The sequence below is a fragment of the Tasmannia lanceolata genome, unplaced genomic scaffold (assembly GCF_043159265.1).
Source record: "Tasmannia lanceolata isolate RefF3 unplaced genomic scaffold, GAP_Taslan_0.1 ptg000044l, whole genome shotgun sequence".
Classification (NCBI taxonomy): domain Eukaryota; kingdom Viridiplantae; phylum Streptophyta; class Magnoliopsida; order Canellales; family Winteraceae; genus Tasmannia; species Tasmannia lanceolata.
Window position 1 is genome coordinate 1 of NW_027518721.1, and position 72,089 is coordinate 72,089.

The 72,089-nt window shown below is 37.8% G+C and overlaps 1 long non-coding RNA gene across 1 annotated transcript; it reads right to left on the reverse strand.

Annotated features, from left to right (window-relative positions):
- Window positions 1-3,346: 3,346 nt before the first annotated feature.
- On the reverse strand, window positions 3,347-24,255 carry LOC143863980 (uncharacterized). The gene is made up of 4 exons (XR_013241051.1): window positions 24,097-24,255; window positions 13,558-13,727; window positions 13,254-13,362; window positions 3,347-3,460 (listed from the first exon to the last, which is right to left on the reverse strand). It is a non-coding gene; the product is annotated as an uncharacterized LOC143863980 (long non-coding RNA).
- Between the last annotated feature and the right edge of the window lie 47,834 nt (window positions 24,256-72,089).

The window sequence follows — 72,089 nt, forward strand, 5'->3', positions numbered from 1 at the left end:
ACCAAAACAACTCTTTCTTCAACTGTTTTTTCCATAAGATGACGTTGGCCAGATACTGGTAGCAATTTCATCCCTTGTGTGATGAATGCTCCAAATCTGGTGGAAGATAGAGAGGCCATTGAAAGTGTTTGTGCACTACTTTTCCACCCTTCACTCTAGAGATAATTTGTAGGGACCTAGGCTGGAGGGGGTTATATTCATATCCTTATCCTCTCAAATCAGTGCTCATTTTAAAAGAAATTTTGACTTGATAAAGTGAAGACTGCGACATTCAGTTTGGTCAGAGATAAGGCACCAGGCCCGTATGGATTTCTGATAGCTTTTTCTCAAAAAATATGGGATCTAGTGAAGGAGGTGGCCCTGGATGCTATGTAGGAATTTCATTAATTCATCTTATTGAATAAGAGTATAAAGGCAACTTTAACCGCTCCTTTCCCAAAGAAAGTTGTTGGGTAGGCTAAGGATTAAAGATCCATAATAATGGTGAACAACCTTTACAAAAATCCTTCGAACCTGATTTCCAAAAGACTCAACAAGGTTTTTCCATATCTCCCATCCCCTTTTCAAGGTTCCTTTGTTGGAAATACTCAAATTCTGGATGGGGTTTTGATTGCACATGAATGTATTCCTCTTCATCAAGGTAAAGATTAAGGTATTCTCTGTAATGCGGATCAGGAAAAGGCTCACGATCATGTGGAATGGTCTTTCAAAGATTCACCTTTAGCAAAATGGGTTTTGGGCAGAAGTAAAATGGTCCTTCCGCCGAAATTTTAAAAAGAAAGAATCTTGCTTCTTGGACCTGGTAACCAGATTGGATTTGATTTATATTTCCCCTCATCCAAAAGACCGCAAGTGCTGAATATGGGAATCTAATGGTTAATTTTCCTCGAAATCCGTTTTTGAAATCTCTCGAAGGATGGATCTGGTCCCCATCCTAGATGCTTGGCTTCAAAGGTTCCTACTCTCCCGCTGACAACTTGCTGCTTTTGTTTGGACAACAATTCCTGAAAGCATTGATACAGTTGACGTTCTTAAGAAGAAAAGATTATGGCTGGGCAATCATTGTATTAACCACAAGAACTATTTGTTTATTCACTGTCATACACCTCATATATTTGGGCTGCTATTTTTAACAATTTGGTATGAGTTCGGTTTGCCCACATCACCTGGATGAGCTATTGGCGAGTTGGAAAAATAGAAAGATGGGGAAGAAATGTAAACTACTATGCTCCATTGCCCCTTTTGCTATCATCTGGGATATTTGGACTGAGCGGAAAGCAAGTACTTTTGAAGAAAAAGAAACCAGAACCAAGTATCTCATGCCGGGCTAAGTAATTTTCAAAAAGAAAAAAGAAAAAAAGAACCAGGTATCTCATCACCAACATTAAAATTTTCATCATCAATTGGGCCCTGGCTGCTTATCCAGACCGAACAAACACTGTTTCAGATACAATCAGAAAATGTAAGGAGATTTCTTCAGACAAATCTGCCAAAATCAATAAGAAGCTTGATTGGTCCTCTCCCCCTCCAAATTTGATTAAGCTTAACTTTGATGGAAGAAACTAAAGGGCATCCTGGTTTGGCCGTATTGGAGAAGTTTTGTGGAATGATAGGGGTTTCACTGTCAAATCATTGTAGGGACAACAGAAATGGGTGGAAGGTAATTCCACGAATGTTATGTCTTGGGCGACAAATATATCTCTTGGCCCTTGTGAGGTTTGCTAATAGAAATTATGAAGATTAGGATTTGTGTGCCAAACTCAACATATCATTTGTTCACATCCCTCACTTCGCAAACTCCATGGCTGATGATCTAGCAAAATCTAGGGTCAGCCATGACAAGATTATCATTTCTAACTCAGCTCACATTATTTTATTTTATTTTTTAAATGGAACTCAGCTCCCATTACCTTAGCTATTGTTCTGTTGTTTTTTGTTGCTTTGCTTGTATGTTTTGTTTTATGGGGCTACCTAGCCCCTATTTTTTAATATAATCTTTTCTCTTTCAAAAAAATAAAATAAAAAGAGATTATGTTAAAATAATCTTATTTATAGATAAAGACCGATTCTACTTTAAAAAAAGAAGAAGATAAAGACCGATTTGGGTGGCATCCAAAGAGTCGTTAAGTTTAAAAAAAGGCCAACCATCAAATATACCAAAATATAAAGGGGATCTTTGTAAGCATCGATGTTAGAACAGTTGGATGCATATGTGAGTAAAATGGCTCATTAAATGGACTCACTTGGACCGTTCATATACACATCGGTTTGTTCAAACTGTAGAGGCATATGTTTGAAAGATAAATGCTGGCAAACTTCAGTTTTTAAGCTCACTAAAATTGAAATGAACAACATGCATGATTATGTTAAAATAATCTTATTTACAAAAAAAGACAGATTTGCGTGGCAGCCAAAGAGGCGTTAAGTTTAGAAACAGGCCAATCATCAAATATACCAAAATATAAAGGGGATCTTTATGAGCATCAATGTTAGAACAGTTGAATACACACCGGTTTGTTCAAACTCTAGAGACATATGTTTGAAAGATAAATGTTGGCAAACTTAAGTTTTAAAGCTCATGAAAATTGAACTGAACAACATGCATGGGTCATTTCCGGTGCCTCTTAACAGGAAGCCTTTTATTTGCCAAAAGAATTGCACGATATCGTTTATGTTATGGTAGATAACATCAGCATATATATTACATTCAAGAGTGATTCATCCAAATAACAAAATTGACACCAAGGCAAGCTCATGCAGGCCTAGGTTTTACCTATCCAGCCGCACTCAGACTATTGGCTATACCCTCGATGCAACTAATCAACAAGGGATTAAAAAGCTTACGATGCTGATATATTCTATTATTGCATTTGAGCCATTATATGATGTCTGGCCATCTTTCCTAAAGACTTCTTTCTTACCCAAAAATAAAAGATGGAGATGGATTATTGGAGATAAGAATTAGTCCGGTAAAACAGGAAATTGAGAAGAAATCCACAGATGGATGCATACCAAGAAAGGTTCTTTGATTAAACATTATAACAATATTTAACAGAAACTAGTAGGAAAAGGCAAAGATAACAGAAACGAGTAGGAAAAAGAAAAATATAACATATCTTTATCACTAAATCAATCTATCAGAAAGATTCTGGTACGCATACATGATATACATGCCTTACACTGTACTCATAGTATAAGACACAAATCAAAACATGGACATAATTCAGAAAGAACTTAGGATGCAAACATTCAAAATTATAAAATTCTCACAATCCTCTAAAGTATCTTACCATAACCAATCTACGCATAGGTGAAAAGAAATCAGTTGAATCACATACAATTCTCACCTGTAAAGGACTAAGAGAAAGTGAAAATGTATTATTGTGGTGTCCATTAGGACTGGTGAATGGAAAAGGTAAAAGCCTCCCAAGAAGTGATCCCGAACCAATCACGATGTTTGCTGAAAAGAAAAATGAATTACCAATATCAAACAAGCTTAATTTGTTAGAATAGAGATAGGAATACCATCATACTTGGAAGAGAAAAATAGATCCCTCAGGGAAAGATAGCTAAATTAGACAAATTTTAAAAAAAAGGATCACTCAGTACAGTTATACAGGAATCCAGACTAATGGATTCAATCAATTGCTTTTCCATTTAGTTAACTTAGACAAAAATAGCTCAATTTTTAAGAAGGAACTGGACTTTCTAGTGTAATGAAGGTAATGGTGAACAGATCCATTATCATATCAAACAAGTCATTAGGATGACCAGTGATCCAGGTTATGTTCTTTAACCCTTTTCTGCAGGTCTTCTGTGCTTTTTCATTGTGGAGAATGAAAATTTTGAAAAATACCAGAGAATCGTGTTCACCAAACCCAGCCCATTCTGTCCATTTCTTCGAATCACTAATTCAAAGAAGTTAACTTAAAACCACTGATTTCTTGGAATGAAGCCAAGTCACACCACACGATTCTGTTCCACCAGTTTCACCCACTCTGGAAAGCGAAAAATGATAAGCATTGGAAGAACACAACCTAAATGGTTAATCCCAAGGCTCAAAAAATATTTGGTATCAAAGGAATACCTAATATTGGGCTCAGAACGTTGGGCCACCAAGAAGCAGCATGTGCATAAGATGAGTGTAGCGGAGATGCGAATGCTTAGATGGATGTGCGGCCACACAAGGTTAGATAGAATTAAAAATGAAGGAATTTGTAAAAATGTGGGGGTGGCACCAATTGAGGAGAAGATGAGAGAGCACCGCTTAAGATGGTTTGGACATATCCAAGGTAGGCCTTTGGATGCTCCAGTGAGAAAAGGTGACTCGTGCCAAGTTGATGGAGTAAATAGAGGTAGGGGCAGACCGAAAACAACTTGGGTAGAAATACTAAGGAAAGACTTGATAGCTAGGAACATAACAGAGAACATGACCTTGGATAAGATAGAATGGAAGAAAATGATCCATGTAGAAGAACCCAATTAGAGCCAGGATTAGAGCCGGGTAGATTCCTTTCACCTTCTTCATGAAATTTTTTCAAGGATTCATTTAGCCAACCCCAACTGGTTTGGGACAAAGGCTTTGTTGAGTTGAGTTGAGTTGAAAGGAATACCTAAATGGTTTGACTTCTAAACTGCGCTTAAATCATACCAGTGATAGTTGCATAAAGATGGGCAAAATAACTTTTTTTGAAAGGCTAGACTAGCAAAAAAATCAATTCTGATTATCCTGATGGTTTCTGCATTAAATAAACATTTAAGCTCCCCATGCTTGAGCATGTTAAGCTTAATTTACATGGATCTTCCATTGATTAACCAGGGTCAGCAGGGTGAGGGGTGGTTTCCTTGATTATAAATGGGTGATTTAGGCATTTTGGGTGTTAAAGATTATACTTATGCGGAGGCCCACGCTCTTCTCACTGGTCTCCCAATTATCTTTGAGAAAAATGCTGAAGAATTTTTGGATGGAAGGGACTCTTTGAACGTCGTTACTTGGGCCAAGAAACTCAGTCCGGTACATGGTGATTGGTTTACATCCTTGACGATATGTAATGGGCAGAATTTTGCATTCACATATTATCGATGGGGCTACCAAATTAGCTGATACATTAGCCAAGAGCTGTGTTCATAAACTCTTGTTGTGGGACAAACATTGCTTCTTCGTAACGCTGCTCCCCTCCTTTTCTTTTATTCTTCCTTCTTAATAAAGTTCAGTTTTTAGCACTAACAGTGAGGTTTTATTGCAATGGAAACTAATTACAGATAGGCCAAATGGGATGAGTTAACCATCCTAAAACATGACTCAGCTAACAACCAAACTATATTGAATCCCAACAGTGCTAAAATATATGTTGTATCCCATCTAAATTGAATACTCGGATGCTAAAACTATGAAGGAAGGAAATTGCCTCTACCAAAATTTCCATCTCCAAGACTCCAACCCATCTTTTGGCAACTGGTCTTCCATCTCATTCGCTGATCTGACTTTAATGTCATATATTTGGTTGCATCTTGCTGCATGGATCCAAAATCTCCCATATAGTTCCAGCTAGTTTCCACGGTCCCATTGATTCTGTACGCAGCCACGATATCACATTTGTTGAGTATCCTTTAGTAACTGTCAACTTAGCGAAGATGAAAACTTTTTAAGACCGCAAAGGAGTTCTTGTGCTTCCGCTTCATTTGAATCTCATTCAATGGCTCGCCCAAAAAATGCCTTCATCACTTGAGCGCCCCCCGCCCCCCCCCCCCCCCCCCCACACACACACACACACACACACGCACGCACAAAAAAAAAAAAAAAAAAACCGCCGCCGCCATCCCGGTTCTTTGACCCAGCTTTCCTTTGGAACATTGCAATACATGTTGATCATTTCTCATGACATGTCTCCAATTCATAAGTATTAACTGGGTTGAGAGAGAAGAGATGTATGTATAGCTAAGAATCTCCAAGAGTGAAGAAAGATTATCAATTCCACTCTGTTTAAGGTTTCTCCAAAGTCTATTGTCCCAAGCAATTGACCCATCTCCTCTTCTCTCAGCATAGTCACAGACTATAAACCCTATATTGGTGGTTAAATGACACCGAGTCCAAAAACACGTGGCATAACAATGATTCACCTAATCATAAATCCTCCCAAAACCTAGTACACTCTCACCTTCCCACCCATTTTTTTTTTTTTTTGAAATAGTGATATATTGATTTAAAGGGAACCGAGATGGTCCACAAACAATACATAAGGAATAAATACTAGAAAAACAAAAATACAATTACGGCAGGAGGAAATCCAACCACTCCAAACCCAGCCTACTAACCCCTGATTTGGCTAAAGAATCGGCATCACCATTAGCCGATCTTCTTACATGATTAAAGATAATAGAGGACCCAGACACCCAATCTGAAATCTCCTCAATGAAACTTAGAAACCTCCAAGGCGGGGGCACCAACCCCGAAAGCCATCTAACATTGGAAGAGTCTCCTTCCACAATCACCTTGTCCAAATGATCTTTAGTATACCATTATACGCTGCTCTGACTTCCGCCTCACTAGAATCAGTTCTTCCACTTGGACCAGAGAAAGCCCAAACCACCACACCAAATTCAGCTCTAAAAAGGCCTCCAATACTGGACGGACCTGGATTTCCAAAACAAGCTCCATCAAAGTTTGATTTGAAAAAACCAGTAGGAGGCGGAACCCACTTCTGAATCACCCTAGGTCTTCTTTCCACCTCATTGCATACTATTTGCCAACCTCCCAAAGATCGAATGCCGAAACAAATCTAAACAAAGGAAGACTTCTCGCCCACATAATAGCTAGAGAAATAATTTTAAGGAACACCTAGTGGTAGACCGAGCTCTCCCATCAAAAACCCTCGCATTTCTTTCTTTCCATAAGGACCACCACATAGCCAAGAGACAAATCGTCCATAACACCTTCCCTTTTTTCTTCCAAGGCACAAAATCCCAACATTAAAGAAGTTGTGATATTGATCTTGGAAACACCCACCATTGAATTCCAAGCCTCGCCAAAATCAGACCCTATATTTCTCTCGCTACCTTGCAGTGAATAAATATGTGATCTATAGATTCTCCATCCTCCAAGCAAAGAGGACAATGATCCACTAGCCAGATACCCCTTTTTCTCAAAAAATCTATAGTTTGGATACGCCCACTACTAACTGCCCACCCAAAGAAGCAAACTCTAGGGGGACTATGAAATTTCCAAACCTTGGCCAAAAGAGACTCCTCATTAATTGGCACGAGCCGAGAATAGAAAAACTTAACCGAGAATATACCCGATGTGTTCCAAATCCAAAGTCTTCTATCTGCCCCGCATCTCTTAATATAACACCCTTCAATAAGCTCCAATAATTGTGAAATAGAATTCAGCTCTCTATCAAAAAAATTCCTCCTGAATCTCGGACTCCAAATCACCTTACAATCAACTCGATCAAAACATTCACACACAAGAGCTTCCTTATCTTCCGCTACCAACAACAAATCTGGAAATAAATTTCCCAAAGACTCCTTTGAACACCATGCATCTAACCAAAATCTGATACGATCTCCAGAATATACCTTAAAACGGATTCCCTTTCTAAACTCATGCCTCGTACTTAAAATATCTCGCCAAACTGTTAATCCCTTCTTCGCATAGAGATCATCTGATTCCCATTTTCCTGATAAGAGACCATACTTACTACCAATAACCCTCACCCATAGAGAATTTTCCTCCTCCCCAACACGCCAAAGCCATTTACTTAGGAGAGCGTAATTAAAACCTTTGATTCTTCTAAAGCCCAAACCACCGCTTTTGAACTGCAAGCAAATCTTCTCCCAAAACCGATTTAACCAAAGTCAATCTCCCTCCTATTGAAACTAGATTTCTCTTCCAAGTCTCCAATCTTCTCTCTATCCTTTCAACAATTGGATCCCATAGAAGTTTGCTCGATCTACCCACGCCCAACGATAAACCAAGGTAAGAAGAAGGGATTTTATCAAATTTGCACCCCAAAATTTCAACAAAGCCACGCACTTCCAAAGGAGAGATGTTTATTGCATACAATCTAGATTTCTGGAAATTGGACCGTTGACCTGCAATCAATTCATAGCATCTAAGAGTCGACTTGAGATTCAAAATTTTATCCTTAACAGAGCACAAAATAAGAGAGTATCATCTGCAAATTGAAAAATCGGCACTTCCACTTTTTCCTTCCCTATGATAAAGCCTTCGTACAAACCCTTCCCGCTACCTTTCTGAATCAACTTGCTAAGAGTTTCCGCAACAATAACAAAAAGAAAAGGAGATAAAGGGTCCCCTTGCCTTAAACCCCTAGAAGACTTGAAAAAGCCTTTTGGAGAACCATTAAAGAGAATAGAAAACCAAGCCGAGGATACACACTTCCTTATGCAACCTCTCCACTTGCTACCAAATCCCATTCTCCCTAGAAGATAGTCCAAACAATCCCACTCTACTCTATCATATGCCTTCTCCATATCCAGTTTGCACAACACCCCTTTTTCGCCATTTCTCAGATAAGAATCAATGGATTCATTTGCAATAAGAGAGCAATCCAAAATTTGCCTTTTACTAATAAAAGCACTCGGCTATCAGAGATAATAGAAGGGAGAACCACTTTACGCCGGTCCGCCAACACTTTAGCTAATACTTTGTATAAGCATTCAACCAAGCTAATGGACCGAAACTCAGAGACCCTCGAAGCTCCCTCCACCTTAGGAATGAAGGCTATGAAGGTAGCACCCGTGCCTTTATCGAGAAACAAACCATCATGAAATTCTCTGAAGAATCTTAGAATATCACTCTTGACAAAGGACCAACAAGCCTGAAAAAATGTAAAACAAAAACCATCTAACCCAGGGGCCTTGTCCCTAGCCAGAGAAAACACTCCATTCTCAATCTCCTCCTCCTCCGGTAAAGGGCGAGAGATATTGTCTGATGAGTAGAAAAAAGAATAGAAGTCTACAATCGCCGAAGATACTCCTACCTTACTAGATACCATGAGACCATTCACATTTAATGCTTCAATTCTATTTGCCCTCCTTCTAGCACTAGCCATAGCATGAAAATAAGCTGTATTTTTATCCCCTTCCAACAACCACTTCACTCTAGATTTTTGATGCCATGTTATTTCATCGTGAAGAAGAAGAGCCTTATGCTCTTGTTTTACTCTACCCATCTCCTCCCACTCCTCTGCCCCCAACCCACTGTCATCTAAAGCTACCAACTCCATCATCCTATTCTCCAACCATTGTTTCCTTCCAAACATCTATTTCTTTCTCTCCACCACCCATTCTTTTAACTTCTTCTTAACAAATCTTAACTTCTTATCTATCACTATATCTGCTTACCCCTCCACTTGACATGAAGCCCACCACTCTCCTAACCTTTCCTCCATAAGAGGATAATCAAGCCACGCAATTTCAAATATGAAAGGAGGCGGACCCCATGATTCCAGTCTCGGATCAAGAAGAATTGGACGATGATCCGATTCCGAATGTACCAATGCTTTTTGAAAAACTTCCGGAACTATATCCAACCACTCAGGAGATATCAAAAATCGATCTAACCGGCTTCGACTTTCTCCTCGAAACCAAGTAAAAATAGACCTCGCTAGAGGGAGGTCTACTAGTTCATGCTCCGCAATGAATTCTACAAAAGCCCTCATATTTTGACTAGATCTTTGGCAACCCAGTCTCTCCCCTACTACCTTAATTTCATTGAAATCACCTCCAATACACCAAGGAAAGGAACAAGAGTTCCTTACCCTGCCCAACTCTTCCCAAAAAGACCCCTTTTCTGCCCTTATTGGATTTCTTCTTCTTCCCACCCTATACCTAACTCTCGACTAATAAAGGGACCTTGAACAACAAATTGACCACCATGCAACCTAGCCTTTACCTATTGGTGGGTTCCTATTCCCAATCAATATTTTAAATATCGGTTTTGGTTTCGGTTTGGGTTGAAATTTTCGGCAAAAATCTTATAAAACAAGGGAAAACACATGCAAATAATGTACATTAAAGATGAAACTTCAATAAATGGTGAATAAGCACACATACATACTAAAAAAATCATCGCATAAGAAAAAAAACCACCCATAATGGTTTAACAACATCAAAAACCTAGTAACATGCATTGTAGTGCATGTCTGATAATTCAGTACATACTGTGTTTCATATGTAATTGATATAAAAATTTATAAATAATCCATACACCACATTTCACATGCAATTTCATATAAATATAATTATGTAACACATACTGGTATAGTATACCACTAATACACTTACGCTTTTGGCTTTGTTATGTGTTTCAGTTTGAATATTTGTTTCGACGTAGATAAAAACAATAACATTCCAGTCATTTCATGTTGTTTGGTGAAAATTTAAATCTGTGCTCCCATTTGTAATGATTGGGTACCAAAGAGATTGTGTATATATCCTAAAGCCTAGTGGGAGACCAAGAGAAGTTTAGGCCAATTATTGTTTTCTACATCCTAGAATACTAGCAAGATATTGGATTTCTTCTTCTTGGACATTACTTCCTGCTATCATGTTTTTGCCAAAATTAATTTTCAATCTTGATACCACCTCACACCACCTAAAGATTCATTTTAAGTTTCTCACTTCCTCTTCATTCTATTTAAGGAGATCAGGTTTTAAATGTTAGTTTCGGTATGCATGTCAGTCACCACAAATGACCCTTATCCTAACTCACCACAAATGACCCTTATCCTAACTCACCACAAATGACCCTCCTCACAAAAACCACTTTCCAAGAAGGGAGTTGTTCAACACTCCAATACTTTGAATACCCAATCCTCCCTCCATATGGAGTTTGTAGATACTCTCCCAGCTGATAAGATGGTACTTCATAATCTCTTGCTTTCCAAGCAGGGAGTTTTGCTCAACACTCCAATACTTTGAATCCCCAACCTGCCCTCCATTTGGACTTTATAGATAACCTCCCAGCTAACAAGATGGTACTTCATAATCTCTTGCCATTCTAGAGGAAGTTCTCCTGCAACCGCCTCATCTTATCCAAGACGTTGATCGAACAACTGAACATCAAAATAAAGTACAAAGGATGATTAGCAAGAACTGACTTATTTGGGGTATTTTTTTCCCTAGCGATAACAAGTTCTTCTTCCAAGTCACAATCTCCTTTCAATCCGCTCAATATTAGGGTCTCATAGACACTTTTTCGGTAACACACACACACAACAAAAGCTCCAAATAAGTATTAGGGATAGTGACAAATCTGCATCCTCCATAACACATGAAAAGTGATCGATCTGCTCTCTACAATTTGACTCCCATCACAACACACATGGAAAAGCTGATCCTTTGCCCTGTCACCATTTCATAGCACCACAACACCATTTTGAGATTACTCACCATGGTTTAAAATTTCGGCTGATTTCGGCCGAAATGTCGGTTTCGGCCAGGACTGAAACGAAACCCACATTGAATCAGATTTTTACAAGATTTTGCCGAAATTTTGTAATTTCGTTTTCACGCCTATTTACAAGATTTCCATTGAAATTTACAAGATTACCACAGAACTTTTTTCACCTAATTTTACAAGACTTCAGCCGAAATTTCCATCGAAGCTTGATTTCCATGATGGCTGAAACCGAAACTGAAATTTAAAACCTTGTTACTGTCACTACTGGAAAGGAGTGTCATCTATGCACGGAAAGTTCGTAATCTCTAACAATAAGGGCATAAAAAAAACTCAATCTGCACCCTAGCTCTAGCCTTTACCAACAAACAAGGACTTCAGCCACAATCCCGAACAAAAACAAAGAAAAAGGATCTCCTTGTTGCAAACCCCTACATCTCTTCAAGAAATCTTTAGGGGACCAATTGACAAGCATTAAGAGCCAAGCCAAAGAAAATGCAAAGATGAATCCACTTCCTCTGTCTAGAACCAGAACACATTTTTCCCATAATGCATTCCAAACACTCACCCTTCAAAAATATGTAGTCCAAAGTCCAAACACTCCCACCCCTCTATCATAAGCATCCTCTGCATATTCACTTTACAAGGGATACTAGCAATACAATTTCGATGGTAAAGTTCAATACACTCATTCAAGTGAAAGCACCGTCAAGGATACACCTCCCCCGCATAACAACACATTGTGGCTTCAAGATCACATTTCCAAGCACTCTCCTCAACCTATCCATAAGCACCTTGGCCGATATCTTGTTCGCAATCTGATGAGCAGTGGGCCAAAAGTTGGCTAGCCGATCCGCCCCACGGCTTCAAAAGAAAACGCTAACAACCAAAACCCCATCACCCACCCTTAAAATAAAATAAAAATAAAAGCCGTTGAAAATCACCCATACCTTACCCACTTCCATGAATCTAATTCCTTCCCTTAGCTTCAACCCTACCACAGTGATTGCTCTCCAAGCTCATGAATGGCTAATTCTAGCTGGTTAGCATCAGGCAACCTTCAAAGCAATTGCATTTCCATATATGAAACCTTTTTCAAACACCCTTTTAAAGACATACTCTGACTTTTCACCATGCATCATATATACCCAATACTTATTAAAGCAAATGTACATCTTTACCCAAATAAATCCCATACGATCTTTGTATGGCCAAAGGAACAAGTAATGGTATGGATGCATCTTATTACTTGACTCTCTACCTACTAATGCACAATCAGAGAGATTCTTGCCCATCACATATTTGATATTCAATCATTGATAACCAAGAAAATCTCTTTTAATTCTTTAAAAAAAAATTCAATTGTTAAGATAAGAAAATGAAACAAGGACATCTCCAGTGAGATAGAAGCTATAGGTGGTTGGAAAGGGGTGGATGGGTGTCTAGAAATGAGAAGGGTGACATGATTTTAGCCTCCTCTGGTCCTATTGGCATAATAGATTCTAATGAGGTCAAAGACTCAAAGCTAGACCTTCACTTGAGGGCTTCATATGTTCAACATTCAACAAGGACTTGCGTGGGAGACTTTGGGTGAAAAGAGATTCTACGAATAAGATAGGATGAGCAGAAGTTGAAGAATGTTGGTCACTGATGGCTAGCTTATATAATCAACGAGATTGTTGACTCATTGCAAATGAAGATATTTTGTTTTTTCATATTTCTGGGATGGCCAATGATATGGCCGATGAACCAAAAAATCAGCATAACAAATTCATAGCACATACCAACATTACTAATGACACAATAATTATGGCAAAATAATGGTTACCTAACCATTGAGCCCATTGAGCAAGCAAGTGGGAGAAAAGATGAGTCCAGTGGAGGCGTTCTGTTTTTTGTTCATCCCAAATATCTCCTTGATTTCCATTATTATAACCCTGTGAGCACAATTAAACTAGGTAAGCAAAACCACATCAAATAGAGTGGGTATCATTGTCTCTGCATGTTAATCTCATCTCTTTATTGTAAAAACATAAGCGGATGAGATTAACATTATTGTCTTTAATTTCCCTCGTATGGTTTTGAAATAAAAAAATATATACAAAAAGCATTGGAAAGGAAAATAGAACAACCTCTGAATGGCTATCATCATATCCATAATTCCCAAGTAAAGGTTCACTTAGGCCATCCGATCCCGATATGTCCAAATGCTCATTTCTTCCATCAACATCCCCATGATGAAGCCTTCTCCTTAATGTTCTTGATGTCATGATCCGACTATATTTGGTTTCGTTAGTTATGCCTATAATAAATGTAATCAAAGTTTCCTCAGAACAAAATGAAAATTAAGCACAGAAGATAATGATCCAGGGTAGCTCGAAAGTAATAGTTCATCAGAAATGCAGAATGATATTTAATGTTTGAAAGATGGATTAATAGAAATTTTCTTGTTGAATCCTGTAGAGGTTGCAATTTATAGAAGTACATTTTTAGTTGAACAACCACTTTTCCAAGTCTACCACGTCAGAAAATAAGTTCCTCCAATCATTATAAATCATAAGAGCTCTCAGTCTTCAAACATAATGGGCCTAATGAACTCCAACACAATAACCCAACAACATGGTCACACAACATTCTAAGTTCATATCATCACAATCTTGTGTACCAAAAATGCACAATGTAAATAAATATCTCATACATCTTTTCTATTGGAAAATCATGGAAGAGACTCAAAAGACACATACATGAACACTTTGGAATGACAAATACCCATTAAGCCACAGAGACTCAACTTAGAAGTAAACTCTGTATCCAAAATTTTAGGTCACGGGAAGCTTTTGAGATCTCTTTGTGGCCATTTGCAAATTTATCCAGTACAATATATTGTCATCAGGCAAGGGTGGCCTTTGAGCAATTCAATTTTTTACTGCCTTGAGATTTTTCTCACTCCTTTGTTATCTGTTATGCTAAGCTTAATTGTATATCCTTCTTGTTTTATTTCTCTCTTGCTTGTATTTGACCATCTCGGTCCCCTCTCTTTAATGAAATTTTTTACTCTTCATGAGCTTGAGCTCACCGTGACCTAGAGTTCACAAACCACTTCTCCCATAGTTGTTTGACTCATCCAACCCATTCATTTTATAGGACCACACATAGATAGCATGTTCCTAAGAAACCACCTCCATACCATAATCCTAACCATCCGATCTATAGAAGCCTATTTTCTAACCATCCATTTTAAACCTCCACATATCATAACCATAACCATAAACTAATGGGTTGGATGATTCAACCCACTATAGGATATATGGTTTGTGAACTCTAGCTCAGGCTGAGCTCTAGCGCACAAACCATATATATATATATATATATATATATATATATATATATATATGAGGAAAGTGTTTCTGAGCTCGAGCTCAGATAGCTCGAGCGTCAAAAACTCATGTGGGCCCACATTTTTGGGGTGATCATTCATTTGAAAGGCCCTTACATGGATAGGGTGCCTACCAAAAATCAGGTCCATAGGATCATCTTAGCCCATGCAAAAGTGGAGGGAAAAAATGGGCATATACTGTTTTTCCACATATCTGCCCATTTTTCCCCCCACAAATGGAAGGGTTAGGATGATCCTATGGCCCTGATTTTTTGTAGGCACCCTATCCATGCAAGGGCCTTTCAAATGAATGGGTTGGATCACCCCAAAAATGTGGGCCCACATGAGTTTTTGAGCTCGAGCTCAGATAAGCGTATCTGAGCCTGAGCTCAGAAACACTTTCCTCTTTTATATTATATATATATATATATATATATATATATATATATATGAGGAAACAGTTCCTGCGCTCGAGCTTAGATAGCTTATCTACGCTCGAGTGCAGGAAACAAGGGTGGCCCACATTTTTTTGGGTGATCCTAAGCATTCATTTGAAAGGCCCCATCATGGATGGAGTGTGTACCAAATTCAGCTCCATTGGATCATCTTAGGATGTCCATTTTGGGGTGAGAAAATGGACAGATATTGTTTGTCCAGCAATCTACCCATTTTTTCACCCCACAAATGGAAGGGTTAGGTTGATCCAATGGAGCTGATTTTTGGTACACACCCCATACATGATGGGGCCTTTTAAACGAATGCTTAGGATCACCCAAAAAATGTGGGCCCACCATGTTTCCAGCACTCGAGCACATATAAGCTTATCTGCGCTCGAGCGTAGGAACTGTTTCCTATAGAAGACGCTCATGTTTCTTGTCTTTTATATTTAAAGAGCTGTAAAAGTGTTTTTACGGTCTCCAAAAAGCACTTACTGACAATTAAAAGCTAAAAGACAAGATACATGAGCGTCTTGTATCAAAACATAGTTGTGCTGAAATGAAGGATGTTATTACAAATGATAAGGATTGGGATACTGTGTACGTCCTTGAACGCCCACCTTAAAGTGTTATTCGGCCCAACTCCGGTGCATAGATCACACGACCGAACTACCTCCAGGAACAGTAGGAGAATATATTGTTGGAATGCACCGCCCAACAATCCGATAAGGCAAGCTCTCTATCAAACACTTGTTATTGCTCTTGAGGCTCTAGAGTAGTCTCTTTTTCATATCTTGGATGCTAGAATGATAACTATATTTATAGAGTTCAAATGGCAACCTAAAGGTCTCCTTGGAAAAGGAAGAGACGCACCCATTCAATGTGACTATTAATGGAATCATAGAATTCCAAGAGTCATGCATGAATCCATGAATCCTTAATTCCAAGAGTCATGCATGTATCTCTATAATCATTGAGTCTTTTAAAATTTAGAGTCACCACTAATGAGAGCACTCAAATCCAAGAGTCACCATTAATGGGTAATCCAAAGGTTCATGGAATAAGAAGAGTTGCTCACAAAGAGTCATGGGTATCATGAATCAATTAATGTGACCCATTAAATAGATTCATTAGCCTAACTCATTCACTTATCCAAGACATGAATTTAGAGTTTCAACGAATATGATAAGTCACCATCAAATCCTCAAGCCTAGAATTTGAAACTATTTATTGGAACAAAATCCAACAATCACATCACATACCACACCCCAAGACTTGGTCTATTATATTTGGTAGATCTCGTAAGAAAGGTAGAACTTTGGAGAATTGGTAAAATATCCCAAAAAGAGGGCTTTTAGGGTTTTCGTTGATGAAATGAGTCATTTTGAAGGTAATTGAATGGTTAAGATCATCTATGAGGCCAACAAATCCTAGTGGACCCATCATATCAATGGCTGAGCCAACGTAAATCATGGAAATTCTATGCTGTGTACGCGTAATATTTGTCAAGAAGTACGGTGAGGGCCACTACATAGGATGATCCAAACAAGTCATTTGTTAACGTAAATAGGTTGTACCGCGTAGATCATCTCTGTAGGATGATCCTAACCCTCCAATCTATAGAAGTTGAACGAGTTTATTTTTGTAGTCCTTCTAGGCATGGGACAATTCTCTCTCTCGAAGTAAGGTTCCACCAAGAAAAGTTAAACGAGTTTATTTTTGTAGTCCTTTTTTGCATGGGACAATGCGCTCTCCCTCTCCCTCTCCCTCTCCCTCTGTTTATCTCGGCACGGTAAAGTGCGAGGGGAGTGGGGTGTGGTATGTGAAGTGATTGTTGGATTATTTTTTTTTGGAAAGATGACATATTTCATTGATCTAAGGAAAGCATTGAGGACCAGGAGTCCCGTACTACATTACAAGATATCAAAAAACCTGGACCGGGCAAACCCGGAACTGGGAAGGGAAGACCTAACAAAACAAATTCAATTACAATCACATTTTCCTTTTTTCTTTCACCATGTCATTGGCATACTTTACTTTGGGACCCCAAAAACATCTCTCTATATCGTCAATCCTTTTTACAAGCCAAAACCCATTAATCTTGTTGGCATCAATATTAACAAAACATCAGATGTTCGTAAGACCAAAGGCTAATACACCCAAAAGCTCCTTATCCATCTATCCAATCAACAGACCAAAAAAAATTGTCACCGTTAACATGAGCATTTCTCCAACTCCATAAGAAGAGATTTGATTTCGCAAAAAAAGTTTCTTCCGAAGACAAAGTTTCTTCCGAAACTTGGTCTGCTTCATTTAAAGTCCTACTCTCCGAAGCCTTTTCTCTTAAGATCTTTTCTTCCAACTTCCGAATTCCTTCATCTTTCCTCGCTTCCCAATCCTGCCGCCTTTCTCTTCTTTCGTCCATCATGAACTTGACAAAGAAAGGGTATTTATGCATTGGCTTAAGAGATTCCTCCACGTTATAAGTCCCAGATAAGCTAAAAAGGACTTCCCTTCTCCTATTAGCTTCTCTCTTAAATAGAGTCCATTGTCTTTTTATGAATTCACCGATTTTCTCCCTAGGAGTTGGAGTGAACTTTGATGCTTGATCTTCGTTATAATTCATGCACCTAATCCGATGTAAAAACTCCTCCAGTTCCAACTGATCCAAAGGATGCTTCCTCTTTCGAGTCAGACCTACCGGGGGAGAGGAAGAGGAAGGGGTGGGAGAGGGTTGATTCTGATGTTCCATTTTCCTTACTGTCTGAAGACTGGAGTGATTTGCCTCCAAAGTTTCTTATATTAAAGAGGTAACAGCCTAATAAAGTCAGAAGCCATTTACTAAAACCAATAATCGCCCCCAAATCTCACGAGGTAGGGGGGCCCATATTTGATTTGAAAGCATTTATGGAGTCTGATACTCTCTGACCAAAGATACTACCTTTTCGACTTCCAAAGATAATAAGACAAAAAATCATATATTAATGTAAGAATCGGTAGAAAGGTCCCAGCATGGACTCTGACATGCTTCAAATCATCCCCTCAAGATATCCCAAGGCACCATAAATGATCTATTATAAATAAGGCCAAAGTGGGAACATAGTTAGCGGATTCACCATCCACCCTCCGATCCGCGATCCGGGGTCGCACGATCCGAAACGTGGTTCACTAACGACCCGGATCGCCAAAAATGACGAACCACGGCGACCCGGGGGAGAGAGAGAGAGAGAGAGAGAGAGAGAGAGAGAGAGAGAGATGAATATAGACTAGAAGAGAGATGGAGTGAGCTACAAATTTTATATATTTTGAGTTGAATTGGAACTAGAGCTTTATTTTGAAAAAAAATATGTAGGGATACATGAGGTTTTTTTATTTTTTTATTAAATGGATGTAGTATGGACTATGGAAGGATATTCATATATTCCAACGGGAACTTTCTTTTTGAAAAAATATATATGACATACACGAGGTTTTTATATTTTGTGTATTAAATGTGTGTAGTGTGTACTATGGAATGACATTCTTGTAAAAATATATGAAATTATATATATGTGTATACCCTCATCGTACCGCATACCAGACTACCATCGTACCCGTACCCGTTCCGCGTACCGGAACGAACCGCGTTCCAGGTAACCTTGAGTGGGAATACTAAATTTCGTATGGGATTTGAAATTTAAATTCAACAGAGAGGGACCCACAGGAACATCCATCTTTTTGCCTGTTAACCTCCAGCCGGACAATGACTGATTTTCACTCCCCTCCGGTAGAACCAAGGGCGCCGACTGGAAACCAGGGACACTGGGACCTATCAAGCACGGGTACTCTCCGGAGGCCCACGTACCCGTGTCAGGTGCGTATTAGGTGCGGGTGCTCTTGGGTACTCTTTTGGTGTGTACCCGGTACGCACCCAAACAGCAAACAAAACAAAATCCAGTTTGAAGTTTGGGTACGTATCAGATGCGCACCCGGTTCGAATTAAATCAAAAAGTACAGATTTATAATAGAGGGGTTGTCCTAATTAACAAAAAGTGGGGGTGAATATATCAAAATATCTATAATATATATATATATATATATATATATATATATATATATATCGAATAATTAAAAATCCAACAACTTAGAAGTAATATTAGATTTTGGAGATGTTATTTGATTGTTCTCCAATTAAATAGTTTGAATTCTTTAACAAAAAATTTTATTTTTTTATTTTTATAAATATATAATAAAATATAAAAATATAATATATTCAGCGTACCCGCAACGTACCCGTATCCTTTTTTTTTAAATCACGTATCCACGTACCCATATCATGTTGTACCCGCACCCCGTACCCGTATCCGTGCTTCATTGACTGGGACGAGTCAAAGATGGCAGTTCTAGAGAGGGGTGTAGGGTGTGGGGTTTGGTATGTGATGTGATTGTTGGATTTTGTTCCAATAAATAGTTTCAAATTCAAGGCTTGAGGATTTAATGGTGACTTATCACATTCGTTGAAACTCTAAATTCATGTCTTGGATAAGTGAATGAGTTAGGCTAATGAATCTATTTAATGGGTCACATTAATAGATTCATGATACCCATGACTCTTTGTGAGCAACTCTTCTTATTCCATTAACCTTTGGATTACCCATTAATGGTGACTCATGGATTTGAGTGCTCTCATTAGTGGTGACTCAAAATTTTAAAAGACTCAATGAATATAGAGATACATGCATGCCTCTTGGAATTAAGGATTCATGGATTCATGCATGACTCTAGGAATTCTATGATTCCATTAATAGTCACATTGAATGGGTGTGTCTCTTCCTTTTCCAAGGAGACCTTTAGGTTGCCAATTGAACTCTATAAATAGAGCTCTCATTCTAGCATGCAAGATATGAAAAAGAGACTACTCTAGAGCCTCAAGAGCAATAGAAAGTGTTCGATAGAGAGATTGTCTTATCTGATTGTTGGGCGGTGCATTCCAATAATATATTCTCCTACTATTCCCGGAGGTGGTCCAGTCGTGTGATCTATGCACCGGAGTTGGGCAGAATAACACTTTAAGGTGGGCGTTCAAGGACGTACGGCAGTATCGCAATCCAGATCATTTGTAATCCATGCTTCATTCAAGTCAGTATAATTTTAAATTTATGCATTGTTTTTCTAGTTAAATTCATTGTTTTCAACCGTTTGCTCCAACAATGTTGAATACGGGGGCATGCCAATTTTATAAAACTGTCTAAGTTTTAATTCTAAGGGTAGATGACCAATTTCCCATCCCTAAGATTAGATTTCAGGTGATTGAGAAGAAGAGGGGAACGTCACTTCTTCCTTGGGCTCTAATGGACTTTTCTAGAACATATGGTACCAAAGTAGTAGCTTTAAATGTCGTCACACGCAGAAAGTAAATGACACATCGACACACGCACACAATGTGAACGACTCATGTTAAACGTCAATGTGTGCATAACGCAAACGACGGTGCCAATGCATGAAGAATGCAAACTACTCAAGATCGACAGGTACCCGATTAACCTCCTAATAAAATAACATAAACATATGCCAGTGCAAGGGATAGGGATAGGGAATTAAAGATAAATTCTCACGTGGGAAGATGAATCCATTCCGTTTGGAAGTTAAGCTACAACTACTTAAAGTAAAGGTACAATGCGGAAAAAGAAGAGATAAATGTAAATGCTAAGACATGTTTGATGTTGTTTCTGATACCCTTTCTTCTGAGGGAGTCGTTCCTTTTTATAGCTTTCGTCTATAGCTACCTACCACTGTCCCACCTTCTTTGAGAGGGAACTTGCGATAAATGTCCACTTTCGCTTTAAATTTTACTCGTTCTTTTGCTTGAGGAGAATTGTTGCCTCCATCTTCTAGAAAAAGTGAGAACTAACATGTAACTACTTCAAGAGACAAGTCATCACTTGATAGCTCGCCCTCACATGAACGATTTCAAATTCAAAAACGGGTGTAAACATACCCCCTACATTCCTTCGATTGATGAAAGGAAGTCGATGGAATGTCCCTTAGACTAAATGTTAACTATGCACATGACTATATACTAGCAACCACCTTAGTCTTCTAGGCGCCTATCCATATAGACCAAATTAATATTGTTCTAGTACTTGCACCGATCTTTCCCCACTTTTGAAATTCCTAATCTATTATTTCTACCCGATCATGTCGTTCCGTATTTTAGATCTTGGCGGTATACCCAGAGCACGTGTAATCATGGGATTCAACACGTTAAATTCAGAACCTTGGAGATATGCTTGAAAGACGGAAAAAACAGCAGCAATCATCATTTCTCTTAAATTATACACTTTCCAAACTATCAATTTTCCCTTGTCTCCTTTCTTCAAAACCTCCTCGACTAGGGTTTTTCGATTCCAGCTTTCTATCTGTCATCGTCTCCTTCATCACGCCAATAGAGCCCCCTTCTCCACCCAAATCTTTCAAACCTAAGTCCTCGAGACTGGAGCCTCCCACTGATGCCTCCGAATCTGGCTCTATTAAGATCTTTCAAAGGATCAAATCTTCCCAGCGTATCGATTCAGCAATCGGTTCTTCACAAATCATTTCAGCTATTTCTTGCACGAAGTCCTACATCTTGTGACCGCATTTCCCTAAAAATTCACTCATGGACTTTGAAAAATCTGTCCCTGAAACAAAGAAGAAATACTTCCCATCGAGCCCTCCACGTCAGGAGCTCTCAATAAATCTATGCGGTCTTGGTCTCCTGCGAATAGGATGTGGACAAAGTGGGCCGACCATGTTTCAAGGGAAACAAAAATTCTTGGAGGGATATTGGCATTTATGATGTCATACGTTTGCCAAAACCCCAAATTGTTGAAAATCGTCCATGATTACATAAAGTCCCTACCTATCTAGTCTTCGACCACGATTTCTGTTTATTTCAAGATAGGCCCAATGAGTCCTACACATCTAGATATAGCCGTCTTGACTGGTCTTCCACTATATCGTGAGGAATTCTTTATCAATCTTGACATCGCCGAAGATACCCATGGCTTGGAGTTCTATAAATAAATCCACCTATTCTAGGTTTACCTCCTTGTATCAGAAATCCAAAGGCACCATTACCGATCAAGAGTATCTTGACTTTCTTTTAGTTTGGGTATGTAAATGCCTTGTATGCACCAAATCTTGCAAAGTCATTAAAGCTAATATGAACCTAGCTCTGGTTCTAGCTCAAAGCCAAAAGGTGGCCTTAGGTCCCAATGGGTTTGTCAGCCATCTATTGTGGCTATCGTGATTTAATCGCATCGGAAGCATGGTCGTCTCGACGGCCGCTCTAGATCCTATAACTTTAGCTCCATCTTTTCTTTCCCGTAAACTCCGACCGACTCTCACAGATGTTCTTGATCCTCTTACCATAGGGTTCAAACTTGTCGTCCTCAAAAAGAATCCTTGTTCTATTTGGTCCTCTCTATCCTTTTTATTTAATGTTGAATCCAGGAAGAATTTTAAACCCATGTTCTTTACCCATCTTGGTCATTCATGGTTGTTAGTTGAGAGGACTAAGGGATTCGTAGGTGCAACAGAATGCCTAGGAGGATCTACTTCAAAACTTTTAGTCCCCTAATCCTTTACACAAGATCCTAGTTACTTTTTTTTGAAATGGAAAAAAAAATACAAGATCCTAGTTACTAAATTATTATTGGTTGTAAAAAGAAAAATATAGAAGAACAAGAAATTATACCAAAGTGATTGTCCGACTAACAATCTCTACTTTATCCACTCCCTGCTTTGCATCTGATCTTCTAAAGATTGGCGCCCTAGAAGATGAATTAGTGGCTCCTGGTGATTACATAGACAATGGAGGATTGAAGAACTTTTCTAATATGCACTATTAGAAAGGAAAAACTAGAGCCCCTGAGGGGGATGAGAGAGATCTAAGAATTTTATGCTCCGTTTGGTTGCTCGGGAGTGGCTCGGAGAGTAGTGGAATAAAGAAGTCAAAGGGAGGAGACAACAATTTTGATTTGTCTAGAATTACCTCGGAGAATAGTGAAGTTGTGTTTGGCTGCATGACAATTCCTTGGAGAGTAGGAGAATAAGTAGGGGTGTCATTACCAATAGAGGGAGAGAGGGAAGAGAGAGAAAGAGAGAGCATCATTCCCTAGACAATTAAATCAAAATTCTTTGCTTTTAGAAGGATTTTCTTTAAGGAGGGACAAGTAATCATTACATGGGTGACATCCAAGGGAGTCCAATGCTATTTTGGCAACCAAACATGGAATGGAATGCCAAATCCAATCCAAATTCCGGTGTCTTCCAAGCTTTTGTGCAACCAAACGAAGCATTAGGGAAAGGAGAGGGAGACGGTCTAAGATCTCCTCTGATACCAGATTGAAGCAAAACTTTTCTTACTGAATAATGAAAACAAGGCTGAGTGTTATTTGATAAAATGAATACGTGAGCACAAGGCTTACATTTATGGACTTAGAGCTGACCTACTTCCCTAAACAAAAGCAACAGACTCCTAAATAAAAGCAATAAAATCCTAAATGATTGCTATGATCTCTCACATGCTTATCTGTTTCCTAAAGACTAGGACTCAAACAACTTCCTGCAGATGATTCAATCTTCATCATAACTGTCCTCCACAAAAATAGCATTTGGTTGGTGATGACCCATAACAATACACAAATCAATCAACTGTATATCAAAACAGAAAATTAAACCTCAAAGGAAAATATCATGGAAATGGAGGAAAACCAGCTCGTAGGAAGCCCTAGAATGAGAAAAAAAAAAACAAGAAATAGAAAACTTATGAATGGAAACGATCTTTTTTTATAGATCGTGAAGAAACTAAAGGGGATTTTCTTTCTCAAGCGTACCTCACAACTTTCTGACGATCTCCGAGCAGAATTCCAACGTAAGATATTACGAAAGGGCAAAAAAACCCTAGAAAAAGGGGAGGAAAAACAGAAATTAGGAAAAACAAAGAAAGATTAAAAAGGTTGAGAGGGAATGAAGCTGAATATAGTGGCGGTGGGTACGACTTATGTTCTTTTGTGAACATCAGCCATTCAATTCAACGGTTGTCATGTGAGGAGAGTAGCTTGTGTTTTATTTTGAACCGTTGATTAAATCTTTACGTTTTACAAATTTACCGATTTAACCTCTCGCAAGAGAGTCTTTAAAATAGAACGAACCCACTGAAGAACGGTGGAGCATGATTTTTTTGGTAGTTGTACATAACTGATCAGGACCGTCGATTTGATGGAACCGTGTGCAGAGGTGAGAACAATGGCCTACTAGATCAACGGACTTGTTCGAACTACAAGTGCGCTCTTCTTGGTTTTTAGGTTTGGAAAGAGCAGTGATAAAATTCACGCCCTTCTATCTCTCTCTTCCTCTCTCCAATAGGAACCTTTGGTGGGGCCCAACCATTGGTTTGTTTAAATCTTAGAACAAGTTAGGCCCCACCAATACTTATCGTCACATGATGTACAGTCTAGTATTTTATAAAATGGACTGTGGCCCACACCATGGGAAGATCCGAACCGTCCATTTGATGGGCCCCAACATAAATAGGTTATACCCCAAAAAATCATTTCCATAGGGTGATCCTAGTCCTCCAATCTACGAGAAACTCCATAACGTGGAAACCTCTATTGATCAATGGGTTGGGATTATACTATGGAAATGATTTTTTGGGGCACAAACTATTTATGTTGTGGCCCATCAAATGGACAGTTTGGATCATACTATGGTGTGTGTGCCATACAGTCCATTTTGAAAGAAAAAAAAAAACCTTGACTACAGTCTTACACTAAATAAAAACTCTATTCTTACAACCAGTACTCTCTCAACTATCTTTGAACATATGTTCTTGGCAATAAGGACTGTTTATCTAACAATCAAAGGGGAACCGATTATGATTGGAACGGAGATCTCGTTCGCAAGATTTGAGGCTTACAAAAATCAACTGCTTGAGAACATCTTTAGGGTATTATTTCCAAAGTGGTATGATCAAAGTTATGTAGGCAAACCACTAAAGTAAGATCAAAGCGTAATAGGCCGGACTTGTGATGCCCACCAATATTCATGGATCTGATCAAGGGAGTGTCTCCATGGTTTGTTTGGTTGCCAGTAAAAATTTTATCCTAGGAGCTTTTTAATCCCAACAATGAAGTCAACTGGATTTGCTAGGTTTTTTTTTCCTACAATTCCTAAAATTCCCGCCAAAATTTAGGGGTGTCATTACCAAATATGGGAAGGGAGGAGAGAGAGGGAACAGAGAGAAAGAGAGAGGACATCATTCCCTATGAAAAAAAAGAGAGGGGACAAGGAGTCCATATCATACTCATAAGCAATCATTACAAGAGTGGGATTAAAAAAATTCTAGTGCTAAAAGGCAACCAAACATGGGATGGGATGAAAATTTTACTAAAAACTTCCTAGGTTTTAAATTTTACTGGCAACCAAACATATAGGGATTTTTGCCAACAAGGTCCTACTTTCCCAAATTATTGCTTAATAGTACTTGAAATTTTCATATTTGCCAATGGGGATTTGCTAGCGTCCATCGCAGAAGGCATTTCGCGGATAGTCTGATGCATCTGAAGCAGCCACAGAGGCTCACATTTCAGCAGATTTTGTCATCATTCATGAGGTGGCTGCTGTCAGATGCAACAGACCATCCGTGAAATGCCTTATGCAATGGACGCTAGCAAATCTCTTGCCAATGAGTCCCTGCTTTTCGAAAATAATTCTTCCCAAAACAAGCGGCAGTTACTTTCTACCATTAATATTTTTAAAATAACAAAATTACCCTCAACATTCTCTCACACAACTATCACACACTCTCGCCACTCTTTTAATGTCAACATTTGGTGGGGCCAGCAACTGAATGGTAGGGGAAGTGACATATTTGACCCCTTTTCTTCCTTGGGCCACCCCCTCTTTTGTGTTTATGACTACGCTTTTTACCATAAAAAAGGGTGGCCTATGAAAGAAAAGGGGGCTAATATATCATTTTGCTTGTTTAGATCTTTGAACAATATGCCCATTGTATTAACAAAAAAATGCCTACGCCTATGAACGAACATCATATAATGTATATTTCAAGAAAAAGTCACTTGGGCCCACTTTATTCGAAGATCCAAACCGTTCATTTGGTGGGCCCCAATGTAGATAGGCCTTGTCCCAAAAATCATCTCCATAGGGCGATCCTATCCCTTTCGATAGGTAGAGAATTATAGATGATGTCGTCCGTCAACAGATTGGAGGGCTAGGATCATCCAATAGAGATGATTTTTGGGACATACATATTTACATTGAGGCCGAACAAATGAATTGTTTAGATCTTCTAACAAAGGATCACAAATTCCATATAATATCCCCTGTTTTATGCAATATAATATGTGGAATTTATAACCTAAGGAGGAATTTATAGATATTACAATCATAGAATCCCTTGATTAGGGAAAATCAAATAAATAGAATATTAGCCTAACTAAGAAATAATCTAAAGATGGAATGTGGAAAACCAGCAACAAGCAATACAAGGCAACAAGAATACAAGGCAACAAGAATACAAGGCAATATGTTATATGAGGAAATGATCCCAAATTTGATGATTGGGAAATAAACAACAATAAAATTGTTACATGGATCGCCAACACTGTTGTTCCATCCATTAGTATGTAGTTTGGCAGATTTGAAACTGCCAAAGATGTATGGGATTTTCTGTCTCGCCGGTATGTGCAATATGATTTTGCTCGGAAATATAAGTTAGAACAAGATCTTCGTTTACTTAGACATCATAAGGGGCAATCTGTTTTATAATTTCATTGTCAAATGTCTATAATATGGGATGAATTGGCTCTTATGGAACCTAAATGGACAGCTGATGCCAAATTGGGGTATAACTATCGCGAAGAAATGCGATTGGTACAATTTCTAATGGCACTTTAGGATGATTTTGAGACAATTCGTCTTACTATTCTTCATCGCTCGCCCCTCCCAACTATTGATACTGCCTTATCTGAGTTACTTGTTGAGGAAACTCGTAAAGGTCTCTTTCCTAATCCAACTTCATTCTTTGCTGTCCCTTCTTATCCCAAAGGCAACTCCTCGAAGGGCAAATCCTCCCGGGGATATCAAGATATGTCTAATATTCAATGCATTTATTGTAAAGAATATGGACATATGGTTAAGAATTGTCCTTTACCCACTTCCAATAATATGCGCAATAAGAAGAAGGGAACTACTTGCTTTGCTGCTGCTTCTAATTCTCGACATGTTGCAGCTCTCGCTCTGGCTTTACCTGACAAAGCTCCATCTAACCCTTCTGCACCTCATGGCCATCTTACAACAAATCTTGTACAGGAGATGATTCAGCAAGCTATCTCACATATTGGTAATATCAGTCTTACCTTCTCTGCCCTCTCGGTACCCTCAGGTATATATTCAAATAGTTGGTTTTCTTATTCTGGTGCTTCTCATCACATGACCTTTGATATGGATTCATTCCAAAACCCTCAGCCCATTACTTTCCTGTTATTCATACAGCTGATGGATCCACTATTACTGCTAGTCACATTGGAATGATTGAATCCTCTTCCATGCTTTCTTTGCCTGACATTCTTCTTGTTCCCCAATTGCCAATGAATCTAATTTCTATAGGTCAGTTATGTGATCATGGTTTTGATGTTATCTTTTCCTCTTCTGGATGTGTTGTGCAGGATCACTTGACGAGGAAGCAAGTTGGGACAAGCAGTAAAGTAGGTCGATTATTTCGATTGGACGCACTTCGTATTCCTCCTACTCTTCGTCCATCGCTCATAGCTGCGTCCACTCCAGGATCTTCTTCTTTCATGTTATGGCATTCTCGATTGGGTCATGTTTCTGCACCTCGTCTTCGTTATATGATCAATACTAGGTTGTTAGGACCAGTACAGGCAGAAAAAGAATTATGTTGCGTCAATTGTAAACTGGCTAAACAACCAGCATTGCCATTTTCTAGAAGTACCTCTATTTCCCAATCTCCATTTGACTTAATACACTCTGATGTTTGGGGACGCACTAATGTCTCTTCCATGGGGGTAGTAAGTACTATGTTATTTTTGTCAATGACTATTCCCGTTATACTTGGCTTTATCTGTTGTAGTATCGTTCTGAATTTTTACGTGTTTATATTGAATTTGCTACTATGGTACAAACTTAGTTTTCCAAATCTATTAAAGTTTTTCTTTCCGACTCTGGTGGAGAGTACATGTCAGCTTCATTTCATATATTTCTAAAAAATGAGGGCACTCTTCTCCAGTTGTCTTGTATTGATACACCTGAACAAAATGGTATAGCGAAACACAAGCATCGTCATATTATTGAGACTCCCTGAACATTACTTATCTCATCTTCTGTCCTTCGTAAATTCTGGGGAGAAGCTGTTCAAATTTCAGTCTACCTTATTAATCGGATACCCTCATCCATCATTGCTGGCGTATCCCTTTCTGAACATTTTTACGATTCTCTTCTTGACTACTCTTAACAACGTGTGTTTCGCTCCACGTGTTTTGTACTTCTTCCGACAAAAGAGCGACATAAGTTGGGTAAAAGAAGTGCCATTTGTGTGTTTTTAGGCTATGGTTTTTGTGGACCCCGATCCGAGAGAGAGGTGGGAGACGAGCCCCCAGCGGCCTCTTGGATCATCCACGTGTGAAGGAGAGCTCTACAAAGGAACTCTTGAAACGGATGCCACCCTCATAGCATAACACGAGTGGCAATAAATGAGATACCTCTTGATTCGGGAACAAGTCCAGATTCAAGACATACCTAAAATAACTCAGAGTCGCCATCCATGGATAGGCCATGGAACCCCAAAAACATATATGCTCTGTATACCATGGATAACCAGAAATATATATGGGCTCGTGCCTGATTATGAATGGAGAAGGTCTGAAGAGCACCTCCAATTCGTCCAAGTGCAAGCACTTGGTCTCTTATGCCATTTGTTATTAACCTTGAAGAGTTTTGGCAAAAATCATATGAAATGGGAAAAATCATCATCAGTCGTCTACCTAGGCATGCATTTCTTGAGAATAGAAATAATAAGTACACAGAAAATAAATAAAAGAAGTGTGTCACCTAAGCATTGCTAGGTTTTGACTGACATGCCGAATGGGTGTCTAAGTTCTGGTGGGAAAACACATGCATGCTACAGCTAAAAGTATAAGATATGTATAGGAAAGTAAGAAAACACAACAAAACATGCAATATAACTTGATACCACACACGACACAACACAACAAATCCTAAACTCTGAACGATTTCCTCGACTCTTGGATGGTCTGATATTCATCCAAGCCGCCTACGTATCCCCGCCTTCACAAGAATCAGAGGGACGTAGTTCTTCGCACCTATTCTAAACTATAATGCCTAAGACATCTAGACCTCTATCTTAGACTCGACCTAAAAGACCGGACTAGTTATTAAAGGTTTTTCCACGATTATTTATATTCCAGTGGATTGTGGATTTTAGGATACCTTATATGCCCTAACAAAATGCAGGTTAGCCCTAAGCTAATGCAAGTGGTTCCTACAACCTATGTGTACCTAGGCCGTGTGTCCTACGGAAAATAATAGGATCACTAAACGCATCCTAGACCTAGTCATTAATTAGCAATGTGAATCTCCAACTGACCAGACGGAGGCATTCCTATAACTCTAGGACAAATTCCTAACTCTAAAGCAAACACACAACCACCAAAATACTCTACCTAGGACATCCTCCTAACTCTAGAGGAAGAGCTTTTTGAAAAATAAGTTTTTAAAAGATTTACAAAGTTTGGCTGGACTTGGGATAAAGATCCCAAGTTGCACTACGTACCTCGTGGGAAAGGATCAAGCCAACGTAGTTCGGAATATATTCCGAGATAAAGATGCAAAACAAGTAAACATGTGTGATTCACAAACAAGTAAACTAGCGTGCTCACAAACAGGTACACCAGCATGATCACAAACAACTAAACTAGCATGATCACAAACAAGTGAAACGCCAATCAGATAAAACATGTCTAAAGGAGGTTACACCCCTAAAACAAATGAGACAAAATCTTTCTCCAAAAGAAGAAGGCAAGCAAGATAATGAGACTGAGCGAGCCCTATACTATAATAGAGGGTTGTCTAAAAAACTTAGAGAATCTCCTAAAAGAAAAGAAAATAAAGAAGAACGCAATATAGACTAAGCTATTCCCCTAATAATGGGCTTGGGATAACGCCTTTCGCCTATCAAGTGCCACTTATCGAAATAAAATGCACTCATAAATTGATCAAAACATGACAGAGCATGTACTGAAGCAAATGATAAAACCCATAAGTGAATATTATTCTAATCTTATGATCTCTATATAGATACAAATGGTAGAGCAAGATAAATATAACAAAACTACAAAATATTGGACATATAGCGACTGATATCAATACAATTTTACAATCATACTCAAGCTATGCATTTATAAAAATATGTGTGGATAAATGTAATATTCAAATGACTAAGCAAAAGTCAACAAGTTAATACAAAATACGTATATCATAACTGTATTGGCTTCATCCTTTGAAAACACTCATACGCCATACACATCTAACACTTATCTGTTCACTTACCAGATTTAAAAAATAAAAAATAAAATCACACAAATTATATTACATCTAATTAAATGACCTGCGCAGAAGTGAGTTCATCATCACAAACAAGTTCATCTCTAACTGCTTTTTTTTATATGAATTTATTATTTTATAAATTCGAAAGCATTCTTTGTATTTGACATAACTTCTATTAATTTGGATGATGGAAATATTGTACGTTTGCAGTTACCCATTTAAATGTGAAATAAAATTACAGATGAGCATCATCATCAAGTTATGGTTATAAGGTTATTGCTTAAAGGAAATAATTTCAGCATTATAATATAAGCATTAATTAATTATGTCCCTTACCACTGAATCAATCCCCTAAGATTACTATATGCTAATCAACAAAATTTATTTTATACAATGTCAACAGATGTGTGGGCTGCCAATATCAAGGTGGTGAAAGGGCGGTCTTTATCTAATTTTGAAAACATTTACAAAAATAGTACCTATATTAAAACACATTAATAGATTTAGGTATATATTATCAACCCCTATAACTAGGGGTGTTCATTATTCGGTTAAAACCGAATAACCGAACCGAATTGGTTCGGTCGGTTCGGTTCGGTTTTTTTCCATTTTGGTTCGGTTTCGGTTTTTTTTTTTGGCAATTCGGTTATTAGGTTTCGGTTTCTGTTATCTCCCAAAAAAAATTCGGTTAACCGAAATAACCGAATTAATGATAAAAACCATTATTTTTTCAAAAAAAGATGTGATATGGGCACTCCAAAGGATGATCGAAACCGTCCATTTGATTGATTACAACTTAATTAGGTTGTGCTCAAAAAATCATTTCGATTGGATCATCCTAGCCCTCCGATCGAAACAAAGATTTTGCTTTTTTTCCTCTTTTTCTCCCACTATTCGATTATTCGGTTTATTCGGTTATAACCGAATAACCGAATTTTTAATCGGTTCGGTTTCGGTTCGGTTTTTTAAAATTTCGGTTCGGTTTCGGTTACCGAAATTTGATAACCGAAATTATTTCGGTTATCAAATTTCGGTTATTTCGGTTCGGTTATAACTGAATAACCACCCCTACCTATAACAACCTTGAAGAGATGAAATTATTACAACCTTCTTTCAAAAATTGTAACCCATCTTTAATTTCCAATGAGCTATCACAAACTCCCTTCAGTTCCTCATGAAATCTCTTGTGAACTAAACAAAAAAAAAAAAAGCTACAATGGTATGGGCATTCAAAACGCAGTGAATACTATACAAATGCTGAGCACAAAACCCTGACATTTACAAAATCACATTTTGACACCACAATTAAATGCAACTCAGTCAATGAAACAAGACAATCTTAGAAATCAACAAATAATGAACAACACTGACATTTACAAAATCACATTTTGACACCACAATTAAATGCAACTCAGTCAATGAAACAAGGCGATCTTAGAAATCAACAAATAATGAACAAAGCCAAAATTGAAATTGAAACCAGTTGTCAAAGGTGTTTAATGCATTTAAGACATTATAGCTTCACCTTTGTGCTATGCAAATACTTTTAAAGAGTAAGCGTATTTCTACTCTTTAGTGTTCAAAACTCAAAATATTTAAGCCAAAACTAATGTAAAGCAATAGAATTTAATAAACCCTTAGCCTTGAGCTATGCATATAGATAGATACTTTCCCCATTGCCACTCATCATATAAAAACTGAAGAAATTCAAGGTAATGGAATTCATGTAGCTTTTCAGAACTATATGATGGAATCAAATTTGAAGGCTCACATGTTCAACTCTTTTGAAAACTAAGCTTACTTTTCTATTAATATTTCTATAAAAATCTTTTCAGTCACTCAATGGTGTCAACAAAAATATCTTCACAATTATGTAAGAATTATTCTGATTCACAAATCCATTTAGGAAAATTAATTTGAACTCTGAAAATGTTTCAATATCCAAAACATACAAAGGGAAAAGAAGAAGATTGGCTCTCTTAGATTCCTACTTTTGAGCTCAAAACAATTTGGCTCTATAAATTTATTTTGCCTGAATAATAAATGTAATAAGAAGGGATGTGTATATGACCATAAATTTAAAGATGTGACATGTGTGTATTATTCTGCACTATTCCAGCTACCACAAAACAAGATGAAGGTTCTAGAGAGAGTGGATAAACATCAACTGTGAGAAATTAACATAATCAAATTGGACAACAAATATTTTACTATAGCTTAATGCATCCAAGATATTGTCATTAAGGTATTTCATATAAATGAAATTCCATGAAAAATCTCATGCAAAAATACAAACAGCAAATCGGCACTAGATGAACCATTAAAATTACTACTATAAGACACACACAGAATTATCATGTCGTTCTAACACATATTTATGTTCTCAAATCTATCCTTATTTTCCTGAAGCATTTTCACAAAATACCTTAAAGTTTATATTTAAAGAAGACATTAGCGAGCATTATGATTTAACTCTTACCAGATATTTTGAGAATTTTAAGCCAATTAAATAAAAAAGAAAAAGAATCTCAAACAAGCTATCTTTATGATCTTACAAAATTTACAACTATTCTAACACAGACCAAAGAGATAGGCTAACAAAGATCATACACAGGTATATGACTAGTACTCAATCAAAATCAACAAAACTCCCAAAAATATGTCTAACTTATATCATGCATATCAGCTCAACAATAAAACGCTATGAAATCTAAATAAAAAATAAAATACCTGAACCTTTGAAGATATTGAAACTCTCAACTGATGGAGGGAACTTCTTAGATCCAAACCTGCATTCCTTGCTCTCTTTACTCACTCTTCTGCTAATCAGCTATTATGGAAAATGTGCTGTAATACTTTGATCACTCTTCTTCTCGATGGAACCTTCAAGAAGATAGCTGAATCCGATGGAGATCACCTGAGTTATGGCTATGAAACTCAAATATGAGCTTCAAACTTCTGGACCTTGAGTTATGAGTTTAGTCTGCTCTATTTTAAAGCTTCGAAGAATGATCAGAAAATGATCGGAAGAGATGACTCTAGGGTTAGGGTTTCGGTTTAGAATTTGGGGAAAATGACAGAAAAGGAAGAGTTTTATCAAGAAAATAAAGAAACAAAGTGAGAAAAACAGAGATTTATATGAAGAATGAGTAAGGAGATATCAGCCGGAGGTTAGCTGGAGATCGCGATCTTGCCGGAGTATTGACCGACGTTTGATCAGAGAATAAAAGATGAAGGACGGTTAGGGTTTTGAGATTTTTGGTTTTTCTCTCTCGTTCTCTCTCTCTCTCTCTCTCTCTAATTTTTTGGGGAAAAATCTAATCAGTGTAAAACAAGGGTTAAGCTGCTATTTATAGGCAAAGCTGGGGGGCTGATATTTGAACTACCATTCTTGATAAGCGTGCCAATGCGCGAAAAAAATTGATAGGCGCACAAGGAATCGTGTTCGATTAGGATTTCAATTCTTCACCTTCCAGGATATTTCACCCCATTCTGATTTGCACAACGGACACCATCTCGACTCGTTCGTTTGGCAAACGTGCTCGGATTTCAACGAAATTTTGCAGGGACCTTGGTGGGACCCTAAGCTAGCTTGGGGTGAAATTTAGGGTCTTAATTCACTGGTTTGGTAGGCTTTTGCACAAACATGGCGAACAAGGGTCCGGTCAAAATGGGGTGTCTACAGATGCCCCTCTTTGGCAGAGTGTGCTTGTCGCGCGAATGTCAAAGTTGAACAGACAACACATTTTGGCTGACCCGAACGCAAAATAAAACAAATTTTTGGGTCTTTGGGTTCTAAAATGGTATTTACAAAGATAAAACAGCAAAATGACTTTGTAATAAGACTCAAAATTTTCAAACATTGAGAGATAGCCTCTCACCGACTCTTAACATGACAACCATTACATCTAAAATGAGATAGCCTCTCTCTAATCATGATTCACCAACAATAATATCTAAAATGAGATAGCCTCTCTCTAATACCTTAACTGTGTAATCCACAACAGTTAACAAGAACTTTTATTGAAAATGAACATGCACAAAACACTTCTCCTTTTTTTTTACTGTTAAACCAAAAGTCTAGTAAAACACAAAACGAATCATTCAAAGAATAGAATCACACTACAAACACACACTTGTATCGATGAATATGGGTTTTTGCTGACAATCAGACCAAATATCACTTAGTCCATTGCCAAAATGATATCATTAAAAAGGATGAGCAAGTCCTAACGATCAGACCAAATATCGCTTGGTCAGTCGTCAAAACTACCTCAAAACAAAAGGGCGATAACTACACAGACCATTGCTAAAAATTCGTCTGTTTAGCCATCCAGATAATCCTGACTCCTCACTTTCGAGGTAGCGGGTCATCCAAGATTGATATGATCCTGTGAAAAGGGTTCCATATAAAGCCACACTGATATACCTGACTCCCAATCTCAGTAGGTAGCGGTACATTGCGAAGTGACAATTAGACAGGCCCAAATTTGGCATTTCACTGTAAATTGTCACGAGCGAAGAAGAAAAGACCAGACTCCAAACATACGGAGCTCAATTTCACTGGTAGTTTCTTACTTCTAAAAACTCTTCATGGTTACAGAAAAACCCAGAGTCCAAACATGCGGAGTTGCCTCACTGGAAATTCTTTTAAGAAGAAATCATTTTCAAATGAGTTGAAAAATGCCCGGACTCCAAATTTGCGGAGCTTTTTCATCAGAAATTCCCTTCTTTTGAAAACCTTTCAAATGAATGAAGAAATAACCAGACTCCAAACACACGGAGTGATTGACAATCTCCTCTTAAAACCTCTTTTAAAATCTTTCAAATGGATGATGAAATAATCAGACTCCAAACACAAGGAGCGACTACCAATTTCTTCTTAAAACCCTTTCAAATGATGAGAGAAACTGTCAAACTCCAAATCACCGAGCCATTGACGATTTCCTCTTGAAACCTTCTCAAATGATGAGAGAAACTGCCAAACTCCAAATCACGAAGTCATTAGCGAAAATATTTTTCAAATCTTTCAAAATGGTGAAAGAAAAGACCAATCTCCAAATCATAGAGCCATTGACGAAAACATTTTTTTTGTTAAAATCTTTCAAATGGTGAAAGAAAAGACCAAACTCCAAATCACGGAGTTATTGGCGAAAATATTTACAAAATGATAAAAGAAAAATGCTCTACCACTCTTAGATTCTTTTGAATACCGTGTTTACAGGTACTTCATTCCTCTTTTCGGTATTTCCGTCATGGTTATTATCCCTTTGGATTGCTTAGTTTCAACCTCCTTAACTCAAAGAGGACCAAAGGAAGCTTTGCTCGCGCTTACTCAAACATTGGAGTGATGCCAAAGAAAAAAATGAAAGTTTAGCTGGCTCTTTGAAGTTCTGTCATCTCTGCATGAAGTCACTGCCATGACCAAATCGCCTTTCTAGGTTTTCGATTTGGCGGACCGTATGCCTTATATTTTACCTGGACTGTCTGCCCTTGCAGATTTTCCATCCAGTAGGCTCTGCACCCTGATTTTTGCCTAAGTTGCCCTTTCGGGTTTTTCGCTTAGCTGGTGAATGACCCTAACTTTTGCCTAGACCGCCCTTGCAGGTTTTCAGTCTAGCGGGTCTAAGACTCCATCATTTTTTTATTATTTTGGTTTCTCTACAAACCTGGGCCTAAATATACCAAAATGACTTTCAGGTAGGCTTAGGTTCAAGTAGGGTAAACCTTGGTTTGGTTGCATGTATTTTGACCGAGTCTGGACCCTCCAGACTGCCTACGTATCCCTGAAGAAAATGGGAATCAGGTCTGCATAGTTCGCCCTCATAACGTAGTTCAAACTACTCTTTTTTTTACTAAAAAAAATGCCCATAGTTTGGGTTTATCAAAGAAAACAAGTTTTTTTTTATAGGCCCAAAGGGTTTGCAAACAGTTTTAAACATGTAGGTTGTTCGCTCAAAGTTCAAATCGATCAAGGATGGCCTTCTAATGTACTTAAGTGTAATACTTCTTGAGTTGATCCAAGTTTGTAAGTTTATTTAATTTCTCTCCATTTTCATCGAGGAGTTTTACGGCTTTTCCAGGCAGGACTTCATCGACGATGTAAGGACCAGACCAGTTTGGCTTGAATTTCCCTCGAGGATCAAATACCGGCGTTCTATAAGATTTTAAGACGAGATCTCCTGGTTTCAAGTCTCAGACCTTGACTTTCTTATTGAATGCCCTTTGGATTCTTCTCTGATACCCGTGGATATGATACAAGGCTCTCAACCTTTTTCATCTATCATCTGCAGGTCATGGTATTTGGCTTTTGCCCATTCAGACTCTGGCAAGTCAGCTTCCACCATCACTCTCAAGGATGGGATTCTCCGCTCAACAGGGAGGGCTGCTTCCATTCCATACACTAAAGAATACAGAGTTACACCTGTTGAAAACCTGATCGATGTCCGATAAGCCCACAAGGCATATGGCAACTTGTTCGACCAGTCCTTGTAAGTCTTAGTCATCTTACTGATAATGACTTTGATATTCTTGTTCGCTGCCTCTAAAGCTCAATTAGTTTGAGGTCTGTAAGGAGATGACTTGAAATGAGATCTATTCTCAGAAATCAGCTCATGAGGCACTCCGTATCTACATATAATGTTTGTACGGATAAACTTCACAACTGTGTTTGAAGTTATGGAAGCATATGATGCAGCCTCTATCCACTTCGTAAAATAGTCAATAGCTACCAAAATGTACTCATGTCCGCTTGAGGATCTTGGATAAATCTTTCCAATGATGTCTATTTCCCATACTGAGAACGGCCATGGTGAAGTCAAAGAATGCAACTCTGACGGAGGGACATGAATAAGATTCGCATAAACTTGGCACTTATGACATTTCTTCACAAAGGCAAAGCAGTCTGCTTCCACTGTGGGCTAGTAAAATCCAAGTCTCAAAATCTTTCTAGATAACATTTTTCCATTCATATGCGGTCCACAAACTCCCTCATGAGTTTGCTCAATAAGCTCTGCAGCTTGGTCCTCATCAACACATAAGAGTTGTATTTCATCAAAAGATCGCCTATACAGCTCTTCACCACAAATGATGAAGTTGGTAGCTAGCCTCTGAAAAGTTTTTCTCTCTTTGCTTGAAGCTTCAGGAGGGTTCCCCTTGCCAGAAATGAAGTTCTTGATATCCGTATACCATGGTTTCCCATCCGGACATCTCGCCAATATTTCTATCACATTCACATGTGCAGGAGCCCACTGTAATCTGACAGCTAAAGGCTGAACCTCCATAGTTGCAGAGATGTCTAGCATTGAAGCCAAAGTAGCTAAAGCATCAGAAAATGGTTCATGGTTCTTGACAAGTGAGTAAAAATGATATTCTTAAATTTTTTAACCAGAGATTCCAAATATGTATTATAAGGGATCAATTTATCCTCTCGAGTTTTCCATTGCCCATTGATTTGACAAATAATGAGCATTGAGTCCCCAAACACATTTATGTCTTGAACTTGAAGAGCTAAAGCTGCCTCAAGTCCTGCTATACAGGCTTCATATTCTGCCATGTTGTTTGTGCACTCAAACTGCAGTTTGATGGATATAGGCATATATACTCTTTCTTTGGAGATATCAAAACTGCACCTACTCCTTGACCCTGGTTATTGACTGCTCTGTCAAAATACATTAACCACTTGGTACTTGGAGTTTCTTCTTCAATATCCATAATCTCTTCATCAGGAAACTCAGTTTTCAGAAAAGCATTCTCCTCTATAGGAGAATCAGCCAGCTGCTCAACTATAACCCGTCCTTTAATTGATTTCTGAGTGACATAAGTGATGTCAAACTCAGATAATAATAACAACCATCTTGCGGTTCTTCCTGTAAGGGCGGGTTTCTCAAACAAGTACTTCAATGGATCCATCCGTGAAAGTAAAAGAACCTTGTTCGACAACAGATAATGTCTAAGCCTTTGGGCCCGCCCAAACCAATGCTAGACAAGTCTTTTCCAAAATGGAGTACTTTATCTCATATTCTAGCATCTTCTTACTGATGTAATAAATAGGCTTTTCCCGCTTAGACTCTGGATCTTTCTGAGCAAGCATACAACCCATTGTCGTATCTGTGATCGACAAATACAACAACAAGGACTGGCTCGGAATGACGGTTGATAGGACATGAGACAAAGATAAACACTGCTTAACTTTTTCAAACGCTTCCTGACATTCATCATTCCACTTCTTTGGAGAATTCTTCTTCAAAAGCTTGAAAATTGGTTCACATGTCATTGTTAGTTGAGATATGAACCTCCTCAAGTATTGAACTTTCCCAAGGAAACCTCTGATCTGCTTTTCTGTCTTAGGCGGTTCCATTTCCTAGATTGCCTTGATCTTTTGAGGATCAACCTCAATTCCTCTTTCACTGACCATAAATCCTAGGAGTTTCCCTAATGTAACTCCAAATATACACTTGTTTGGATTCAAACGAAGCTGATATTTCCTGATTCTCTTGAAGAATTTTCTCAAGACAATTGTGTGTTCTGGTCGAGTCTTCGCCTTTACAATCATATCATCTACATAGACTTCAACCTCTTTGTGAATCATATCATGAAGAAGAGTAGTTGCAGTCCTCTGATATGTAGCGCCAGCATTCTTCAAACCAAACGGCATTACTCTATAGCAATATGTACCCCACTGAGTAATGAACGTTGTTTTCATCATGTCCTCGAGCGCCATCTTAATCTGATTGTAGCCTGAGAACCCATCCATAAAGGATAAAAGTGCATGTCCAGCTGTATTATCCATCAGGAGATCAATATTCGGCAATGGAAAATCGTCTTTTGGACTTGCCTTGTTTAGGTCCCGTAAATCAACACACATTTGAACCTTCCCATCCTTTTTGGGCACCGATACTATATTAGTGAGCCATTCAGGGTATTCAACCACTTGGATGAATTTCACTTCTAGAAGTTTCTCGACTTCTTCATAAACTTTCAACTCCCATTCTGTCTTGAGTTTTCAGAGTTTCTGCTTCTTTGGCTTGATGCCAGGGATTAAAGGTAATCGATGTTGAATAATATCTTCATTCAATCCTGGCATGTCATCATAAGACTAAGCAAAAACCTCCTTGAACTCTTTAAATAAGGCGATTAATTCTTCGCGCTCTTCAGAAGATAAAGTTTTGCCAATCCTTATTTCCCGAATCAAGGTTTCATCACCTATATTCACGGTCTCAACTTTCTCTTCGAGTGGTTTTGCTCTGCGACTCTCCTCCTGTTGAATCATATGTTTGATTTCAAGGGGAGTTTCGTCGGCATCCTCGTCAAAGGGGGAGTCTTGATTGTTATTATTATTATCAGATTTTAAAGCAGATTCAATAAAAGAAATATAAACAGGAAAGTACAATGAAGAGTCTTTTATTTCATTAAAAGTTGAATTGAATACATTAGATGATGAATAGCCCACATCAGGCTTTACAGACTCCGGAATAGTATTTACAAACTCAGAAACAGACATGTTGACATCAGTGTCAACACACTCAGAAATATGTACATGTGAAACATCAAGTACATTAGCAGAAATGTCTTCAGACTCGACCTCACTAGTATGAGACACATCACCAACTCCAAGAATTGACGTAACCTCTACAGTACGTGCATCAAAAGAAGAGTTAGAAATGACAGACTCTGTATCTAACTTGTAAACAGACTCATACTTAGACATAACAGACTCTTTTGGAGAAGTATGACTATACTGAAATGTAACTTGAGGTAGGACCTGAGAGGTCCAGTTAGTCAAAGGTCCCTCTGCCAGGGTGATCAGATATGTGGGGTCTAATATCAATAATGACCACAGTCTGTGACCCGTCCTCAAAAAGTGAGTTCATAAATTCTAACAACATGCAGTCAGCCCAATCTGTCTCTGCCTCTGTGATCTGTACTCTTACTAGCTCATCATCTGCTAGCTCGAGGTAGAAGAAAATTTCAAACCCTGGTAACATTTGCCCAGTCGACTCATCAACCCAGGCCTCAGTGAAACCGCAGAATGGAACATCTGCTCCCTCCTTGCGAAAATGGCCATTCATTGTCAAATTCAAAGGTCCCATAGGTAAGTCTAAGCCACGGCGACGACACTCGGCTCATTTAAGCATGTAGCACTTCATTTCTCTGATCTCTTTCTGAGTAGGCTTATATCCTAGCCCAAACAGGCCATTGAAAGTCTTGAACACTGGGGACTCAGTCATACCTTGATGATATTTGCCCAACTCGGCACCTGGTATATACCCTTGTTTGTGAATCATCTTGACAACTTTGGAATTAGTGCTACTTAGGAAGAAGATCTCTTCATTCATCGCTTCCTCAATAGTAATAGCAGTCACCTCTAGTGAAAAACCAGTTAAGCTTATATCGTCTTCTTTGCCAAAAACCAACTCCTGGGAAATCTGGCCTATCTCTAAATCAGGATCGCCTTTCACAATGACTACCCTATTATTTCGAATAAACTTTAACTTCTGATGTAGAGTGGATGGTACAACCCCAACTTTGTGCAACCATGGATGACCAAGCAGTAACAGAAATGATGCCTTAATATTAAGGACTTGGAATTCTATTTCAAATTCCTCGCAACCTATTTGGATTTTCGTGACCAATGTCCCAATGACATCACGACGGGTTCCATCATAGGCTAGAATGCCTTGCTCAGAAGGGACAAAATTCCCTGGCCCGAATCCAAGGGTAGTTGCTGTACTCAATGGACAAACATTCAGAGCAGACCCATTGTCTACTAATACCTCTGGAACCTTCTTCTTGTTGCAAATGACTGTAATCTTGAGGGGTTTAGTATGGTCTCGACCCTCAGGAGTCAGGTCCTCATCTGTAAAAGATAAGGTCCTCGACGCCTTTGCCATGGCAACTAAGCTCACCAACTCATCCGAAGTGGTATCGACAGAGACTTGAGTGGCGTTAAGTTCTCGAAGAACCAACTTTCTATGCTTTGATGAAGACATGACCCCATACAGAAATATTCGCCTGAGTCTTCTTTAATTGTTTTATAAGCTCTCATCTTCCTCCTCTGTAACAGGCTTATTCTGCCTCTGATTCACTGCAGCCCTTGCTATCTCTGTTGGATTCTCTGCACTCAATTCTGGAGGCTTGAATACACGACCACCCCTCGTGACGTGTTGAAGCTCATCACACTGGTCATCGAGGAATAACAAATCATCATCTTCGAGTCTCAAAACATATGGTGCTTTGTTCATTTGCTCTTCCTCAACATCTTAACAATAGAGAACATAAGGTCGAGAAGAAGACTCTACAAAGTCACCATCAGTTAGGGAAAGGACATAAGGCTTCTCCTTCGTCAATTCTTTGATCTCCTCATCATCCAACCTCAGTACATAGGATTTATTGGATGTTATGGCACAAATAAGGGTTGAAGGGTCAAGAAGAGGCTCATTGACAAAAATAGCATTGGTAATGGGCAAAGGAATAGCACGATGATTTGGGAGAGGGTTTTGAGTAGTATTTGGTCGCTCAACTTCCAAATCCTTATTATCTATCATTTTTTGAATGGCATACTTCAGAGCTAAGCATTGTTTTGTCAGATGACCCGAATTCCAGTGATATTCGCAGTATTGGTCTAATCTCCAATATTTAGGCAATGGATCTGGTACTGGCCTAATATCAGGAAGTTTTATCTTCTTATCCCTAATCAATTTCTTTAGAATAACAGGGTAGGGATAAGGAAGCGGATCAAATTGTTTAGGCGCCTGTTTCTCTGCCGGTCTTGACACCTCAGTTACTGTTCTCGCCACTGGTTTGACATAATTCACACTATTCACTTCCTTCTGTATAACCATCGGCCTTTTGCCTTCTCTGACATCAGATGGTGATGGTCTTGCCCACAAACCTTTGCCTATGGCATCCTCAGTCTGCGTTCCCGTTTGAATTAAATGGTCAAAATTAGGTTAATGTTGTGGCACCATGAAATGGAAATATTGAGTAGACAGACTTTTGACCACCAACTTTTTCTGATCCTTTTCCGATAGCCTCTGATTTAATTGGGCAGATTTGCGCCTCCAGCGCCTGATAAATGAGGTAAAGGTCTCTTGAGGACATTGTTTCAACTGCTTGAGGTCTCTCTTCGTAACCTCTATCCCTTCCTCCATTGAAAATTGCTCTATAAGCTGATCAGAGATGTCTTCCATGGTCCTAACCTCATCCGGTTTCAGCCTTAGGAACCATTTCTTTGCTATCCCTACCAAAGAAATAAGAAATAGCTGGGTCATCTTTTCACGATTTAGGTCATATTGCTGCGAAAGAATGATAAACTACCTCATATGGTTCCGAGGACATCCGGTCCCGTCATATTTATCATAATCTGAGACTTTGAAGTTAGGTGGTAAAACGACTGCAGAAGAGATCATCAACTCAGAGATGTCAAATTTCTTCGGGCCCTGAACTTTCATGTGTTCCATCTCTTAAGCCAATTTCCCGAACTTCTTAGACATTTCTCTCTCAAATTTTTCATACATTTCCTTCTCCTTGTTGACTTTGAGTGTACAGTATTCTTCTGCATACTGTTCGTCATCCAAATCAATCTCTAATGGTGAAACAGTTGGCCTATTTAAATCTAGAGACGCGGCCCGAGGAGGTTGATGAGCTGTTGGTCCTCTGGAAGTAGAGGCCTTGTCTCTAATTTGGTTTTTCATATGAGTCATTTCTTCCTTCATACTCGCCATGTCACGAGTAAGGTTTCTTAGCATCTCCTGTATGGCTACCATAGGATCAGTGGAATCTGCCATTGAGACTTGGGTTGGATAGGTGAAAGTATTTCTTGAAAATGAGACAAAGGTAACGCTGGAGAAGTAAATGAAATAGGCGACGAGGATTGTCTACTCAGCCTGGAATCAGAAGACTGTCGGGACCAGGTTGGTTTTGAAATTGTGGTTTTTTTGGGAGCTATGATTGCTCAACGTCAGAATCCTGAGATGGAAGTACAAACACTAGATTAAAAACATTGATAATTGGTATTCTGATCAAATAGAAATAAAAAGAAACAGAAACACACTTTTCATTGATAACATCTTGGTTTGATTACAAAGACAAACTGGTAAAATAAAGGATAGCATGGTCATAACAATAAAATTCTGAACAACAAGATGCTTAGAACATAAGATAGATGAAGATTCTCAATCATCTTTTTCCTCTAGTCTGGCCCTCTTAGGCTTGCGATTTTCGATGCCCTCAATCAACCATTGATAATAATTCGGAGTCACTCCTGCGTGAACTCCTCCTCCAGGTGTTGTTGCTCAATTATCCCTCTAGGAGTTCTATCTCGTATACAATGCAAAAGATCATCAGATTTACGCACCCAATCTTCACAAATGCTTTTGGCAAGATGATGATTATATTTTTCAAGGGGACAGACTGGTGTCGGACGGTAATACTCTGTTTTAAAACCTAAACATGGACATTCAGTCTGGAGTCCTCCATATTGACGGAAGATACGGTCTGGGAGATAGAAAGAAGTTTTTTCTAAACCAAGAAACTGAACACTCCTACTGGCTTGGGTTCTGATTATTCCCCAGTGACCAAGGAAGAACCTCCAGGTAATCTGGTCATCTTGACGGGAACTTAACGAATCAGTCCACTCTGATTTGGTAAATTTGAAGGTCTTATGTTCCCACGACCTTTGCTTGGATAAAATGATTTCATGGTGTGTTGGAGGTATGAAGATTCGAAGTTTCAAACAAAGCCAGATATATAAAAGGACTGGAGAACCTTTGAAAGAAGTAGAAACTTTATTAGCAATATCGTCCAATCCATTAAGAGTTTCAGCGAGGATAGTTGGCACTGGATTACTTCCTCGAGAGATTTGGTCAACAAAATCTAAGAGTGTAGGGGAAGTATTGTCGCCCTGGTGAAAAAAGCCACCTGGCATAAACACAAAGAACTAGGGTATGAATGCGACTGGTTTGATGCTCTCGAGTGTACTTTCCCAAATAAAAAAAGACATTGTCCAGTTGGGGAACTGACAAACCCTTATTATTTAGAAAGAAATTGACAAGCTTAGGTGATGTGGGAAACAGTTTTTCGAAACTAGTATTGTAACCCAATTTAGATTCAAGTTTGACTAGGGGACCCTTGCAATCATAGCCCAACAAATGACACCAGTCTTCAATGATTGGACACATTTCTTGCATGCCAAAACGAAATACGTGAAGATTGGGTTGCCAAAATTCGATGGCCGCATTGAGGAAATTCCAGTCTACTTTGATGTAGGGTAGGTTTTGGAGTGTATTAAGGTTATGGCCAGCATGGTTTTCTACAAGGCGATACCTTCTTTCATCATCCATCCACTTCTTCAATTTATCATTAGACTTCATGGTTCACCTGGTAATCAAAGGAGGTAAATAGGATAAGAATAGGGTCAACCCTAAATATTGAGTTACGAAAGGAAATCTATTGACAATAAATCATACACTCAAAGGATACAGGTAGGATACAGGTAGGATACAAGCAGGATTGAACTTTTCCATCAATGATCTCGATATGATCCAAGGATAAATGATAAACTCGGATAAAATGGATAGTCAATGGATGATAGACCATGGCCATAATAATGACAAAGTAGGGTCAAGGACCAGATCTAAAATCTGCATGATGGATGAGTATATTTGATCAACTTAGACAAGAAGTTCCTACTAAGAAGTAGGTCCTAGTCTAATAATCAAGAAATACAAAGGCTGAATTTATCATCAACGAAATAAAATATTGACCATGGCCATAAGAGTGTCAAAATAGAAGCCACTAACCAGGTCCAAATCTTGAGAAATGAACTGATATCAAAGGTAAACTTAGACAAAGAAGCCTCACAAGATGAGTAGGTCCGAGTCGATCGAATTTATCATCAATGGATCAAAAGATAGATCATAGCCACAAGAGCGGCAAAGAAAGAGCCACAGGCTAGGTCTAAATCTGAGAATTGAATTGATATAATTGATTTGAATTAGATAGGGAAACCTCATTAAATATGAATGTCCTAAACTAATAATCAATATAAATAGGTAAATATACATATATACACCCTAACCAGGGGCACCATCCCTAGTCTAATATAGCGGAGTCAAGGAGGTCTTGACTCATGACAGACTGGTGAGTTACTAGGACTGCATCTGTAACCACATAAAGTGAGCTACCCTAGTCTATAAATATGACAAGGCCCCTGACTCTAGGCTCCACATGTGTAAGCAACACATGTTTGTCCCTATATGCAAACAAATAGACAATGCAATATATAGAAAGAGTAAGGCTGCGAGGTCCACCTGGCCGGGTGCATAGTTACTTGTACGTTGTGACTATCGCCCAGCATATGAACTATATCCATTTTACACACAAGGTGTCCAGGTGTTGAGATACTACTGGTGCGGTGGCACTAGAAGGCGGGTATAGCCCTCACGGTTCCTACTTATAGTATCTCTCCGAAAGTAATCTGAAAGTATATCTACAACAAAACATAGGAAAAAGTAACACAAAACATATAATATATGCATGAATGAGAGTGGTGTGTGAACCCTTGTTTTATTTACGCACCTATTTGGTGCCCCTGGCTTCTAACGAAAAGGTTCCCATTTTACTTGATTTTAGCGCAAATTTCTCCAAAATTAATTAAAATGGCATTTTTAACAGAGTTAGGCAATGTTCCAAAAACTCCCCAGCAGAGTCGTCAGCATGTGGACCCTGATCCGAGAGAGAGGTGGGGGGACGAGCCCCCAGCGGCCTCTTGGATCATCCACGTGTGAAGGAGAGCTCTACCAAGGAACTCTTGAAACGGATGCCACCCTCATAGCATAGCATGAGTGGCGATAAATGAGATACCTCTTGATTCGGGAACAAGTCCAGATTCAAGACATAAATTAAATAACTCAGAGTCGCCATCCATGGATAGGCCATGGAACCCCAAAAACAAATATGCTCTGTATACCATGGATAACCAGAAATATATATGGGCTCGTGCCTGATTATGAATGGAGAAGGTCTGAAGAGCACCTCCAATTCGTCCAAGTGCAAGCACTTGGTCTCTTATGCCATTTGTTATTAACCTTGAAGAGTTTTGGCGAAAATCATATGAAATGGGAAAAATCATCATGAGTCGTTTACCTAAGCATGCATTTCCTGACAATAGAAACAATAAGTACACAGAAAATAAATAAAAGAAGTGTGTTACCTAAGCATTGCTAGGTTATGAGTGACATGCCTAATGGGTGTCTAAGTTCTGGTGGGCAAACACATGCATGCTACACCTAAAAGTATAAGGTCTGTACAGAAAAGTAAGAAAACACAACAAAACATGCAATATAACTTGATACCACACACAACACAACACAACAAATCCTAAACTCTAAACGATTTCCTCGACTCTTGGATGGTCTGATATTCATCCAAGCCGCCTACGTATCCCCGCCTCCACAAGAATCAGAGGGACGTAGTACTTTGCACCTATTCTAAACTATGATGCGTAAGACATCTAAACCTCTATCCTAGACTCGACCTAAAAGACCAGATTAGTTATTAAAGGTTTTTGCACGATTATTTATGTTCCAGTGGATTGTGGATTTTAAGACACCTTATATGCCCTAACTAAATGCAGGTTAGCCCTAAGTTAATGCAAGTGGTTCCTACAACTTATGTGTACCTAGGCCGTGTGTCATAAAAAAAATAATAGGATCACTAACGCAACCTAGACCTAGTCATCAATCAGCAATGTGAATCGCCAATTGACCAGACGGAGGCGTTCCTATAACTCTAGGACAAACTCCTAACTCTAAAGCAAACACACAACCACCAAAACACTCTACCTAGGACATACCCCTAACTCTAGAGGAAGAGCTTTTTAAAAAATAAGTTTTAAAAAGATTTACAAAGTTTGGCTGGACTTGGGATAAAGATCCCAAGCTGCACTACGTACCTCGTGGGAGAGGATCAAGCCAACGTAGTTCGGAATATATTCCGAGATAAAGATGCTAAACAAGTAAATAGGTGTGATTCACAAACAAGTAAACTAGCTTGCTCACAAACAGGTACACTAGCATGGTCACAAACAAGTAAACTAGCATAATCACAAACAACTAAACTAGCATGATCACAAATAAGAGAAACCCCAATCAGATAAAACATGTCTAAAGGAGGTTACACCCCTAAAACAAATGAGACAAAATCTTTCTCCAAAAGAAGAAGGCAAGCAAGATAATGAGACTGAGCGAGCCCTATACTATAATAGAGGGTTGTCTAAAAAACTTAGAGAATCTCCTAAAAGAAAAGAAAATAAAGAAGAACGCAATATAGACTAAGCTATTCCCCTAATAATGGGCTTGGGATAACGCCTTTCGCCTATCAAGTGCCACTTATCGAAATAAAATGCACTCATAAATTGATCAAAACATGACAGAGCATGTACTGAAGCAAATGATAAAACCCATAAGTGAATATTATTCTAATCTTATGATCTCTATATAGATACAAATGGTAGAGCAAGATAAATATAACAAAACTACAAAATATTGGACATATAGCGACTGATATCAATACAATTTTACAATCATACTCAAGCTATGCATTTATAAAAATATGTGTGGATAAATGTAATATTCAAATGACTAAGCAAAAGTCAACAAGTTAATACAAAATACGTATATCATAACTGTATTGGCTTCATCCTTTGAAAACACTCATACGCCATACACATCTAACACTTATCTGTTCACTTACCAGATTTAAAAAATAAAAAAAAAAATCACACAAATTATATTACATCTAATTAAATGATCTGCCTACAAGTGAGTTCATCATCACAAACAAGTTCATCTCTAACTGCTTTTTTTATATGAATTTATTATTTTATAAATTCCAAAGCATTCTCTGTACTTGACATAACTTCTATTAATTTGGATGATGGAAATATTGTACGTTTGCAGTTACCCATTTAAATGTGAAATAAAATTACAGATGAGCATCATCATCAAGTTATGGTTATAAGGTTATTGCTTAAAGGAAATAATTTCAGTATTATAATATAAGCACTAATCAATTATGTCCCTTACCACTAAATCAATCCCCTACGATTACTATACGCTAATCAACAGAATTTAATTTGATACATTGTTAACAGATGTGTGGGCTGCCAATATCAAGGTAGTGAAAGGGCTGTCCATATCCTATTTTGAAAACATTTACAAAAATAGTACCTATATTTAAAACACATTAACATATTTAGGTATATTTATCAACCCCTATAACAACCTTAAAGAGTTGAAATTATTACAACCTTCTTTCAAAAATTGTAACCCATCTTTAATTTCCAATGAGCTATCACAAACTCCCTTCAATTCCCCATGAAAGCTCTTGTGAACTTCAAAAAAAAAAAACAAGCTACAATGGTATGGGCATTCAAAACAAAGTGAATACTATACAAATGCTGAGCCCACAACACTGACATTTACAAAATCACATTTTGACATCACAATTAAAAGCAACTCAGTCAATGAAACAAGGCGATCTTAGAAATCAACAAATAATGAACAAAGCCAAAATCGAAATTGAAACCAGTTGTCAAAGGTGTTTAATGCATTTTAGACATTATAGCTTCACCTTTGTGCTATGCAAATACTTTTAAAGAGTAAGCATATTTCTACTCTTCAGTGTTCAAAACTCAAAATATTTAAGCCAAAACTAATGTAAAGTAATAGAATTTAATAAACCCTTAGCCTTGAGCTATGCATATAGATAGATAATTTCCCCATTGCCGGTCATCATATAAAAACTGAAGAAATTCAAGGTAATGGAATTAATGTAGCTTTTCAGAACTATATGATGGAATCAAATTTGAAGGCTCACATGTTCAATTCTTTTGAAAACTGAGCTTACTTTTCTATTAATATTTCTATAAAATCTTTTCAATCACTCAATGGTGTCAACAAAAATATCTTCACAATTATGTAAGAATTATTCTGATTCACAAATCCATTTAGGAAAATTAATTTGAACTCTGAAAATGTTTAAATATCCAAAGCATGCAAAGGAAAAAGAAGAAGATAGGCTCTCTTAGATTCCTACCTTTGAGCTCATAACAAACTGGCTCTATAAATTTTATTTTGCCTGAATAATAAATGTAATAAGAAGGGATGTGTATATGACCACAAATTTAAAGATGTGACATGTGTGTATTATTCTGCACTATTCCAGCTACCTCAAAACAAGATGAAGGTTCTAGAGAGAGTGGATAAACATCAACTGTGAGAAATTAATATAAACAAATTGGACAACAAATATTTTACTATAGCTTAATGCATCCAAGATATTGTCATTAAGGTATTTCATATAAATGAAATTCCATGAAAAAGCTCATGCAAAAATACAAACAGCCAATCGGCACTAGATGAACCATTAAAATTACTACTATAACACACACACAGAATTATCATGTCGTTCTAACACATATTTTTGTTCTCAAATCTATCCTTATTTTCTTGAAGCATTTTCACAAAATACTTTAAAGTTTATATTTAAAGAAGACATTAGCGAGCATTATGATTTAACTCTTACTAGAGGTTTTGAGAATTTTAAGCCAATTAAATAAAAAAGAAAATGAATCTCAAACCAGCTATCTTTATGATCTTACAAATTCCACACCTATTCTAACACAGACCAAAGAGATAGGCTAACAAAGCTCATGCACAGGTATATGAGTATTACTCAATCAAAATCAACAAAACTCCCAAAAATATGTCTAAATTATATCATGCATATTAGCACAACAATAAAACGCTATGAAATCTAAAACAAAATAAAATACCTGAACCTTTGAAGATATTGAAACTCTCAACTGATGGAGGGAACTTCTTAGATCCAAACCTGAATTCCTTGCTCTCTTTACTCACTCTTCTGCTGATCAGTTATTATGGAAAATATGCTGTAATACTTTGATCACTCTTCTTCTCAATGGAACCTTCAAGAAGATAGCTGAATCCGATGGAGATCACCTGAGTTATGGCTATGAAACTCAAATCTGAGCTTCAAACTTCTGGATCTTGAGTTCTGAGTTTAGTCTGCTCTATTTTAAAGCTTCGAAGAATGATCAGAAAATGATCGGAGGAGATGACTCTAAGGTTAGGGTTTCGGTTTAGAATTTGGGACAGAAAAGGAAGGGTTTTATCAAGAAAATAAATAAACAAAGTGAGAAAAATATAGATTTATATGAAGAATGAGTATGGAGATATCAACCGGAGGTTAGCTGGAGATCGCGATCTTGTCAGAGTATTGACCGACGTTTGATCAGAGAAGAAAAGATGAATGACGGTTAGGGTTTTGAGATTTTTGGTTTCTCTCTCTCGTTCTCTCTCTAATTTTTGGGGAAAAATTCTAATCAGTGTAAAACAAGGGTTAAGCTGCTATTTATAGGCAAAGCTGGGGGCTGATATTTGCACTACCATTCTTGATAAGCGCGCCAATGCGCTAAAAAAATGATAGGCGCACAAAGAATCGTGCCCTATTAGGATTTCAGTTCTTCGCCTTCCAGGATATTTCACCCCCCTTCTGATTTGCACAACGGACATCATCTCGACTCGTTCGTTAGGCAAACGCGCTCGGATTTCAACAAAATTTTGCAGGGACCTTGGTGGGACCTTAAGCTAGCTTGGGGTGAAATTTAGGTCTTAATTCCCTGATTTGGTAGGGTTTTTCACAAACATGGCAAACTAGGGTCCGGTCAAAATGGGGTGTCTACAGTATTCAGCAAAAAGGATACCATTGCTATGATCCTGAAGTAAAAAAATTATGAATTTCTCGGCGTATTGTCTTTTGGGAAAAAATACCATTTTATCCCATATCCTCCACTCCATCATCTGAGTCTTTTCAACCCGTGGACCCCTTTCCTGATGTTCCTTCTAACACCTCTACTGAGTCTCCTGATAGTTCCCCTACTCTCCTAGATCATCTTACGCCTCCTAATTCTGCTTTGGACCAGTCTGCGCCTAATCCCAACAACGCTGCCTCTATAAGTGATCCATCTCCTGTTGTTCGTACGCATCCCTACCCGCAACGCGAACACCATCCCCCCCATCCAAACTTAAGGATTATCATTGTTTTCTATCTACTATTTTGTCTCTTCATGAGCCTCAAACTTACCGAGAGGCTGCCTCTGATCCAAAATGGCAGCAAGCTATGGCAGAAGAGCTTACATCCTTACAAAATACCCATACTTGGGACCTTATAGATCTTCCTCCTGGAAACTCTATTGTAGGGTGCAGATGGGTTTAGAAGATCAAAACCAAATCAGATGGATCTATTGAATGGTACAAAGCCCGCCTTGTTGCTAAAGGATTCACCCAAGAGTATGGAATTGACTACGAGGAGACATTTGCCCCTGCTGCTCGTATGACGACGGTACGAACACTTATGGCCGTTGCCTCTACTCGACGCTGGTCATTGCATCAAATGGGTGTTAAGAATGCCTTCCTCAATGGTGATCTTCATGAAGAAGTATACATGCAGCCTCCTCCTGGTCTTTCACACAAGCCTAGGCAAGTTTGCAAACTTCGTCGTGCCTTATATGGTCTCAAACAAGCCCCTCACTCTTGGTTTGAGAAATTTCGTACTGCCATTCTCCACTTTGGGTTTTATCAAAGTGCATACAATTCTGCTATGTTCATCCAAAGATCAACTTGTGGACTCGTCATTTTACTTTTATATGTTGATGATATGGTTATTATTGGTAATGATCTATGCGGCATTAATGACACTAAGAATCATTTGCACAAATGCTTTGAGATGAAAGATCTCGGTGCTCTCCGTTACTTTCATAGGATAGAAGTTGATTCCACGTTCACTGGATATTTTCTGTCGCAAGTGAAATATGCATATGATATTATTAGTCGAGCCGGTCTTACTGATGCTAAGGTGGTAGACACTCCTCTTGAATTAAATGTGAAGCTTCGACCTTCTGATGGCACATTTCTTTCTAATCCTGCTTTGTATCGCCAGCTGGTCGAGAGTCTCAACTATCTCACCATTACTCGACCTGATATCAGTCATGCGGTTCAGGTTGGCAGTCAATTTATGGTTGGTCCCCGCTCTGTTCATTTTGCTGCCGTTCTCAGAATTTTACGATACCTTAAAGGCACGATGTTTCAAGGGATCCTTTATTCTTTCAAGTCACCACTTACTCTTCACGCATACTCTGATGCTGATTATGCTGGTGATGTTACCGATCGACATTCTACCACATGATTTTGTGTCTTTCTTGGAGATTATCTTATTTCATGGAAAAGCAAGAAGCAAACAGTCATCGCTCGCTCCAGTGCTGAATCTGAATATCGTGCTCTTGCCCATTCTACAACAGAAATTATTTGGTTACGATGGCTTCTTCGTGACATGGGTGTTTCTCTTTCTGATCCTACCCTTCTCTTCTATGATAACAAAAGTGCCATTCAAATCGCTCACAATGATGTCTTCCATGAACGCACCAAACTCATTGAAGTGGACTATCACTTTATTCATGATCATGTGTTATGGAAGATGATTTCCTTGCCGTTTATACCATCAGACCATCAAATTGCTGATTTATTCACCAAGTCTCATTCATCCTCCCAATTGCGTTTTCTTCTTTCCAAACTTCAAATGCATTCAAAAGCATCTTGTTTGCAGGGGGGGGTGTTAACGGCAACAAAGGATACATTTCCTTGTATAGCATATTGCCTTGCATTCTTGTTGCCTTGTATTGCTTGTTGCTAGTTTTCCACATTCCATCTTTAGATTATTACTTAGTTAGGCTAATATTCTATTTATTTGATTTTCCCTAATCAAGGGATTCTATGATTGTAATATCTATAAATATGTAACTGTGTATAGAATGATATTCAACTGAGAATATAACACTTCTTCTTCTCCAATTGCTCAGTTCCTAATATTCCCCACCTTGTTCGAAGGCCTTCTAGCATCAACAAAAAAATATACGCATATAAGCACAAACGCTAGATATAGTGGGGCACCACCTTGTTCGATGGCCTTTCCGCCACCAAAAAAATATGCACATATGTGCATATTCCATTGTAAACACCATAATTTGTTTCTTTAAATAACTGATTTTAAAATCTTGCATTTATATATTCTATTGTAAGGGGAATGATATCCCCCCCCTTCTTTGATGAATAAAATCCCCCCCTTTAACGTTTTCCTTGAGAATGGTTCACTGTCAGGATAAATTCACCCCCTTTAACGTTTTTCCTTACCTTTGAAAGTTAACGGATAACGTTAAAGGGGGGGATTTTATCCGTGAAGGAGGGGGGGGATATCATTTCCCTATTCTAATTTGCCAAAGTTTCTCCTTTGTCTTTTCTAACCTAACACATTCTTAAAGCAAATTCAAAAAAATTCCTTATTTATCAAAAGGCCAACCTACAAGCCTTTTCTCTCCATTGATCGTCTCTCTCTCTTTTTAGCAAGATTCTCTCTCTCTCTCTCTCTCTCTCTCTCTCTCTCTCACTCTCTCCAAGTCAAAAAAATCTCTCTTCCCCAATGTTCGTTTTTCTCTCGTTTCATAAAAAGGCAAAACAAGATTCTCTTCCCTCTCTCCAACCTTTCTCTGACACAAAGAGACAAAATTTCACTTTTCATCTTCTCTCTTACAAAAACAATAGAAAAGGCTTCTCTCTCTCTCTCTCTATCTCTCTCTCTCTCTCTCTCTCTCACTCACACACACACACACACACACACACACACACACTCCCATATACACCTTGCTTTAAGGCAAAGTTCTCCTCTTTTTTTTTCCTCTATAATATTATTGTCTATTCATTATTTTTACATTGTTCTTTCAATATCCGCTCGATCTCACACTCCGGGGCAACAACGTTGTGTCACTAACATCCATTGGTGCGATCTCTACATAGGGTCTCTGTGACCCGCCACACTTCTCCCTCCACGCGCGACGACTCCGCCAACAATGATCGGAATGGTCAATCACGGAAATCAGGGAAGAATAAACCCCTCTCATTGATTTACTTACTTATTTATCTACATATAATAATTGAGAAAACAGTTTCTACACACAAGTGTAGATAAGTTATCTACACACTAGCTTAAAATATAGTGGAGAGCAAATTGTTTGGGTGATCCAAACCATTCATTTGATTGGCCCTCACATAGGTAGGGTGTTCACAAAAAATCAGCTCCAGAGGATCATCCCAACCCTATGATTTGTGGAGGTAAAATAGACGTGTATAAACCTTCACAAATCTGTCCATTTTTTGCCTCCAAGGTTCGAAGGGTTAGGATGATCCTATGGAGCTGATTTTTTGTGGACACCTGTAGACACCCCATTTTGACCAAACCCTAAACCTCTATTTTGAATAAAAATCCTTTTAAATAAGTGAATTTGTGTCCCAGATTTCATCCTAGAGTAGGTCAGGATCCCATGTTGGTCCCTATAAAATTTCATAAAAATCTGTTTAGTTTTGCCTAATAAGTCAAGCCAAATTTGTAGTGTATTGTTGTAGTGTAGTGCAATTGGGGGGGTGGGGGTGGTTTAAACAGGAAGGGAGTGCCCTTACCAAAATATTCATGTATATCTAACTAAGGGAGAAAGGAGAGTGAATTATCCAATAGGTTGGTGTTAGTATTAAAACAAAGTTGTTCTTCCAATTATTCAAAAAGGGGGGTTAATTAGTGAGTAAAGGGGCTGTCCTTGTAAACAAGTGGGATGAATATATCATTCTATTATAAATACTTGTCAAAGAGGGTTCGTTGGGGGGGCGGGGGGCTCTTCATTTTTTTTTTAGAAAAATCGGTTAGAGAGGGAGAGAGAGAGCGAGCAGAGAAGGAAATGCCCAGCCAAACCCTAACTCTCCTTTCTTGTCCGTTGGATCTTTTTCGGCAGATTCGTCGGATTCGCTAAAAATTCAAGCCGATCTCACCTTCTCAGGTTACCTTCTTTTTTTTGCTCTTGATAATTTAAGCACCTTTATTTCATTCTTTAACTTCATTTAAACCCTAATGTTTCCATTTTCCTCACTCCAAACCCTAAATATAAACCTTAACTTTTGAGTCTTCTTTTCTGGCAGAAATTGCCGGAATCTTTACCGGATCTCTTTGTTCAAAGCTATTTTCATTTGGATCTCTTAAAATCTGCACTCTAATTTCAATTTTCTTCCAATGGATTTATCATTCATCACTAAAAACCTTTGATCTGTAAATTTCTTTCATAAGAATGATAGATCCTAGCTCTTAAGCCCCAAAGGTTTTGATAGCATATGAAACTTTCTCCTTCTAAACTCTGAATCTGAGCATTATTTGTTCCTTTTGCTATTTGTTCATCTTCTGCGTACATTTGGATTTGTTTCTATGAATTGAGGAAGAAGAGAAGAGATCCATCAAAATATTGAGATCCTAAAGCTTATCAGGTAAGCTCACATAGAAATTAGGCCTCAATTCTGCTGTATGAGCACCTAATAAAAGGATTGTGGAGGGAATTTGCTATCTGTCCTTGTTGTTCGAGCATCGAATTTTTTCAATTTTAGGTATGTTGTTTCTTCTATATTACTCATGTTTTTCTATTTCCTGTATTTGGAGTTCATATTATTCGTTCTTTGAGTGATAAACATGTGTTTTTATGCAAGGTCAAATAGAAATGATTGTTATATAAGTAGCCTTTATTTTGTTCTTTGGCTTGCATTTTGTCCATAGAGATGTTACACACATTTGCGTAATATATCATCCTTTGGTGAATCTGATAGTGCATATACTCATCAATGCTTGTAAAAAAGTCCATGGATGTGTGTATAAGTGTATCCATGTACAGGTGTGTGTTTCAAAGTCTATGAAGATGCGTATATGTGTACATGTGTGTGTTTCAAAGTCCATGGATGTGTGTATAAGTGTATCCATATACAAATGTGTGTTTCATGTCCATGGATGAGTGTATAAGTGTATCCATGTACAGGTGTGTGTTTCAAAGTCTATGGATGTGTGTATAAGTGTATCCATATACAAGTGTTTGTGTATGTGAGTGTGAGCGTATATATGAGTGTGTATGTATATATGCTTGTGTGTTTGTGAGTATGTGAGTACGCTTGTGTGAGGGAGTGTATATGTGTGTGCTTATGTAGGTGTGTGTGCGTGTGAGGTGAAGGTAGCTCCTAGTTCAGCTCCCATGCTCAGATTTTAATGTCAGTTTATGGACAATTTTTCATGAATTTCGATTCAAAGTAGCTCTATGTTTTATACTTAGAAATACATTCTTTCACTGAATGATGATTGCACAAAATCATTTGTTTTTGTGAGGCACAATTATTATGTAAAATGAATTTTTCAGAATACTTGTGGTGCCAAAAAGTCTGTTCCATATTAACACATTCATTTTTAATTCAGCTCATGTTCTATATTAGCTCGTTCACTTTTAGTTCAGTCCATGATTCAGCTCCTGTTTGGCATTAATTCAGTCCATGATTCAGCCCCTGTTTTGTACAAGTTCAGTCCATGATTCAGCCCCTGTTTTGCACAAGTTCAGCCCATGATTCAGCCCCTGTTTGGCATTAATTCAGTCCTTGTTTTGCATAGTTTAACCAATGATTCTAAAGTGATTTAGTGTAGAGAAATAAAAATGACAGTGTACATATCCTGAAACCTTGGGTGTGAAACCATATGCATGTTCCTTCTGCGTTATACTAATATATATGCCATGTTTGTATAGAGAATCATCGGTTTATATGTACTTCTTCTTCGAACAAAGCTGTCTTAACAATTCTACTATTTGTTTGGCTATAGTTCATATTCTATGGATATTTGGGAATGCGATTCAAACTGGGTTTTATGGATATATTTGTGGGTTATCATTGGATTCATATAACATAGTGAAGCTTTTCTACAATTATTACTGTTTATTTTGCTTAGGGCTTAGATATATTTGGTTTTAGGAAAGTGGCACCACACCTGTTTAATTCTTATCATACACAAGGTACAATATAAACTTGAATTCTTGTCATTTATATAACTTAGTGCAAGATTTGTGAAATGGAGCTACCATTTTAATTAAGGCAGTTGGAGTTTTCAGGAAACATATTTGATCTGTTTGTCTGATGGTTATTCACTTAGCTTAATGTTAATTTAGTATAAATGGCATGCAATTTTTTTACATATATAGATGGGTTCAGTAAAAGTAATATAATTCCTCTATCATGACAAAAGCATTTTTATATTGTTGTTTAAGTGAATGAATGTTCTGCTCAATCATTTGGGAATAGAGTTTATAGAGAATATCTTTTTAGGGCAGTACAGGAATTGTGTTTTCTTATCTTGTATATTACTTTTTATTTCTGTTGGTACTGCACAGTCTTATAAGGGGCGATGAAGGCGTTAGCCCAAGCCCATCTTTAGGGGACTTGCTCGGTCCTAGTGGCACTCCTCTCTTTTATTTAGTAGACTTGCTTAGTCTTTTAGATGCCCTAAAACCTTAGGTCTTTTCTTCATTGCAAGGGCAATGAAAGAGTCATCTAGAGCCCCACTAGCAGACACACTATGTCTCATTAAGGTGATTCTCCTTTGGAGACAAGGATTGTCATTTTAGAGCTTACCTTTTAGGAAGCCATTTTGGTCTCATAGAAGGCATGCTTGGCCTCATTTATATAACCCTCTCTAAGTTGTACCCCAACTTGTCCCCCTACTAGTTGGAGACAAACCTAGTTTGTTAGTTGCCTAATCCCTTATTTATCATTGCAAGGGCAATGATAGGGATACATGGAGCCCACCTCTGTGTCTAGGGGACTTGCCTAGTCTCACTAGCACTCTTGTTTATTTCCTCTTCTTCTAGAGAGAGTCTTTGACTTATTTGCCCCTGTATTTTGGTAGCGTTATTAGGGAGTCTGTGACGTATTTGCACCCCTTCTTTAGTGTTTTTAGTTTAGGAGTTTATCTCATAGACTATTAGTTTGTCCTCTAGCTTAAAAGTTTATCCTTTAGCTTAGAGGTTTGTTTACTAGCTTTGGAGTCATCCCCCTTAGTGTTTTTAGTTAGGAGTTTCTCCTTTAGTGTTGTTGTCACTCCCTTTATTAGAGACTATCTCAGTCATATTATAGCTTTGCTTACTTGGGATCTTTTCATTTTTACGTTGGGACACTGAAATCTCAGGGGTGATGGCAACCCATGAGGGGGGGGTGAATTGGTTTTAAAACTTTTTGCCAAAATTATTGTGGAATTAAAAACTAAATGGTAATTTAAAAACTTTAAGCACACAAATGAAAACAAATCACAAATGCTCAAAGAGATAGAAAGAGTGCACCTGAGATTTATAGTGGTTCGGTCACTACCAATGACGTACTCCACTCCACCAAGACTTCTTAGTGATTTCACTATGGATTCTCTTAACGAAAGGGAATCAACCAAATTACAAAGACGGTGGCTCCGCCTCGCAAGACTCGCCAACTCAGAGAAAGCTCCGTGTCTCCAACACTCACCCTTGTGGAGATGGCTACGCGTCTCCACCAACACTCGCCAAATTACAATGATCTTTGAAGAAAGAAAAACAAATCCCTTCAAAGAGGGTTACAAAAGATGGATAAAAGATGTACAAATATAAGCCTAATCTACTTCTTTGCTTAGAGATGAGAGAGGCACTAAAACACTTTGATTTGATCTTTTAGATGTTCAAGATAATGCAAAAAGATGTTTTAGAAAGGTTTGTATAGTGCATATATAGCCCATTTGAAAATATGACCGTTTGGGGGTAAAACTGTAATAAACTGGGTTGAAAAAGTCAACTTGCGCAAGCCCCAACGGCTCTTTCGCCAGACCGACGCAGTCGACTGAGCCACGGCGGTCGTCCGCCCCTATCAGGCAAGCCTTTTTAATTTCAAATTTCAAACCCTCGTGGTCAATCGGACCAAGGTGGTCGCCCGGAGAGGGCTACCTATTTGATTTTAAATTTTAGCTCAAAACCTTTTCGCAGACGACCGACCCATGGCGGTCGCCTGCCCAAACCATGTTGGAATGGTTCTGTCCCGACAGAACCATTTCCGCAGTCGTCCGGTTCACCCCGGTCGACCGGTCCGCTATTGGAATGCAAGTGCTGGATTTCCAGCACTGCTTCCGCCGTCGCCCGGTTCGCCCCGGTTGACCGGCCATGTGTTAAATTCCATTTTAACATATAAAATTCAGGAGCTTTGGGTCATGGTCTTTGGGCTTTAGTCCTAAGTTTTGAAATACATTTTTCAAAGTTTTCAAATACATTTTCAAGTTCATTTTAAACCTTTGTTAAGTGCCTTTGACATCTCTAAAAACAAAGGAGAGGAGAATACATTCTAAAAAGACTTGAAAAGCACTTCAATCTTCTCTTGAACTTCAAAGCTTCAAGTCAACTTCATTTCTTCCTAGCTTTAGTACTCAAAATATTTTCCAATTAAGCTTCTAGGCCTCGATCCAAGCTTCCTTGAATGCATACTAATGGGATCGACAACTAAAGACAATCAAACTCATTAGTGATACAAAATCACTTGAGATTGGAATCATCAAAACAAGAATGAGATGCAAATGGTGGGAACTGTTGGGCTTACATTCTCTCCCTTTTTTATGAAGACAACCACAAGGGATTTTCCAATAAAAGCATATACATTTCTCTCCCGTTTGGAATCAACAAAAAGTTGGGGCAAGAGACAAATTAAGAGAATAACATTTTCAATTATTAGGCTCCCCCTAAATCAAGGAAATTTTGTAAACTACAACTCCCCCTATTTAATTGACAAATATAATAGATGAGGGATTGTCAAAAAGATATACAAAATAAGTTAAAGCTCTCCCCGTTTGTGAAAATAACTCCCCCTATCAAAGATAAAAACTGAAAACAAGAGGGAAACATTTTTTTGATAAAAAAAACTTGCCAAGGTAAGCAAATAACCACGAATACATTTGAACCTTAGGCTATTATGATGGATATTCAAGATTTATCACAAGCCCCTAAACTAAGCCAATTTCAAAATGAAATCAAGTTGGGGCTTTGAGAATCCAAGCTTTCTTGGTCCCACGGCTATCCCTACTTAGCTTAGGTGCACATTGAAATTGATAATGCCTATTAAGGCCACAATAATGACATCTAACTAAGGGGTTAGCAAGACCAGTTCGATTATGATAGACGTTTTCAGGTCTTGAACTAGCCTTTTTGAGGACTAGTAAAAATGCACATGCGTTGCATGTGCGGTTTATCTATATAAGAAAAATAATCATCTGATCAGTAGTTATCATGAATGTAAAAAGATGAATACATGACGGATAAGTGGATGAGGAGCAAAAACATTTGGATGTTGCGAACTAATTAAACATCAAAGTGAGTATCGTTAGGTTATATTTAGATGGGAAAAAGGATATAATATTTTGACATTACAATAGTAGGCAAATTCATCCAGAAAATTTGGATGATCTCATGATTGATACATGACACGTTCAATAAATTCTAAGAATAAATTCAGTCATTTGACATCAAGCTTTTGTAAGAAATTCTTCACATGTCAGCAACTTGGGTGAAATATTTCAGAATATTCTCATCAAGAGATAATATAATGCATATGAGACATGACCTGAGAAAGTACAGTACAAAAATAAAAAACACAGTTAGCCTGTTTTCATAACAACTCTAGGTTTTAAAATTGAGTATTTTCAGTGCACAAAGACCTAAAATGGAATTTATGAAATGGAACCAAACAATACATAAGTTTGAGGCGGACTTCATTATGTTACCTGTACAAATTGTCACGCAAAGGTGTTGTTCGTCAAAACAAACCTTTCGCCATCCAAACGAGACCTTATTTTGTGATTATTCTTACGGGAAATTGATTGCACGTGCAATCAAATATCTACCATGCCAAATTAAGTACAAAATTTAACACTAAAATGAAAATTTTCATGTTTTTAGTTTTTCTGTTTAATACAGTACATAATAGTGTAGCAAACCTAAGGCCAGGATTTCACTCCTCTAGGAACCTAGGCACAACATAAAATTACGAAAATTAATCCTTGAAAGTCATTTAGATTACGAAAATGTTAAAAGTAACATCAAGTTTTTCAACACTGATATTTTATAAGTTCCAGAAGCATGCTTTTTCTTTCAACCGTGACAAGGTCATCTGCATAGAGGTAGAGCAAATTGGTTGGCATACCTGAAAATAAATCACAGCAAGTTAAAAAGTAAAATTAATGACAGATGGAATCTTAACTGAGTGTAGTCAACCTGATCAAGTTTCGAGTGGAGATGCTGAGGTTTCAAACCATGGAAAACCATGCCAGGACCACCATCGTTAGTATAGTAAATGAAAATATCAATTTTCAATGGATGAAAATTTTCAATGAATGAGAGCAGGCACAGAGGCCCAGTTTTCAGCAGATTTTGTCTTCATTAATGAGGTGGCTACTTCCACATGCAACAAGCCCGATATTTTGAGTAACACACAGTAGCTTCTTCAATTGCCAAAGTAAACACTATAATAACAACAAATCCATAAAGTCAAAAGTTTAACAAAATTTTTAAAAGAAGACAAATTTTTTAACAAATTCAAAATTTGTTTGTATTGATGATACAAATGGTTTTTTGGTACTGTCCTTAAAAATAGATTCATAAAGTCCCCTTATATGATGATATATAATATTTTACATATATAGACTAAACATGAAAGCAGCCATCGGTATGACTACGACTATGTTTTATACAGATTCAAAATTTGGTAAGATACATAAGCAAAAGTACCCCTATATGATCATATTACTTTTTACATACATAAATACTAAACATTAAAGCTGTCGGGAGTATGACTATGATTGCGTTAAGAGCAGAAGGTGTCAAAGCTACAAAACACTTGAAAAAAAAAAAAGATTTTCAATCAATCAAAATAGGAATAAAAGTTGCCAAGCATTCATCTATATAATCAGATGGGCATTTACTATGGATGCTCAGCCGAATCCTAAATTCATGAAAGCCAACAAAAAGAGAATACTTATCCAAAGATACTAGAAAAGAGATAAAAAACCATACCTTGCGAACATATCCATGATCGCTCACCATCTCTAAATCCTCAAATGACGTCCCTCGAATAGTGATCTGACAGATTATTGTTGAAAAACTCTTCTTGTAGAGATCTGAAACATGAAAAATCATACAAAAGAAATCCGGAGAAGGATAAAGCTAAAAAAATCATAAGAACATCAACAAGATATTTGGAGGAATTACATATAGAAAACTCAAAGTGCCATTAAGCATGGTCAAAATATAAGCTTTAGACTAAATAATCAATAGTTTCTTTCAAAAGCAGAATCAAATTATAATGCATGATACTTAAACAGATGTGTAGGGCCAAAGGGAGTTGAAGAGTTGTTAGAGAGTTCAATGTATTAATAGAAAATGAACTCCAAGTCCAAGCACCGATAAGACTTTTGATAAAAGCCTTATTGCCCTGAACTCCTACAATGGAGAAGGGAAGGGGGCGAAATGAATTGAAAACACCCTGAAGGAACAAATAAAATTGTATAAGTAAAAATATAAATAGCGGCAGCATATCACAAATAGAAGATCCCGGATTATGAGGGTCTATCATATGTAAAAAAATTGACCAAATTCTTACATCGTCAGATGCTGTTTCTCTGCAAGAATGGAATTTGATGTCGTATCTGCAAAGAAACATGGAAGCAAAATCTCAACCATGAAAAGTGCTAAACCCCCAATGAAATAATTCATACAATCCATTTAAGAAAAAAAAACCCAACATCAACAAATATAAAACCAAACGTAGATCCCAAGCTTTGAATCAATAAAAACTATTGCATATTTAGCAAGCCTCCAATTCCAATAGAGATTAAAGCAGAGATGCCACTACAAGAAACATTGGTATTAGCGACCCACTAAATTGGGTCGCTAATACTAAAAATACCATCGCTAATAGTAATAGCAACCATTTTTTTGGGTCACTGTGTGGTCGCTAATTCGATCGTTGCTAATTGTCTTTAGCGACCCAAATTAACATGAGAGTTGATAAATGTTACCCATTAGCGACCCATGAAACTATTACTAATGACATCATACAACCGTAGCTAAAGGTTTGTAAGCAACCAAAAAAGACAACCAAATCAAGCATTAGCGACGGTCGGCACAGTAGCAATATATATTTTGTAGCGACGAAATATGTTGGTCGCTAATAGTAATTATTAGCGATAAGAATGAATTTGCGACGATAAAACTCTGTTAGCAAACCAACATATCGTGTCGCTAGTAATCATCGGATCTTTGTAGCGACCAACTTAATTTGGTCGTGAATACTATCTTGAATGTATACATGTTTTATTACCGACCAAAGTACTTGGGTCGCGAATACTATTTTCACTATATATATGTTCATTCTGCCACCAAATTAATTGGGTAGCTAATACTCAATTTTAAGATTTTTTTTGGTTTGAAATTTTACTTTATTATCCTGTTGCACCTGCACCTGTACAATATCATCTCCCTAAATTTAAGGCCATATAGGAAGTGATCCACGACATCAAAATAAGAAAACTCAATGTTTACCCATTTTTTTAATTGATAATAGCAATTAAAAATAGAAATCAAAAGGAGAAACTTGTGGAAAGTGGGGATAAAGTGGGTATGCCAGTAGTGGTATATATATACAAAGAATGGAATTCCAAGTTAGAAAAGACATCTCTGGAAAATCTGCAAAAGTACATGCACAAGACCATTTACCTAATTTATAGAACCTAAAGAGGAAGCAGAAATTACACGAATTATCCCACCCATTTATTTAGCATGGTAATTAGTTTACTTACCTGTTGCTTTTGAAAATCCGAAATAATAAAAAAGGCCAATGGCTTACAAAATTGGCATGGTAATTAGTTTACTTGCTTGTTGCTCTTGAAAGAGTTTGGAGTGTCCTAATGTATTATACTTTCACGGGTAGTGGAGTCCATCCTTGTCAATTCACGATCACTTTTGTTGACAGTGATATTCCTCAATTATATCCATAATCATAGTGAAAGAGAGAGAGAGAAAGAAAACAACTATTAAATACTTCTATGGGAAGCAAGTCGATAGAAACAGTGATAGGATAGACCTTTTATTTTATTTTTCTTGACTGTTTTTTTTTTCTTTTTGTAATTGTCATAATGACATGAAGAAAAAATAAAAAAGAAACTTCAATTACCAACGAGAGCTTAGAAATTAAATGATGTAAGACAGAGCATACCTAAATTTTTCCCCTCCCTTGAATGTTTTGTTTGTCTTGATACCTAAAAGATGATAAATGAAAATAAAAATATGAGGACAATTAGAAAGGAAAACGCTATAAATTTGGGAAAAACTGTTATAAAATCAACACACTCTATCTAATAGAAAAAATAACAATTCACAAAACTCAAAGAATTTACAGTCCATAAATTAAGCAGAAAATTTTAGATTAAAACAAAATGAAATATCTCATACCCATCTTTCAAAGTACCTTGTTATTAGTTATTGGATCTTTTGGGTAGCCAAAAAAGCCTCATTATCATCATCTTGTGAGCCACCTCAACCATGATCTCACCTTCAACTCACTTTTCATGGCACTCCTGATGGGTTATAATTCTTCTGCAGTCTTATTGTATCCTAATGGAGAATATGAGTTCTGATAGCAAAAAATTTCTTCTACTTGGAAGGTCCTAGCAATTTATATTAAAAAAGAAGAGAAGTGAAATGGATGATGTGAAAAATCATACCTAGAGCCCACTAAGGCATGAGAGTAGGGTGACCCACTAAGGAAGTATAACCACATCTAGAGATGCTGGTCGTACAAAGAATCACCCCCATGCCTCCTCCTCATCCGGTAACCTTTTACGTCAAGGAACTTCATTAGTAGGGAACGTCCGTCCCATTGCTATACATCAATGGAACACCATGACCGCCATGAACAAAAGCCTGTACTCCAACATTCCTAAGATCCGTATAAGCTGGATAAAGAAAGACGAAAAAATATGCAACTCATTGCTTGATATTTGAAGAAATAGCATTGGAAATCATATAACCTTTACGGCAATCACCATCCTTAACTGAAAAGTATCCAAATAAATACCCATTCAACAATGGGCCAAAGAGAAGCACTCACTCGACAGGGAGATCTCATCGGCAATCTTCCAAGACGCTCGATAGGGAGATCTCATCGGCAATCTTCCAAGACGCCAACTATCTGACGACCGAGAATGCAATTTCATTCCTGCAATGACTCATAAAATTAAAAAAAAAAGGAAAATAGTGTTACAACTGTAGAAGAATGGAGAAAGAGGGAAAACCTTTTATTCCTTAGATTCACCCATTAATGGAAAATGGCCTATGTGTTATTAATTAGTAAAACATTGACAAATGAAAACAAATATCTTAATAATGAATCAAGTTTGTGCAAAACAGAAACTTAGGAGGTAAGGCCAATGGAAGTTGGTATCATTAGTAGAATCCAGAAACGTAGAAACTTAGATGTCAGTAAATGTTGTAGAAAATACAGCTTGAGGAAAACAAATCAGATTTCTTGTAGATATCTAAACCAAACCACCTCAAAATCCATACAAATCAAATAAAAAACAAAGAAAGTGTAAAACATCTAAATAAAAGAAGAACATACAATAAAAAAACATCTCTAGAAACCCAAAAGCCCACCTTCTTTGATCTTCTCCAAATAAGAAAAAAGAGCTTTTCCACTTAGTCCTTGATCAACCATTGAAGGGGGCATAAAATCAAAAGAAGGGCATAAGAAAAAGAATGGAATAAAATCGTCGTTATTCACAAATAAAAATGTTGACAACGTCCATTGAACTGTGAATTTCCATTTGCAATACAACAAAAGAAAAGATGAAAAAGAAATCTATGTATTTAAGATAAAAAAACATAATACACAATGCAAGGCAGTAGAATTTGATTAAAATAAATTTCCATGACATGTTACGTATGTTTTTCTAGATAATTTAAAAGCATATTAAAGCAAACCCAGATCAAGCAAGCCAACCTACAAATCCAATTTCCAAGTCTTCCACAACAAAACAAATAAAATAAACTATCATATAAATGGAACACCAACCGAAAAAAGGATTTTTATTAGAAGGGGAAGCCATCCAAGAGATTTTTACAGTTTATAAAGGTAAGCGGAGGCATGGAAAAACTGGGGATGCAGGGGGGAAAGGGATTTTTGGCAATTAGCCACTTCTTCACAAAATCAGGGAACTCCAACTGACGATGAGATGCGGATAAAAATCAGTTAAAAAAACTCCTAGAATTTGTAGCCACATCTCAATTTGTTTCTTGATTTTCAGCAACTTCACCCTCATCTCCACTTGGACAAACCGATTTTTCATGAAAACAAATTCATGGCAGTCAAACGTGCCCTAAATCAAAGATTCAGAAGCAAACCCTAAACTGCACCCAAACCCTACAACCTAAAAGACAACGGGAAAAAAATAAAGCCTAGAAAGCAATCCGATCGAAAAACCCTAAAAATCGAAGATTCATTAAAAGGGTTTTAGCTTCGCGAGATTGATGGCGTCGGCTTGGACTTGGAATCGCGTGGATTTAGCGGAGGAAGAAGAAGTTAACGATTCAGCTGAAGGAAGGAAGAAATTAACCCATGATTCTCGCTTTACTTTTTTGGACCTGGAAGTTTGGTAGGAGTGAAATGATGAGGTTGGACAATGAAAGTTCATGGCGGCTGGAAGCTTGAACAAAAGATGTACAGGACACAGAAGGAATTAACGTAAAAGGTATTGTGCTGGGCGGCGAGACATGAATGGAAATAACAAAAAACTGAGGAAGAATTTAACCCATGAATCACGCTTTATATATAGTATAAGGATGTTGTAAACCACTTAGGCAGAAGCCACTTTTTTATGACAATTTGTGACCTTCATTGATTTCCAATGTGGAAACAAAACCATTAAAAAATATAGAACAGAGCGAAATTCCTAGGTAGTTCGGAAGGGAAAGTAGAATTAAAAGAGCAGAAAACAAGGGAAAATGAAGACTACAGGGATTGTGTCCTTTTTACATGCCTAGATTGCATTTAGAGGAAGCGAGAAAGAGCCATTAAACACAACTCAAATCAATTTTTGCCTAAGTACCTTGTCTTTCTTCTTTTTTCTATTTTTTTTAATATGTACCAAAAACTCATTTGCTATTATCTGTTCTAGCTTTGGGCATGTAAGAAAATACCCTATGAAAACCATAAAATTCTCTCCGGGTAAAAAAAAAAGATAAAAAGACACGTCACTACTGTGATTTTCTTTAACAGTAGCATTCACATTCAATTTGAGGAAAATCATGGAAATTTTGTTCAGAGGAAGATTTCTTGAGCTGGATCATCAAGCTCCTATATTCTTCATTTTCATCCCCTTGATTTCAGATCTGATTCATCATTATTGGCAGAAAATTGACGATAGACCTTCAATGTCTGATAGCAATCCTCTAAACTAACCATAATCATTTAATTTTTTTCTCTATGGCCCTATTCATGTCAGGTTGTGACAACCGATTGTGAGGCCCCCATCCGATTATTGGCTGAAAATTTAACATATTTTGAGCCAACAATCAGTTGGGGGCTCACAATCAGCCGTGATAATCTGCAACAAGCAGGGCCTAAATTGTGTAAAGAAAAAATCCGATGAAAAATTTCTTTCAAAAATATTTTTCTTGGAATGCAGAGTTGGAGAACTTCTTGATCAAATCAGAAAAGAAATCCAATAAATAGAGGAGACAAAAGGATATTCCAAAACATTTCAAGACTGCAAGAACAAAAGAACAAAACAGGAAGCAATCTACAGATACAAATTTAGGCATTCATAGGGCATGATGCAAAAAAAAAAAACACAGCAAACAGCGTAAACATACAAATTCATAGAAATTACCTTGTGTTTCTCCTGAACAAAAAATATTTCACAGAGAGTTGTCCTCCCCTAATGCAAATCTGTAAAACAGATCAAAGTAGGGGAAAAAGATCAAATAACCATGGTTAAAAGATCAAAACTATTAATGGAGGAGAATACGAAAATGAAAATATACATACTTGGGCTTTGTTTTTCTTGTTTTTTCCCTTTTCTTCGTTGAGTCTGGGAAGTAGGACATAGAAAGGGTTCTGTATTTATTTTTTACAAGTTAGAGAGAAACCACAAAGATGCAACTGCTACGTGGAGCGTTGTGTGTGGATGGGAAAAAGGTGGAGAAGTAAATAAGAATATGTAGAAACGTATTTTGAGAAGATAAACCTTGTGGGACATGAGTGGAATTAACAACCAAGTGAGGATGACTTTAACCCCTGATTCAGGCTTTATATATATTATATGGATTATGTCTATAATTTTGTCTCCATTCATAAAACCATGTCGACACATCCTTAGCCTCTCACTTTCATTTTGAAGATGATTTATTTGTTTTAAAAATTCAAACTTTTCATCTTCAAATGACATGGATGTACTTGCCATATTTTGAAAGCTTAAACATGAGTCTCAAGTTCACTCAAGCGACCCCTTAAGGGTCTCATTTTCAAGTTCTAAATCATCTTCCATTTTGGCTTGGGCTTGAAATCTAGAAGAGAAGTCTTGATTTAAAGCTTCAAGTTCTTTTTGAATTTGAGAAAGATTTTTCTTTAAAACTTTATTTTTAGACATTTGCAAATCCAAGGTTTGACAAACTTCATTATAAGACATTTATTATGACTAGAACTTGGACTGGAAGATGGATGGGAGCATACCTCATTAACTTCGGTGTTAGCCATGAGACATAAGCTCGGATCAAAGTGGGCCGACACGCAAATGTTTACTTTTTCTTCCTTGAAGCTCTCATTTGATGATGAACTAGAGCTCTCACTAAGCCCATCCCAATTTGCCATGTGTGCTCTAAACTACTTCCCATACTTCTTTTTTTTGTTCTTGAGGAGAGGGCATTCGGCTTTATGTGTCCGGGTTTGCCACATTCAAAACATCTTATTGGGCCCTGCTTCTTTTCTTCCCTTTTCTTTTCTTCCTTTTTCTTCTTATATTTTCTTCCCTTCTTCTTCCACATTTTCTTAAACTTCTTAAAAGCTTCCAATTCATCACTATCGGAACTTGAGGATGAAGATGATGACTTGGCGACGAAGGAAATGGATTTTTCTTTGTCTTTCTCCTTGTGCTTTGAAGCTTTGACTTGTTGGTTTTCCCTTCTCTTCATCTTCATTTCATGTGTGATGAGGGATCCAACTAACTCATCTAACTTCACATTATCAAGATCTTTCGATTCTTCGATCGCCGTGACCTTGGGGTCCCAACTAAATGGAAGACACCGGAGAAGCCTCGTCACTAATTCCAAACTTGTATAAGTTTTACCTAAACCTTCAAGCACATTAACAATATTAGTAAAACGAGAATACATTTCAGAAATGGATTCATTTTCATTCATTTTAAATGCTTCTAGGTCACTAAGAAGAAGACTAAGTTTAGACTTTTTGACTTGTGAAGTCCCCTCATGAGTGGTTTCAAGGGTTTTCCATATTTTCTTAGCCGTTTTACAAGTAGACATCCGATTGAATTTGTCAGGAGATAGAGCACAAAAGATTGCGTTTAGTCCTTTAGCATTCAATGCGGCTCTCTTCTTTTGAGCGGCCGTCCACTCACTTCTTTCACTTGTGGGAGGAATGTATCCATCTTCAATTAATTCCCACATTTCATAATCTAAAGATTGTAAAAAGAAGCTCATCTGGGATTTCCAATACCCATAATTTGAACCATTAAAATATGGGTGTCTAGAAACGGATTGTCCTTCAACATATCCGGATGGAGTTGCCATAATCTTTTTCTCTTCTATTTTTGAAAATTCTCAAAAACCTAAATAAGAGCCTTGTGCTCTGATACCAAATGAAATCCCAGGGGTGATGGCAACCCAAGAGGGGGGGCGTGAATTGGGTTTAAAACTTTTGCCAAAATTATTACGGAATTAAAAACTAAATGGCAACTTAAAAACTTTACACAAATGAAAACAAATCACAAATGCACAAAGAGATAGAAAGGGATAGAAAGAGTGCACCCGGGATTTATAGTTGTTCGGTCACTACCAAGGACCTACTCCACTCCACTAAGACTTCTTGGTGATTTCACTATGGATTCCCTTAACGGAGGGGAATCAACCCAATTACAAAGATGGTGGCTCCGCCTCACAAGACTCGCAAACTCAGAGAAAGCTCCGCGTCTCCAACACTCGCCCTTGTGGAGATGGCTACGCGTCTCCACAAACACTCGCCAAATTACAATGATCTTTGAAGAAAGAAAAACAAATCCCTTCAAAGAGGGTTACAAAAGATGGATAAAGAATGTACAAATATAAGCCTAATCAACTTCTTTGGTTAGAGATGAGAGAGGCACTAAAATACTTTGATTTGATCTTTTAGATGTTCAAGATAATGCAAAAAGATGTTTTAGAAAGGTTTGGATATTGTATATATAGCCCATTTGAAAATATGACCATTTGAGGGTAAAACTGTAATAAACTGGGTTGAAAAAGTCAACTTGCGCAAGCCCCAATGACTCTTTTGCCAGACCGGCGCGGTCGACTGAGCCACGACGATCGTCTGCCCCTATCGGGCAAACCTTTTTAATTTCAAATTTCAAACTGTCGCGGTCGATCGGACCAAGGAGGTCGCCCGACAAGGGCTACCTGTTTAGCTCAAAACCTTTTTGCGGTCGACCGACCCATGGCGGTCGCTCACCCAAACCATGTTGGAATGAATCTGTCTCGACAGATCCATTTTTGTGGTCGCGTGGTTTACCCCGGTCGATCGGCCTGCTATTGGAATGCAAGTGCTGGATTTCCAGCACTGCTTCCGCAGTTGCCCGGTACACCCCGGTCGACCGGCCCTGTGTTAAATTCCATTTTAACATATTAAATTTAGAAGCTTTTGGCCATGGTCTTTGGGCTTTAATCCTAAGTTTTCAAATCATCCTCCTAAGTTCTCAAATAGACTTTCAAGTTCATTTTAAACCTTTGTTAAGTGCCTTTCATATCTCTAAAAACAAAGGAGAGGAGAATACATTCTAAAAAGACTTGAAAAGCACTTCAATCTTCTCTTGAACTTCAAGGCTTCAAGTCAACTTCATTTCTTGGATCTTCCTAGCTTTGGCACTCCAAATGCTCTCCAATTAAGCTTCTAGGCCTCGATCCAAGCTTCCTTGAATGCAT